This window comes from Candoia aspera, chromosome 2, assembly GCF_035149785.1.
Source record: "Candoia aspera isolate rCanAsp1 chromosome 2, rCanAsp1.hap2, whole genome shotgun sequence".
Lineage (NCBI taxonomy): Eukaryota > Metazoa > Chordata > Lepidosauria > Squamata > Boidae > Candoia > Candoia aspera.
Genome location: NC_086154.1, coordinates 71775426 through 71836373, shown reverse-complemented (window position 1 = coordinate 71836373; position 60948 = coordinate 71775426). Strand labels below are relative to the sequence as shown.

At 43.0% G+C, this 60948-nt stretch overlaps 2 protein-coding genes across 2 annotated transcripts in view; one reads left to right on the top strand and one right to left on the bottom strand.

The window, feature by feature from the left end:
- Positions 1–215: 215 nt before the first annotated feature.
- CCDC69 (coiled-coil domain containing 69) lies at positions 216–43950 on the bottom strand. The gene is made up of 9 exons (XM_063292190.1): positions 43767–43950; positions 15482–15548; positions 11094–11263; positions 9654–9735; positions 8200–8273; positions 4530–4631; positions 2875–2994; positions 1401–1498; positions 216–437 (listed from the first exon to the last, which is right to left on the bottom strand). The coding sequence occupies exons 1-9, from the start codon at positions 43812–43814 to the stop codon at positions 272–274; spliced, it is 927 nt and encodes a 308-aa protein (XP_063148260.1). The 5' UTR covers positions 43815–43950; the 3' UTR covers positions 216–271.
- A 15620-nt stretch (positions 43951–59570) lies between these two features.
- The window catches only part of GM2A (ganglioside GM2 activator), a 19933-nt gene continuing 18555 nt past the window's right edge, over positions 59571–60948 (top strand). The window contains exon 1 of the mRNA XM_063292176.1: positions 59571–59943. Coding sequence (XP_063148246.1) covers positions 59827–59943 — 117 coding nt within the window. The 5' untranslated portion in view covers positions 59571–59826. The remainder of the gene's footprint in view (positions 59944–60948) is intronic.

The following is a 60948-nucleotide window of genomic DNA, read 5'->3' as shown; positions in this document are numbered from 1 at the left end:
CCCCTAGATTCGGACACGACTGGATTTAATGTCAAGGGAAACCTTTACCTTTACCTTACATCTCTACTCCCACTTCCTTAAGTTGGCCCTCATTTTTTGGGGAGGAGTGTGACCTGCGGCATGTCCCTTGAAGGCCACCTTAGTCCATGGGATTAAAAAAAAAAGTTGAATACCCCTGGACTACAGTAAAATGACGGAAGAGTCACATCATAGTCTCCTTTCCTCCCTTTCTGTTTCTGTACCACACCAGGGTCTTTGGCCTCTCAAGGTGCTACGTGGCAATGAGCGATGTCTCAGCAGGGATAGCACAGGGGTGCCCTGAATCGCCGTGAAGCACCCTGTACAAGAGCTCCTCTTTCTCTCGGCGAGCTCGCTCCCTCAGCTGGGTCTCCTTCTCCAGAGCCTCACGAATGGTCAGAAGCTCATCAGACAGTTGCCTATTAAAGCATGGTAAGACATAACCGTTTTTAGACCTCCTTACATAAATGGGAAGAGAGGAGAAGCATGCATCAGTTTTCATTACAAGCACTTTGTCGCATCTTTTATATAAACCAGGTGTACAAACTGCACAGCCTAGTGGCCACATTTAGCCCACCCATATTTTTTTTGTGGCCTCCAGAGCCTCACTGCTGAATGGGGCCAATAATTTTAACTGTTTTTTGCATTAGGGAGGGGTTATGGATTATGGAGCAAAACGGGTGCTTGATTCCTTGCAGATATTTAAGGCACCAATTTTACCCCTTAAAATGGCTGATACTCTGCACCCTCCCCAAAACACAGGCCTCCAACACTTTTGGAGACAACAGAAATGGCAATCCCAGTTAATTCTACATTCAAGAAGTACTGTAGGCTCTATTGTAGAGTCTACAGTACTTGTGGCTTTTCAAATGTTATTGAACTCCAATGGTCATTAGCTCTAGCTTGGATCTGCACAAGATACTAAGCCATGATTTCCTTTATCACAGTTTCTTGAATAAATCATTATAAGTCATAAAGCATAATTTATAAACCATAGTGGCTGGGTTCATAAAACACTTTAAGACAAAACCAGGGTAATACCATTATGGCTTAGGGTGCTGCTTGAGCCCAGCTGTTGCAGTTCAGAAACACATGGAAGCCACATCGCACTCATCCTGTTCTACTCAGAAGAGGGGGAGAAATTACTGACTGGGGGAAAGAAAGGACACATAAAATATACTTGAAAATAAACATCTATTTTTTTTAAACCACCCAAGAATTTAGTAGTTCCTCACATGTTTGGAATGGTACTTAGTACAATAGCTACTGTGGGACTTTGGGGAAATAAAAACATTTCCCATAGTCATCAGATTACACGGACACAGAAAACTGATCAAACAGGAGTCATCTGTAAAGATTTGTTTCTATAGTGAAGATACCACCTTGTCACTGTCATGTGGTTCTGCATCCGGACTTGGAGATCTTCATTCTCCTGTTGTAGAATTTTAATTTTCTCTTCAAGCAACAAGTTTGACTCCATCTGAAAGGGGATTAGAAGGGTGAGCCAACCTCAGCTACAACAAAGGTACAGCATGCACAAGTTCACAGTCACATAAGGAAAATGTAGCAAGCCACAGACTTTATGGGAATGTGATTATCCTAAACACAATTACATCCCGGAAAGTGTACATTTATAAGTGCACTAGTAAAATTCTGGCCTGTATCCTCATATCTGTAGAGAACTTGGAATCATTTGCCTTTTGCAGGAAACTGAACATTACTGGTTGTAGAGTATTTTCCAAACCCTGCACCTTCCAAATGTCTTAAATTACAGTTCCCAACACTAGCATGTGACTCAGTGATAAAGCACATGACTTACAGAGGAGGTCAAGGGTTCCAGATTCAATTCCCAGCAGCTCCAGTTAGGGCTGGAAAATGCCTATTCCTAACCCTGAAGAAGAACTCCCACCAGTAAAAATAAAACATATTGAGTAGTATCAGTTATCTGACCCTAGAGTGTTACTAAACATGGCTCAGATCTGCTCACAAAGATAACTAAGACTCCTAGTGATTGGTCAACAAAATCACTAGTTCAGTGTTTCTCAACCTTAGCAACTTTAATGTGTGTGGACTTCAACTCCAGAATTCCCCAGCCAGCACTGCACTAGATGCTTACGCTGTCACTTGGTCCCTCCTTCCTGCTGTTGCAGCTGGGAAGTTTTGTGCAAAATGGGAACAAGTGCCACTGCCAAAGTGGAAGTGAATCATAGCCCTGCCTTGCAAAGAGCAGCCTATGAAGCAATTGGAGGAGACACCTAGCTGGTTCCACCTCTCTGCTCCTGTTGTCCCACTAAGGCAAGGAGGGGTATGGCAAGTTGACATAAAGGGATCCTAATATGGCCAGTTGATAAAGGCTTGCAGTTTACTTTCTTGCCCATTCTGGGGAACAGAAGGAAGGGCTTTGCTGTATTTTACCACAAATTGGAGGGGTGAGGCATCCCTAATTAGTGGTAGATGACTATTGATTGGTTGAGATAAGATTCCATGCTTATCTAATGGTCAGGAAGGGGAAACTGTGATGGACTGTCAGTTCTCTGTGAATACTGCATAAACAGATGAAAACACTCATAAACAGATGAAAATGCCCATTCCTGTTGCATCCAAATATCCTAAAACAGCCTTCTCAAGCCATTCTTCATTTTAATAATGAGATTAGATTATTTGGGCCATGGAACAATTGGCCGTTTGGTAAAACCCTTAGGGATAAGGCAATTACCTATATTCATATCTTTTCGTTCCACTGTATCCAGTGGCCCAAAACTGAAAAAGGCTGTTCTACTCTCTCTTTTTTAAAGTACAGTAAAGCTCTTTTATTAGTCTTTTCAGTTATACATAGGATTAATATGAGTAACCCACCACTATTTCCAGGTTGAGCAGCTTCTTGTCCAAGTTGTGGATGCGTTCATTCTTCATCTCAATGACAAAATGTAGACTCTCTAGTTCTTGTTCCCAGAACTGGCTGGGGGTCCCATAATCCTTTAAAGATTTTTATTTAAAAAAAGGGAGAAATGTACTTATTTATAGGGGCTCTGTTCCTTTTTTCTCATATAAGTTGTCAAAATAGCTAGCAAAAAGGCATTAAGCTTCAACTGGTCCAGAGTGGGGTGGTGCGAGCAGCAGTGGGCATGCCTTGGTAGGCCCATGTAACACCTCTGCTCAGTCAGCTGCACTGGTTGCCAGTTTACTTCCAGGTGTGATTCAAGGTGCTGGTTGTTACCTATAAAGCCCTACATGGCATGAGGCCTGGTTACTTGAGGGACAGCCTGTCTCCCATAGTATCTGCCTGGCCAATTTAATCCTGCAGGGTTGGTGCACTCCGGTTTCCTTTGATTAAGCAATGTCATCTATTGGGACCCCAGAAGTGCACCTTTTCTGTAGCACCACTGCTTTCTGGAATGAGGTACCCCCTGAAATCCAGATGTCCCCCACTCTGCTGTTGTTTAGAAGAGCCGTGAAGGCTTGGCTCTTCACTCAGGCCTTTGGCAAGAGAGAGTGAGACCCTCAGTTGATAGCGCGTGCCATCTTTATTTATTTATTTATTTATTGTGTTCTATTGTAATTTCTTTGATTGTTGTGAGCCACCCAGAGTCAATAAGAGTCAGGCGGCATAATAATACAGGTAGTCCTCATTTAACAACCACTTGTTCAGTGACTGTTTGAAGTTACGACAGCGCTGAACGAGTGGTGATTACAAAATTCTGGCCATCCCAGCACCCTTGTGGACACATGATTGCGATCTGAGTGCTTGGCAACTGGCTCGCACTTACGACAGTTGCAGCATCCCACGGTCATGTGATCAAGATTTGCAACCGTCCCTGCTGACTTCCCACAAGCAAAGTCAATGGGGAAGTTGGCAGGGAAGGTTGCAAGTAGCTCAGGTAAGTCTCCCTCACCTGCACACCCTCCCCCAGACCCTGTGTGCTCTCACTGTGCCTCCCCTGCCACTCGCACACCCTTCCTGACCACTCGTGCACCCCCACACTCCCTCTCCCACCTGGCAGCAGCCACTTACCTGTCTGCTAGCCTGCTTGCGAGCCGCCTAGGACTTGCAACTTCCTGCCAGCTTCCCCACTGACTTTGGTTGTTGAAAGCTGGCAGGGGGTTACAAGGAGGTGCTTGCTTAATGACCTGCAATTTTTGCTTAATGATGGCAATGGGGATTGCCATCGCTAAGCAATATGGTCATATGATGTTGCGCTTTATAACTGCATTGCTTAGCAACGGAAATTCCAGTCCCAATTGCTGTCGTAACTCGAGGACTACCTGTAAACAGTTTCAAGCCCGTTAAACCAAGCAGCAATAGGAACTGGGAAAAGTAATTGTTCCTATGATCTGATAATGCAGAATGGCTGCTGAAAGCAAAAGCATATGAGTGTCCTCCCCTTGTCTTCTTTCTCTCTCTTTTCTTTTTTCTTTTTTGGTATGTTCAGAAGACCCTGCTCTTTGGACCCGCTTTCTCTTCACTCTCTGTGAATAAATCAGTCAGGACATCCCACACTGTGTAAAGTCACCTGAATGTGCTTTTTATAATCTCTGCTCAGGATTGACTCTTCTACCCACTTCATTTTCTCCTGAAAGGCCTTCAGCTGGGAACTCAGTTTGTCAATGGTCTCCTGGAGCAGAAAGATGAGACAGATTAAATTAGTCTTACCTTATCACTCTCATCAGATGCCATATATTTTCCCTGCTGTCCGCACTCAGTGCCATAGTGCTGGAATGAGTAGATTTCAGCATTGGCTACCTCTTTTTTATTTTATCAGAATGATGATTTTGGACAAATCTCCCTTTTGCCATTCCTGATACAAAAGCTATAGCAGTCAGAATGCTAGACAAACGTTTTACTGTCTCTAGACATTTCTCCACCAGTGATTTAAAGCATATTCTAGCATCATCCTGCCATTGCTGTGATGTCACGAGACCTTCCTTGTTATCCTTATATTAGCACAGTCACGAGCGGAGGACTCTGGAGGATGCCGTAGGTCATTAATTAGGATGCTGGTGTTCCCAAACAAGAGTAGCAGTAAATTCCTACCTCCGCACACCTAGAGCTAGCTCCATGGCCCCCAACTCATCAAACTGTAATATATAATGGTATGATCCAGTTTATATCTCCCAACTTGGTGCCCTCTAGAAGTATGGAACAACAATGCCATAATTACCAACCAGAGTGGCCAGGCACATTGGGAAGGTATCAGGTGGGGGAATGCAGAAGAAAACACGAATCAAAGTCTACGACACTTTGATCATTATTAGAGAAGTATAATGCTGCTATGATTTACTGAACTGTGTCTTGTATTCTCAACAGGTAACCTTAATGGCATTATGGCTCTTTTCTTTGTAATGGCAGATAGGCAATTGCTTCAAAAGTAATATATTAAATAATACATTAGCAGTTTACCTAGTTATTTAAGCAAATTCTGATTTGTCAAGTCCATCAATTCTTTTGTTGACTAGAAGCTTCCTGGGGCCATATTTCAATTTTTAGTGACACATTTTTCAGTTGTCATGCTTTCAAGAGTACAAACCATGTACTTTGTTATACAAAGAGCTCAAAATAGATGCATTTCTTTATAGCTGGATCCACATTTATTTCTCGAATGTATGTATGTATGTATGTATGCGTGTGGGTATGTATGTATGTATATGTATATGTACTGTATATCACTTATACCCCACCACAATTGTACACAGACTCTCTTATTTAAACACACACACACACACACACAGAAATGTTGGCCCATGAGAGGAAAAAACCCACAAATCCATAGCTGGGCAATACTTTTATTAATGCCAAACAATAATTACAAAAGCATACAATATGTGTAAAAAAGCTGGGAATGGGAGAAGAAACAACCAAACAAAAAATGATGTGACCAAGAGGCCTGCAGCTCACACTTAGTCTAAAGCTAGAGTCTGCAGGTTGAATGAATTCCAGTTAGAAGTTGGAATCTTAGATGGTTTTTTAAATAAGATATATATGTATTAGGACAAATATTTATTGACTGATAATAGTTATAATAAATATTTATAAGGTTTAGGTAGATATTTAGGTAGATATTTATTATTATGGGATAAAACTTTGCAATTTTGTTGACAAAAGAACTAAGTATCCCTCCTTCCTTGGGGGCACATTTGATAGAATTAATAAGAAGAAGTGGGCACAGATAGAGATAACTTAATCATTACTAGGCGAGAATTAAATGGTGGGGCAGGACTAAAAAGCCAAGATCATGGCCACAACCGCACAATCAAAGGCTTCTCCTTTTTATGTATGTTGCACACATGACATATGTTAAAAAATGGCAGGGGTTCAATCCTATGGCTTCCATCTCAACTTTTTTGATCCCTGGTACAAAGGATTATTGGTAAGCTACCATATTTAACTTTCTAAAAAGCAAGGATTCTGCAGAGGCTGTTTGTAGGGTGCATTTGATTGCTTTTGCATTCATATTCTACTTTTCTCAGAGAGCTCAAAGTGGCTGAAAAAGAGGTTTTCCCTTATTTTATTCTCACAACAATATCCCAGTGAAGTTGATTGGGCTGAGCCACTGAACAGCTCAAAGTTACTCAATGCCCTGTGTGGCCCAGGGGGCTTGTGACTCAAGAATGTAATAGTGGTACTTGTATAATGACATTCTTATGAACATGTCATCATTTTAAAGTCATCACAGTGTATTATGGATGCCACTCAGTCTTAAACATTTGCACATTTACCAGGGGCAGTTTTAGGCTACAGGTAGTCCTTGCTTAGCATCCACAATTCAGTCACTAAGTGAGTCACCACGGTTGTTAAGTGAAACAACACATAACCGTGACTTATGATTTTACTTCTCTGTTCTCCATTAACTCTGCTTGTCATAAGAAGGCTGGGAAGCACACAAATGACGATCACGTGGCTGTGGGACACTATAACAGTTGTAAATGCACACCAGTTGCGAAGCACTCGAATGGTGATCACATGACCACAGGATGCTGCAATGGTTGTAAATGCAAGGATTGGTTGCAAAGCTTTTTTTTACATCATCGTAATTTCCAATGGTTACTAAATGAGGCAGTTGGTAAGTGAGGACTACCTGTATGGCCAAGTAGGCACTGGCCTAGGGCACCAAAGCTTAGGAGGCACCAATGCCACACCTGCTTCCAAATCATTCCAAAAATGCAAAACTTTACATCGGTGGGAGATGGTGCTATCAGTCAATGAGGCCTAGGAGCACCATATACCCTTGAGCCAGCACTGACATTCACACCTATGCGTACAAAGCACCCAAACATATACAGGTAGTCCTTGGTTAATGACAGTAATTGGGACTGGGAACTTGGTCGCTAAGCGATGCAGTCATAAAGTATGTCATGTGACTGTACTGACTTATGACAGCAGTTCCAGCAGTTCCAGTTGCGGTCATTAGGTGAATCCCATGTAGTCCTTAGGTGTGACATCATGTGATCACCATTTGCAACCTCCTCCCGGCTTCTTCACTGACTTTGCTTGTCACAAGCCAGCATTGAAGGTTACAAATGGTGATCACATGACTGTGAGATGCTGCGACCATCATAATTATGAGCCAGTTGGTAAGTGCCTGAATCACAATCATGTGACTGCAGGGATGCTGCGATGGCTGGAACATTGAGAATAGACTGTAAGTCTCTTCGTTCAGCGTCGTCATTGTTGGCAGAGTGCTAGGAAAGCATTTGGCCCAGGAGAGATCAGAAAAGTCACACACTGGCATTTCTATAAAAATAATTTATTTACAGAAAGGAAAACATATTTAAAGGCTGTTTGCTGAGAGGAGAGATTTCTCTCAGCTGCATATTCTCTGCAAGCCTACACAGAAGGGAAACTGAAACTAAAACAAGTTCAGGCAAGTTCCTCCCTTAGGCAATGCAACCATTAACACATGAAAAGGGGACAATTAAATTCAACCTCTTCATCCAGCCAAAATGATTAGTTACCATAGTAACCTTAATCTGTAGTAGAAAACATATTAACAGTCATAACTTTGGTCGCTGAATGAATGGTCGGTAACCGAGGACTACCAGTAGTAATTTACACATACACATTCATACTTGCCACTGGGTAAGGGTTAGGATTAGGCTAGCGGGTCTATGCCATCTTTTCTGGCTTCTTGACATACTGCACTGAATCTGGAGTTTTCTGTTTCCCTGAAGCAAATAAACTGGTACCTGCAAAGATGCCTGAGATTTTTGGTAGGATTCGCTTAGGAACAGCTTCTCTTGATCATGTGCTTTCTGGAGTTCTGCAAGAGAAAAACAAAATGATAGTCCAAAAAAGAGAAAGCACAAGCTCCATTTTGATATATCCATGATTTCTCTCTATGCAGTGATTGCCAAATCATTCTGTTTGAATCAAGTCCAGGAGGCTGATGGACTAAGCCAACAGAGCACAGGAGGCTGTATGGACAAAGAACCAGGAGGTACTGAAAAATAGGATGAGCCACGTATTGAAATATTGTGCATCTAAAATGAATATGAACTATCCACAGGAATAGGAATTGAATAATGGCAAATTGGTTTGGGAATATGTCATACCAGTGATGAGCAAAGGATTTCCTGCAAGCATCACTAATTTCTAGAGAAATCAGTAGGCATCCCTTTCTTTGTAGCACAATTATGACTAAAGCCTTTTTAAGGGTGATAAATGCTCGGTAGTTAAAAACTGTGCTCATAACTGTGATGCTGTTCCTGCTATTCCTTGCTTTGTCTCTGTGGTAATTGATTATGCTTTAGCCACTTAGCCATCTTTCCTCCTTCAGTATCCTTCCCATAAAACTGGGGAAACATGCTTGTTGATTCTGCTGTTTTTAAATAAAGGACAACTATTTGTGATGGATAGGACCCAAAAGGACAGCACTGAGAGGTAGAAGATCCAACGGACAACTTGGCAACTTCACTGTAGGAGCGTTACAGCACCAGCACAAAGCCCACTAAGAAAAACAACAGAATATGTATTATTATCAGTGGTATATATAAACAGAAACTTTGTTCTTCTGAATGTCTGCACTTCAAACAAAGTATTAATACAGCAAGGCAGTGATCCCCAATATGGCACTGTCTGGATGTGAGGAGCTACAATTCCCAGCCATCGTCTTTAATGGCAGAGACTTGCCACAGACCCATCTTACACCAACCTGGATTATTATTATTATTATTATTATTATTATGGTTGCTTGCACAGTCAGCCAGATGTTTAGACTGGATTTGGCATTTTTGTCCACCTATCGAGTCCTTCCCAAGGACCTGGAATAGGCAGATGTCATTGTTTAATAATATTAAAGGCATCATCATAGGATGTAAGCTGTTCTGGGTAAAGCTGCCTTTTGCAATTGACTGCTGGTAATTTTGTCAATGTCGATGGTGTTCAAGGGGTGCTGCAGATGTTTTGGGACTGCACCCGAGGCACCTATTACTATCAGAACTATATTTGCCTTTTTTTGCTACAGTCATCCTACTCCTATTTTCAAGTCTTTATATTCTGTGATTTTTAAAAACATTATTATTTATCCCACCTTTATATATATATATATATATAACTCAGGATGGCTTACGCTGGTGCTCTGTAGAAATGTCAGAAACAGAAGAAATCTCATGTATAGCATAAGCATGTTTTAGACTCTTACTTTGCAGTGTTTCCTCCTGTTCTCTCTTCAACATATTGTATTTTTCAGAGAATTGTTTATACTGTAAATCCTCCTTCTCTACCTAAAGGGGGGAAAAACTATAGAAAGTTAAGTTGTAGGTAAATAATAATGCATTATAATCATATAGCATGCTGTATTATAACCATCCTCCTTTGAAGTGTTTTGAGCAGTTGCCCTCAAATTGCTTTCTTCCAGAAGCATTGGGACTACAGCTCCCCAATACTCAGCCAACTGAAATGGGAGTGGCTGGGTTAGCATTTTAATTTTATGCAGGTTCACCTATGAATAACCCCAGTGAACTTGCATCTGAGTACACTTGCATAGGATCTTGATAGGGACCTAACAATCTTTATGGATTTTAGTTGTTTTGAAATGAAATCATTCCTTGGTAGAAGTATAGCTACCTAGAGTGTCTAGGAAAGCTGAACTGTTGCACTTTGCTTTGGGGATATTGCCATTTTTAATGCCCAATACATGTTCACTTCCAGTGTGAGATATTACATCATTTCTTGCAGTGCTCCACTTTGTTCAATATAGGACAAACTGGCAGCTCTCCATGTGTAAAAGAATAAATGAACACAGATTTGTCATCAAATCTGTTGATGTCATTGCTGAGATTACTTGTTCCTGTCACAGTGCTGGAGAATTTGGTTCCTAGCCCTGTGTGAGTGTTGTGAGGCCCGCTGTTGTGAACATATGTCTGCTTTAGGTAGGAACGGTATACAGGTATAGCTCATTTTCAGTAATGATGCCCTTATCTCACAGGTCTTGGGGGGCAACCATTGTAAATCAGCCAGTTACCAATAGCAGAGGCTGTCTTGCAGTCTACTGACACAGGAACCAAATAATACAGCTGTCAACTTTGTCTCCATATTTACCCAAGCAACACTATCTCAGTGCTCTTTGAAGAAAATTAACTCTCCTCCTTTTGAACAGCTTCAGTTATAGTAGAAAGAAGGAAGTAGGTAAACTTTCCCCAGCTGTGGGAAAACCAGCAGGGATTTCTCATACAGTATCGCTTTCAACAGAGAGAGAGAAAATGGGAAGGGGTGGGAAAGGAAATCTGCACTCGTGAAATTGGTGAGGTTTCCAATGTACAGGGAGAGGCTAACATGTTTATTGATGCTTTTTTAAAGGTCCCAAATAAGTTCATATATATGGTTTTTAAAAATGGTGAGTGGAAACCAACTAAAGTAATACAAAATGTTGCTCATCTTAGAATACAATGGTACTGTACTCAGGTGACACAAAAGGGTGAGTCAAATAAATCTTGAGGTTGTATGGTGTCCCCAAGGAAGGTATTAGGTGCTTATCTGAATCTGATTACTGCAGAAAACAGAAGAAAAAATTCCAGACTGAAAGGGAAATATACATGAATACCTACAGTAGTTAGATGCATATTGAATAGGTAGCTCTAACCTGGAGTTTAATGCCCTGGCTAAGTTTGTGAGTCTCAGCATGGTGAACTTCCTTCAGACAATCTTCCTCTTTCTGCTGTTGTTGCTGGAGCCTTGTGGTCTCATCCATCTGCTTCTCCAGCAATGCAGCCTTCCTTTTTTCTGCTTCATTGTGCAAATAGCCTGTGTTGGCTTGTTCAAGAAGGAGGAGGAAAAGAAGAATTAGATATAGGTGGCTTTCATTTCCCTTTCCATCTCTTGGTTGTTACACTACTATTTTTCTCCAACACTGATTTGAAAGCTCAGTTTGTTATCTGAAAGGGTTCACATTCTGGAAATGCGTAGTACATGCTCTATAAATTCATGGCATGTTCAGTCATGCACAATGTTTAGGCTCCCTCTAGAAGAGCCTGTTAAAAGCACCAGATGTAAACTGGAAGTAACAAATGTTAATTCCCGTACACGCATGTTTTGCTGGAGGACTTAAAACAAGCTACTCTTTCATACCATTCTCAATCAGTGACAGATTGACAGTAGTATTGGTCTGTCATGTGGTTATTGGAGGGCTTATTAATGTTATATACAGTACAGAATATAGGAAGAGTATTACATAAACCTGTATTCCCCTGCATCCTGCCAGGGATTAAAACTTCCTAAATAGTCCAGAGGGAATCCTCAAGGAATGGGCTGCAGGTGTTAGCGTTGATGGGTCTTTGATCAAATAACTCATGCCCTTGAATATGGGAGTTCTATCCTGAGTATCACTTCTGACCTAAAACCATGGTGGCTGGAAAGGAGATTCTTTAAATCCCAGATGAATCCAGTTAAGATTTATAAATGAAAAAAAGATCTGTTCACTATAATCTTTTTATTCTTCACCACTGTATAAGGAACTGAGCTGTAATAAGTGCTAAGTTCCATTCATTTAAACGATTGGAATTTGTTTAAGTTATCTGGTATTGTTTCTTTGCTGGGCAAGCTACATGTGTTTAAAAGAGCTTTATTTATTGTTTTAGAGCAAATGATTGGTGCAGTATAACATGTGTAAATCATGCACTTCACACACTCTGAACTAGTGAAACATGCATGTTTATATTGCAATTATAAAAATTCATATTCCATGACAGCAATAACAATTACAGTGTGGATGTATATGCTACAGCTCAAGAGCTAGATAGAAATATTGAATATAATTCTATTGCATGCTTCTGCTGATGGAAATACATTTGTCAGCAGAATGCAGAAGAGTCTGTTTTCTCCTGTCCAAGCACTCCTTTATGTACCCACAAAAATCTACTCTGGTGGAGTGGGGGAAGACCCTCCCAAGCAGATTTGTGATTCTAAATGCCTAAACCCATGGCTTGTTTTAACACATGACAATGTATTACTTGTAGGGATTGCACCAGCCAGTGGCATGCAGGCTGATGTACCCTTTGTGTAGAAGTGCAATCTTGAGTAGTGGGTTCAGCTTTCTCTCCACCTCCTGCCATTTCTTTTCTCTCCACACTAGCTGTAAGAACTCTGCTAAGTCTTTGCAGTAATAACTTTGGAGGAGAAAGCCCTGGGTCCCATTCAACAAAGTGATTACAATGGCCTCTCAATGCAGCACATTGGAAAGAACACGCAAGCGTTGGTACACATAGCCAACAAGACAGGGAAGACATAAAACCATCACTCCAGAATCTAGAAGTATTTAACTGTACCAACATGTACTGTAATAGTTCTCTGAGCAGTTCTTTGGATCCCTCCAAACTCTTAAATCCTGTTGGAAGCCCAACTCTCCTAAACATTGCTTATTTCCCCTAATGATTGATTGGGTTGGAATTATCTTGGGAATTTCCACCCAGCCGTCTGCCAAAGCTTTTGAATACTGAGAAGTTTTATCCTTATTTTAAGTAATGTAATTAAAGTCAATAATTAAACCTGCCTATGACAAGAAATATCAGAATAGATTACTATCATGGTAGCACACAAACCTGGACCAATATCCTACCCATCTGAGCTCATATGAAATCATTTTCTCAACAGATTTTTACACCAGAATCGTATTTAGGATACAGATGAGACTATTTTAAGGATATGCTGCTGCCATTACTAACTCTTTCTTGCCTACAGACAGGTACACCAGTCATTGCTGGTACATACATTGTGTATAGCATGCTACAGAAGAGACTGTATTAGGCTACGCCCCACTCTATGCAAGACGATTGGCATATATTAACAATCTCCCGTGCATGCATCATTTCCTGGATCACAACAAATCAGATGCACACCCAGCTTACTATAGATGGAATCTATCTGCAAGCACAACTTTCCACAAGATCCTCATTTCTGTGTCCATATTAGGGCAAAGCCTTTCTTAGGTCACCATCAAGCTCATGAAAACGTGCAAGCTATCTCTCAGCTTCTGCGAATGCCTAATGGTAACCTGGGATATCTAGTTTGCAGAGCTATTTATATGCTATTTATATGCAAAAATGTTAACAGAGCACTTGGTATAAGACAGGCAGTTCCATGCCAGGCATTTCCCCAGAATTTAAGGCAGAATTTGGTTTCTTTGAACCTGTGAATTCAAAAACAACACTGGAACAAAATGGGAAAGGGAGAATACAGTGAAAGGAAACAGTCAAAGCCAGATCATACACAGCTTGCTGAACTGAAGAATAATTAGTTGTCTAAGGTTTTCTCAGCAACTTGAGGAAGAAGGAGGGTTTAAGCTAGAAACATTGGGTTAACAAGTTACCCACATTCTTGCAAATAACTACTTGTTTGCAGAGATGAGAGTGCACAGCTATTCAGAAACAAGGAGAGGATGATTGCCAAGTCTTCACATATTCCTTAACGCCATTTCATGCTTCTACACAAATACATAACTATGATGCTGGACACCACATTGTTCACATGTAGCAAACAACCAAAGGCTCCCAAATTACCTTTATTTACTATTACAGGCTGAAGACACAGAGGGAGATGCTTTCTAGGATTGCAATTCCCAGATGCTATGTCGAGAGCCACCAATGACTTTGTGAATAAGAGGCATCTTTAGATAATGGGTGAGGGTACAGAGCAATGGGCTATCTACATTATGTGGAGCAAATGTGGTTAGAACAAAACATATTTGGTAAAATCTCTTGATCAAAATTAGAAATAAATGTTTTATGTCCGTGGCGTACTATTCAGTCATGATTCTGGTTGTTAATACTCCCTAAATCCCATCTGAAGTAAGACGGTATCCCTATACTGCTTGATATTAAGGAGAGCTGACATTCTAGTGATGTTAAGGATATGAGAATCCTTGGTATCTCAGTAAATATTTATGCATAATAGCTGCAGTTCTACATTTTCTAATATAACTCACAGTCCATTGTTTGTGAAGAGGGATCATTCAAGAGAAACATGTTTGGGCAGGAGGGGTTGGTAGACCCTTTTCACCACAATGTTCCTTTATTCTGCAAGTCCTCCATACTGAGTTGAGGGTCCAATAAGGCTTTCATGGGAGGGACTATGGGGAAAAGCAGGGATGTGGGTGAAGAAGTAGGCTCAATGCCATCTCCCATCTTCTACTTTTTACTATGGAAGGAGGATATTTGAGGGCATAATATATTTGGAGGCCTGGGTATTCGGAGATCACAATAAGCTTCACCCTGGTATATAAAAGCCCAGTTTATTCCATACTTTTTTTCCATATACCCAAGATTTGCAGAAACATCTGTGCTTATCATATACTGTATAACATACAGTATATATAAGGAACTTAAAGATGTGACCAGCAACAATATTTAGGACCACAGCAGCATTTTTCTAACCTCAGCAGCTGCACAGTGGCTAGCAGACCTATTAGGCACAAATGGCTTTTTAAAATTCTTCATTCAATTTCTGGCGGAGAAATTTGGTGGACAATTCTACTAGGGAAGAAGTCTTCCAATAATTACTAAAAGGTAGAACTCCTGTTAGCAATAAAATAGCATCACTATTGAAAATCCCCATGGAGGATTTCCCTCATGATATTTTCCCTTGGGATTTAATTGAAATGTGGGAAGCCATGGAGACTGCAGATCACTGAAGAGAAGATTGGATAATGAACAGTACACACATCTTTTGCTACCTCATAACTGAATAAATGCAAGAATATCACACTCTATTCATGACAATTTTACCAAAATCCTCTTCTCTTCTTTGAGAACAATTTTTCTTTCATCAAATTGAATGAGTTGGGAGGGGGAAAAAAGGTAAGTTCTCTGTTCAACACTTATACCCATCAGCAGTTGGTTCTGATATTTCTCCATATGAATTCATCTCCAGAAATAATAGGAACTATCTATGTATAGCCCCTATTTTTATTAAAACAAAAGCATCCTTCAGTGATTTTTGAAATGGAAGAGCATCAAAATGATTAATAACTATCTGTACCTTCGGTCTTCAGTGCTATCAGTTCACAGGAAAGTTGTCCGCTGTTATACTGAGTTTTTATTTCTTTCTGTACAAAAGATACAAACAGAAGAATAACTTACTGTAGGGAGGAGGAGGAGGGCCACAAAGACAAAGACTTGACATTGACAGAATCAGGTCATTTTGGTGAAATTTTGGTGCTGGCCAGTATGGAATATTTCTGTGAGTCCTCCTAACATCAAATTATTCAGCTGTGGCACAGTTCACAGTTCCTCAGATTGGCCATCAGCTCTTGTCCTATTTAAGTACTGTCCTTATTTACCATGTTGTGAGATCAATCATATCCTCTGTGCTTGCTATCACTGCTGCCACAGGAAAAGAGTATGTGTGTGGGGGGAGGGGGGTGGGAACAGTCTACCAGGCTGTTGCTAAAAATTAAGGCTTGTCTACCACATATAAAACATTTCTTGGTACACGCCTAGCCCATCGCTTTGAAAAATAACTGCTTGGTTTTGCCATTTTTAAACAAGGCCTTGGCATCTAGGCAGAATTTATACTGTTGGTATAAAAAGTATCGAAAAGACCTATTTATAAAACATTCTATTGTTCATGGTAGACTACCTGTTTCCTGGCAGGAAATGCTAGACTTCCCTCATAAGGAAACAGCATATCCTTGGAGTTCCCCTACCTCTAGATAGATCATGAACAAAGTTCACCTACAGATTTATCACAGGTAAAATAAATTTGGCTTAGCCAGCTAAGTCTTGGAATTTCCTAAAGATGAAGACATCACCTAATTCTTAATACCAAGGAGAAAGACTTTCAGCTCACTGGTAAACAGCATGTCAAAGATTCCACATTAAATATCTGGCATCTCCTGGTAAGGTTGGGAAAGACTCCCTGCCAGTCAGCTTCAGCTGTTCACTTAGGCTGAAATTAGCTGAGATGCACCATGGTCTGAATCAGGACTGTAGGAAATTGTGTATTAATTGTGTAAGAAATTACCATGAGTTAAAATTATGTTCACTTTGTAACAGATTGAAGCATCACACAGCATCTCACAGCTGTGACATGGCATTGGATATCCTTGGTTTCCCTCACCAGTTATCATGTCATCCATAGCTTTTATGTTATATTGACTATCAGGATAAATATTTTGTTTCTCCAAAATGGAAATACTTTTTTTTTAATGAATGTATAATTTTTAAAAAGGATGGACTATTCACACATGAAACAAAATACTGTCTGGATCCGGTAGAAGCAGATTACAACAGCAGGCCTCATTCTGCCCTGACCTGCATGTGTTCATTTTGTACATAGGGCTAAGTTGCTTTTATGCATTTTGTCCATGCTTAATCATGTCTCAGGTACTATTAAGAACCCATAACTTAACTTTATTAACATATTGTCAGAGGCCAAAAGAACACACAGAAGGAGATTTGTGATAACATTGGACTACTGTGATGCACATGTAACACCATTACTTTGTGAGCTGCGTTGGCAACTGTCAGGCTCTGCCTGCTACCCAGTAAAGACACAGACGCTAGTGTAGGCTTAGGTTCTGGTTTTATTTGTGTAACAGTATGCGTGCCCTTTAAGAAAGCTGAGAGTGAGTGGAGCGTGCCGGAACGGGATGTAAATAGCCCGTGCCGGCCAGCGCTCCACCCCTTCTTACTCTGGGTGCACCCCCGAGCCCCGTCGGTTCCGTCGTCGGTAGATGAGGGGTCGTGGAGCCCCTCCTGTGCTTCGGGCGTTTCCTTGATTGCTTCCCTGGCCGGTGATGGTTCATTGCCGGGCGATCAGATTCGTAATCTCTTTGACAGCTCGGACGTGCCTCGTGGTCTGGTCTTGTCAATTACCTTCTTTGCAACATTGTATCTCTCTCTTCGTGCCTCCGGCTAGAGTTGATACTTTGTTGCCAGCACCTGTTGCTCCCTTTGTTACCTAGTTGCCTTTTCCCTTAATCCGCCCGGGACCCATTTCCCTGCATTGTCATGCGAGCCGTTGCGATGTCACAAGCATCGCAACGGTGATCATGACAGCAACTCACAAAGTGCTTCTGGGTGCAATTCAAGGTGCTGGTTGTCCCCTTTAAAGCCCTCCATGGCTTGTGACCAGTTTACTTGAGGGACTGTCTCTCCCCGGTTGTTTCTATTTGTCCAATCCAGTCAGGCAGGATAGGCATGCTCTGGGTCCCATTGGCCAAGGAATGCCGGTTGACAGGGCCTAGGAGGCATGCCTTTCTGCTGTAGTGCCCATCTTGTGGAACATTCTTCCTCCGGGGATGAGGATGGCCCCGACCCTGATGGGCTTTCATGAGGCCCTAAAGACCTGGTTCTGAACCCAGGCCAGGGATCCCAAGTAGGTGAAGGCTCCCATGCCCTGGCTGTCCTAGTGACTGTTGATTGTGATATCTTCCTCAGCTGCTGTGTATTTGACTTTTTGCATTTGTGGTTGGAATTGTTTTTAATTTATTTTAAGATTGTTTGCTGCCTAGAGTCATTTGTTGAGATGGGCGGCCATGCAAAATTGAATGAATGAATGAATAAATAAATTGTCATGAGTACTGATGGTGAGCAGGAGGGGGCCTCTATCCAGGGGGGAAAACGCATGAGTAGTACTGAGGAGTTAAGCAGCCATTCAAAGAGACACAGATCAGACCCGCCTTGACTTTCGGGGTTTATCTGTCTGGGTTTTCTCACGCTTCTTCAGTTTGTTAGGATTTTCTGTCTAATGTAGCAGTAATAAAACGCTAGAGGCCTATTCCTCGTCTCAGCGTTGTTTCTGACTGTTAGGACATAAATATTCCAATAGTTCTGTATCAAAATAGAAAAGAAGGAAGGAAGGAAGGAAGGAAGGAAGGAAGGAAGGAAGGAAGGAAGGAAGGAAGGAAGGACCCGTAAGCCATGTAAGAATCAAACCCATACCCTTTTAATGGCAATAGTAATAAAGCAAAACTTTGCTACATTCTTGGGAAATTTCAGTGGAAAAATCAGCAAGGAAAAAGCAAATAACTTCAGTTTCAGACCAGTCTGTACAGTGAGTAAGAAGTGGGGTTATGAGCTCAGCACACCAGGCAACACAGAGTAACACACAGCCTGCTGATTTCATTGCAGAGTCAGAACAGATGCAGAAACATCCTGAATAACAGATATGATTAAATGGGCTATAATGACCTTGGATCATTGTCTTTCCTACTCTAGGGTCACATTGTGAAACCTAGAGAGCTAAAAAGATCCTTGCACATCTGAAAGCACACAGACATGGATCGTAATACCCACCCTCGTATTCCCTTAATTTATTTATTATTTATTATTTAATTCATTTACTATTCCACCTTTATTATTTTTATAAATAACTCAAGGCAGCAAACATACCAAATACTCCTTCCTCCTCCTATTTTCCCCACAACAACAACCCTGTGAGGTGGGTGGGGCTGAGAGAGACTGGCTGGCCCAAGGTCACCCAGTTGGCTTTCATGCCGAAGGCAGGACTAGAACTCTCAGTCTCCTGGTTTCTAGCCCACTGCCTTAACCACTAGACCAAACTGGCTCTCTAATTGGGCTATGAAATATATTCAGCTTCCCTCTTCTCTGTATTTTGCATTCTGCTTTGTGTCCTCGCAGCTGGCTCCATCCTTTACCTTAGTTGAGCTGAGAAAATTGGGCCCCCATCTCCCTTAAGCAGTATCAGGAAAGGACAGCTGGAAAACATGAAGGAGGCTTAAGAATCTGACAAACAAGGCTTGAGTTTGGCATCACACTTCACTGGACTGGGGTGCAGAATACACTTTCCAGCAGCTGTGCCAGACACCTCCCCTTAGCCCAAACTTCACACCACATATGCCCATAATTCTGGAGCAGCTGGATGGCCAGTCACAACACACAGACAGGCAACTGGGTGAAGCTGAGCTGGTAACTCAACAACAATTTGCTGCTCCCGTGCTGCTTTTTATAGCCAGCTCCAAAGGTTAAAATAGCCTGTTTCAGGGTGTAGAGTGAATGCATTGTCTTTAAGACGACAATAAATCATCATCAGTTATTAGGCTGAATCTCAGTCCTAATAATTCCTCCAAATATCTGGCACTCATCCACATCCAGTTGAGGCTGCAGTTCAAACAGTTACATCATCACTCCAGGAATGCTTTGTTACAGCATCTCCTTAAGCTTTGCTACTGTCAGAGTTTCCATCTCAGCCTGGTTTTAAATAAGGATTTATATAAAAACTAGATTTAAGATCTTGATCTCAGTGTTAAAACTTGACATGGCTTCCAGCCTCTCTCCACATCCAAATATATTTGAATTAATATCAATGAAAGGAGGAGGCAGCTATATTAATTATTGCTGAATTACCAACTAGGATGGACTTCTTTCCCTTCCTCCAACTCCCTATGCTTCCATCATTTGGCCCATTCACACACTGCATAGGGGTCTATTTTATTAACGTGTCTCTTTGTGATTCTCCAAAATTGCTTCTTACTATAAATGGATTTTTATGCAAATCTCATATTAGGGAAGGCTCCAGAAAGTATATGTTTGGAACAACAGGATGGGAAAGGGTGATCTAACACATCTTATCAGCTACAGTAGCTACAGGGTTGGCTGTTCATACAATATACTAGACCATTACTCATTGTAGCTTGCTTGCTTGCTTATTTATTTATATTTCAAATTTAGTCACTGCCCATCTCACTCAGAAAGCTATGATTTGTTGAACAAGGCATGATGCCTTGCTTCATACTTTGTACTAATCTGTTCCAAATACTTGGAAACTTTATTTTGGAATGAATGAAATTCAAGTAAGTTAAATTCACTAGATTTAAAAGACTATCAGACCATTCTGTCAATCTTAGCTACCAAAAGAATTGTAAATCTATATATCCCCAAATGCATTTTGTATACTGTATGGCTCAGTAATCAAGTCATCAACAAGTAATGCCCCTGGCTGAGTGTGCCCTGCTGGATCAGACCCCTGGCCCATCTAGCTTTAAAAGTTAGGCAGGCCCTGGCCCAGGCCCAGGTACAGAACCAGGTCTTTAGGTTAAGCTGAGTTAGACATGGTTAGTATGGGTGACCACCAGAGACTATCAGGGTTATAAACTTGTTTGGGAAGAAGATGAGCATGGTTATAAAATAGGAGGAAGATACATCAATAACCCATGCTATGCTAATGACACTACTCTGATAGCTGAAAATGCAAAGGCTCTGCAAGATCTAGTAATAAAAGTCAGGAAGTACAGTGAAAAAAATGGGATTAAAATTAAATATAAAGAAGACCAAACTAATGACAACAGGTAGAACAACCAGCCTTAGAACTGACAGTGAAGATATCAAGGTTATAGATAGCTTCTGCCTTTTAGGATCAACCATCAACAGTAAAGGAATAAGCAGTCAAGAAATACACCGCAGACTAGCTCTTGGTAGAGCAGCCAGGAAGGCCTTGGAAAAGATATTCAGATGCCATGATGTCTCTATACCTACAAAGATCGGAATAGTGCAAGTCATGGTATTCCCTGTGACATTCTATGGAAGTGAAAGTTGGACTTTGAAGAAGCAGGATAGGAAGAGTATTGATGCTTTTAATCGTTGTTGGAGAAGACTCCTGAGAATACTGTGGACAGCCAAGTAAACTGTCCTGTTCAGACTATGAGATGGCCAGACAGAATTATCAAAACTCTTTATTTAAAACAACTATTTACAACTGGTGAATAATAAGTTAAGGCAGTTCTAATCAAGACCACCCAGGCAATGGTGGAAGAACAGCCATGGCCGCAGGGTCAGACTGTGGCAGAACAGCAAGGCAGAATTCAGCTAACTCTCTGATTGAAGCTGTCAGACTTGGTGAAGTTAGAGTGAGTGGCAAAGCAGAAGCTGGAGGGAAGGATCTGCAAGCTGGCATGCAGATAGGACTGGACTGACAGGTGGAGTCTAGGAGAGACTGGACTGGAACCACTGGACAACGCTTGGCTCCGGAGGCTAGGCTGGGCTTGACTGGATATTCTAGGCAAGGCTGAGAACTGGAAGCAAGGCTGGACTGGACTGGAGACTTGAGGCAAGACTGCAGGCTTGAAACAAGGCTGGACGGGACTGGAGACTCGAGGCAAGGCTGTGGGCTTGAAACAAGATTGGACTGGACTGGAATTCCTAGATAAGGCTGAGAGCTTGAAGCACGATTGGATGGGACTGGAAATCCTAGGCAAGGCTGGGAGCTTGGAGCAAGACTGGACTGGACTGGAGATCCTGGACAAGGCTGAGGACTTGAAGCATGACTGGGCTGGACTGGAGATTCTAGGCGAGGCTGTGGGCTTGGAGAAAGACTGGACTGGACCAGAGGTCCTAGGCAAGGCTGGGGCTTGGAAGTAAGACTGGACTGGACTGGTGATCCTAGGCACAGCTGAGGGCTAGGAGCACAGCTGGATGCACACCTGATTCACACTGAAACACGGCGACGGGGTCCTGAGCTAGACATGAGACTGTGCTCAGCCGGGATGGCAGGAGGAGGATCCTCTGAAGCAGCTTGTGCAGAAGACAAATCTTCGGAGGTAGAAGACACTGGCACTGATTCCAATCTGGCTACAGGCGAGGCTTCCGATGTACATAAGGACTTTTCTGCAAGGGCTGTGAGCAAAAAGGATTGATTGTCTCCAGCAACTTGCTCTTCACGCATCTGCCTTTTATGCCGATCCCTTCTGCACCTTTTCTCTCCAGCAGCCAATCAGGCTGCTTTCTGATTTGCGCACTTCTCAGCTCTCCTGTCACGCATGCTGATTGGAGAGTTCAAATCCCCCACAGGAACTTGTCCAATCCCCATTTGCCATTTCTCCTGCTCTGCTGAGTCACTTCCTGGTTCTGCTTTTTCAAGCCTCTCCTGAGCAGTTTCAGTTCCCCCTCTGACTCTGGATAAGTTTCATTTTCAGAGTCAGACACGGGCTGAAACCTCACAAAAACAAACAAATGGATCATAGAACAAATCAACTCAGAGTTCTCACTCAATGCACAAATATCCAGGCTCAAATTATTATATTCTGGACATATTATGTGAAGACCTACTGCAGTTCTCTGGAGAAGGCTCTAATGCTGGGAAAGGTGGAAGGAAAAAGAAGAAGACGACCAGCAGCAACATGGATGAATTCAGTTAGTGTGGCGATAGGTGCACAGTTGGAAGACATGAAGGACCAGGTTAGGAATAGATTGTCATGGAGAAAATTTTTCACTAAGAGTCAACGCCAACTCAATAGCACATAATCAATCAATCAATAAATCAATCAGACTAGCTTGGGAAATTGGAGAATGTCCTGGAAAAAAAGAATAGCCAACCACTTCTAATTGTTGCCAAGAAAACTACTTGGACCTGTCCATGAGGTCACCAGGAGTTCAGCTCCATATGAAGGAGACTTCATATGTTATAAGATTCCCTGGACATGGTATATTATTTTTTGGATATATATATATATATATATATATATATATATATATATATATATATATATATAATATTTCAGATGCACACACGAAGTCTAAATCAAAATAAAATAAATTACCACAAATAACAGTAATGCAGTTAAAAAAGGATAAATTAGATTTAAAAACTAGATTTTTTTTTTAAAAAGCCTTTGTATCTGGAGCTAAAAAGATTATGATGTAGGCACCAGGTGAGCCTCTCAAGACACTGTACTCCCACTGGGATGCCACCAGTGAACAGGCCATATCTCTACCTAGGAGATATCTGAGATGACTCTTGGCCAAGGCAGCCAGAGAAGACCTCAGAAGTTTATTTTAAGATTTGGGTTGATGTTATCTGGACTAAGCAGAGTGGGCATTAGTAACTACTTGTATGGGAGATTACCAAGAAACTTCAGGACTATAGGTTACACTGGGAAAGCAATGGCAAACCACTTCCATTTTGTTGCCAAGAAAACCTCATGGATGCATCCATGTAGTTACTGGAGCCAAGCTTGACCTTTCTTTAGCTTATATATGGGAGGAACCAGGCAAGTTGGCCTTAACTATTTAAAATTTCAGCAATGATGAAATACAAAAGTTGAAATGCAAATGTTTATGTCCAAACCCACCAGGAGAATTGGTAGTCACATCCTCATGGTTTGTGTGCATGCACAGACGCTCACTTTTATTTACTTACAGTCCAAAGAGCCAATATTCTGTTTAAAAACTTCCTTAGAAAATATAGCCATGAAAAAGAAACAAACTACTAATAAAATGCTCAAATAGAGTCCCCCTTTTTGGGGGAGATGGGCGGTAATAGAAATTTGAAAAATAAATAAATAAATACATAAATAGAGTCACAAAATGTTATTGCAATCCTATGTACTTAAGGACAAAGTGTGAATTCCAGGGAGCTCTGGGGTTCTGTTTGCTTGTGGCTTCATTGTTCAATCTGCAAAACACACTGAAGATCCTGGACCTGCACTGTAGAGAATGTGTGCTGGGTCAGTGCTTGTGAAGTCTGAATGCTCTAATTTTTTTTTCTATTTTTTTCCAAAGATCATTGGCCCAGTGATCCCTAGATGGCAGCAAAGAGCTCATTTTTCTTGACTGCAATGGCCCTGTTGCCATGATTTGTGCTGCCCAGATACAGCAGCTGTATTCTTGGCATTCTGGTGTATGTAGGAGATTCATTAAACCCAAGACTGCTCACAGATACATGCAGATAATTTTCCAAAAGGATTATCAGCTGCTTGACTGTTTGACCTACCCACCACAAGGTGGCAATGAAGAGAATGTTGTAACTCTAGGTTGCCATCTTGTGATTGTCTGGATTTGTGCAGCTGAAATGCAGCCACTTGGAAAGCGTTGGTGTAGAGCTGGAATCTGAGAAAAGGGTTGTGCTGTCTATGTATATGTGGATAGGTCAAACTACTCTTCAAAATACAACAAATAAAGTGGATGCGGAAGCTGGAGTTCTGGGCTCTCCAGCAGCCAGGGCAATGGTAAATGCTGAGAGAGCCCCTTGCCTCCCCTCCAGTCCTCAATGCACACGGAAAACCCCTCTAGATCACCTGTTGCAGAGCACAGCGTGAGTAGAGCTAATATTCAAGAGCAGGAGTGGTGGGTGTGCAGATCCCATCCGTTGGGTGCTTTTGGTTAAACCATCTCTTGGGCAAGGCAATAATCACCTTGTGGCTAATCTGTAGCCCGACCATTAGAACTCCCCCCACACCTGCCGCCAAATTAAAAAATGGCAGTGATAGCCTGGGTATAACACAGAAGGCATAGAAGGCTTCCATACTAGAGTACCTAAAGCCCCTTCAGGCTGCCTGGGCTGATGACAGAAGTGACATCATGAGTCCATGTCTTTGGCAAACAGTAAGTGGGACATCTTCACATGGGAGCACTGAGGCTGTGTGGATGAACTCCAAGTATCTATTGTGTTATTATTCTGAAGTAAGGCAAGAGGAAAATAATCTATCCCAAAGAACAGCACAGTTTGGAACCTTCATTGCCCTTCCTGGAGCAGGGAAGGTTCATCAATTCACCTGAGTGCTGCATGTTGATGTCATCCGTTCTGTTTTAACCAAACAACCAAACAAACAAAAAATCTCCAAGTCCCACCACATTCCAACTCCACTAAACCAAAGTGGGGTACAAGATAAGAAGAATCCAAGAACGACAAGCGAAACAAACGCTTCCAAGTGTTTTGCTTCCTTGCCAGGAAATGCTCTCATAAGATTTTGCATCCTGCTCAAAGCACGACCTTTGCTGCCCGGTTCTATGAAAGGGGGAACATTTGTACAAAACATTTTCGAAAAGTTGCCAGTTAGGAAGGGCCTTAATTTAAAACGTAACTGGGAGCACAGACAAAGCTGGGGACTGCTTATTCTGTGCATGACCAAATTGTCCCATGTTTAGAGCGATAACTCCTGAAACCTCTTCCTCTAGCAGGCTTTCTCTCTGTGGGCTACTGTGCAGGGTGGAGGATATGAGATAAACTGAGACACAGACTGATTATATGTTTGCTGTATTGCTTATAATCAAAAGATAGCATCCAACCTCAGGGAGCAATAAAATGACATGAGCCTTTATTTCAGTATACAGGATGGATGTCAAGCAGTTTTGCTAGGCCAGCTATGTGTCCTTTACGCTTTACACAATACAGTCTTCCATCTGAAAGACTGTCAGAAGACCGTCTGATACTTGCAAGCATCATATATTTGAATGAGTGCTGAGTGTGTTTTAAAAAGCAAGAAATAGGGACATAAGAGGCCTTGCAATCTACCAGGTAATATTAGATGAACAAACTTTGATCAAAATCTTCCATATTAAGTTGAATTGTGCTTCTGCTAATTATTCTAAATGTGCATCCCTGTATCAACCAGCAAATGCAGAATTAATCTACATCTATACCTTTATTTGCTCTCTCTCTCTCTCTTTTTTTGAAAGACATAGCTTGCCATCCTAAGGGCTCATTCTCTTGTCCCACTGAATGAAAATACATCAGTAATGATTTTTAAGGGACATGACCTCATGACTTCATCTCCAGCTCTTCCCCAGCCCATTGCAAAGGCAACTGGAAATAGTCTTTATTGATGTTTTCCCTCCTCCCCTGACACATCTTCCCATAAGAACCATCTATGACGCCGTAGTAACAAGGCTGGTGATGTTATGGTCAAGAACAAGGATCTGCCCACCTCCCATTAATTACTTAAATCTGCTGTGGGCAAAGCTTCTTTTTCTTTAAGGCCATCTTCACATGAACTGTTAGAGAAATTGGACACCTGGCTTGTGCAAATTAGACTTTTCAACTGTTTTTTGTTTGCTTGTTTGCCTGTCTTTATTGTAGAACTATCAATCTCCCACAAAATCAGTAGTCCTACAGTTCTGTGACAAAAGAAAAAATCTGTCTGAGTTGTCAGTGGGACGTAAGTGGGCAGTGAGTTGAAGCTGGAGGGAGCTCTGTGCAACACCATTCAAACTGACAGGTCTCTTTATTTTTTGTGTTTTGTATTTGTTTTGCCATAGGACTATGGACAGTCTTTGTTTTTTGTTTTTTAACTAACAGCTGAGGGGGTGGAGTGAAATGTAAGGGACTGTCAATCTACATGCCAGATCCATCCATCCTGACAGGTCAATTTTTTTGTTTTGTTTTTGATCCAGAACCTTTGATCTCCAGAAGATCAATAGTCTTATAACAAAAAGAAAAAAAAATCCAGGTGACTGGCTAGTATGAGAAAGATAGTTGGATAAAACTTGAGGGGATGCCTGGGGTTCCCCAACCCTGCCCCACCACACATTACAGCAAGTGGCTGGTAGTTGATTTTCCCACCAGAAGCTGATGCTTGGTGGGAAGTAAAAGGAAGCTCAAGAGTCTACCAGTCATTACCCTAAAACTATCCCACATTAATTCTGTAATGATGGCACTACTCCCTGGACTTATGGCTGGCTAAAGCACAGTCAAGCTCAACCAAGGGGCCAGGGCAAATTTTGATGATGTACTTTTCTGCCAACTTAAAGATGGATGGAATGCATGTGAGGAATGTGTTGCAACAGCATTTAACAGACTAGGAAAAGATGGACCTCTAGGGCCAATCTAAACATCTGAGTTTGCCCATGAGATTACACTCAGCAGAGAATTACAATGTAACCAGCTCTTTGATGTCTTTATATATTGTGTATTGAATGTTTCCAAACATGAATTTGACTCATCCTTCCTCCAGATGTATCTGAACCCTAACTCACATCATTTCCAGCCCTCCAATGCTGGCTGAGACTTGCAGGAGTCATGTCTGGAGACAGCTAAAGTTGAGAAAAGCAGAATTATTTCCTTCACAAGTTATATTTACAACTGTAAATATGCAGTTTTTAAGAGGTACTTGATTAAGATCTAAAATTTCTAATCTGAAGAATGGTCCTTGGTGATTAAGACCATAAAACAGGTATCAGGTCACTTGGTCTTTTATATATTCATATCAGCTAATTCTCAGCCACAGCAGAATAGGCTTCATTCCATTATGTCCAAAGCTGTCATTCTATGAACATTTGAAGGAGCTGCTTATGGTCCTGTTTGACAAAAGACAAACTAGAAGGAGATATGGTAGCACTCTTCAAATCCTGAAACAATGTCACACAAAGGAAAAACAAGATCTGTTTTCTCTCATTCCAGGCTGTGGGAGATGGAGTACTAGGGGCAATCAGGGGTAGAAGGTGATTGGTAGTATTGTTACTTCTTTTCTATTTAGCCACTGCAAATAAAATTAAAAAGGCAGTTGCTCCCACTGGCCTTCAAGTGGAGACCACTTAAGTGGGCAAATTCCAGTGTAGAAATCTCTTGGCACAGCACAGCCTTTATTGGTTTTGTGCATTAGAGATGTGCTGGCCTGCAAGTCCCATCACTCCAAACAAGCATAGCTAGTGGCTGTCATGGATGAGGGGAGTCGTAATGCATTATATTTGAAGGTCACCATAATGGGGACAAGATGGACTGTTCCAATGGTGGAGAATAAACGATCACTTAATTGTCTTCCACAGGAATAAAAAATGCATTGATTAAGATTCTCCTAGCATGCTTGATTTAGAGTAGAATTGGAATATGTATATTCTAAAAATTCTGTATGTAATGAACTTTAGTAATTAATTTTGGAAGCTAAATTTACACTACAGTCCTAACCAGAGCAATACATTGTGAACACAAAGAGATGTTCTTCTCTGGATAAACAGAAAAGGTGAATGCTGTTCTGCCAAGCACTTTGAAACTCCGTTCATCTAATTGGAAAACTTAATTATGTGTTCAGAACTTTCTGACTGAACTCAGTGTCATTTAGAGTGCTTTGCCCTGTGTTTGCAACTGCCAAGCTAGTCTGTGATTTCTCTGAACTTATGCAATGAGTTGAGTATATAGAGTTTGATCTGTATACATTCCAGGCTATAGAACTACAAAACTTGTAATTTCCAATCAGCATGATTGGAGAGTTATTGGAAGTGTAGTCAAACACATCTTGAGAAGTCCAGTTTGGGGCAAGGCTAGTACAGGAAGCCATTATCTCATCTTATTTGGCCATTTTGAAACTTATTTAAATGTATAATTAAAATCACAACAATATGTGTTCAGTTAAGATGTGCAGATGCTTAGGGTAAAGGTAAAGGTTTCCCTTGACGTAAAGTCCAGTCGTGTCCGACTCTAGGGGGCGGTGCTCATCTCCGTTTCTAAGCCTTAGAGCCGGCGTTGTCCGTAGACACTTCCGGGTCATGTGGCCAGCATGATGACACAGAACGCCGTTACCTTCCCACCAAAGCGGTACCTATTGATCTACTCACATTTGCATGTTTTCGAACTGCTAGGTGAGCAGGAGCTGGGACTAGCAATGGGAGCTCACCCCGCCGCGCGGTTTCGAACCGCCGACCTTCCGATCGGCAGCTCAGCGGTTTAACCCGCAGCGCCACTGCGTCCCTATGCAGATGCTTAACAACCTAGTAAAATCTCAGACCAATGCCAAATTTCATGCTGTCAGCTTTCCTGGCCAACACAGTTCAAATGTATAAACTTATATTACTATCATAGCTAAGTGTTTAACATACTAGATAATGGACAGACTAATTTTGATTACTTATTTTATTGTTAAAACAGCAGGCCGCTGTGCGGATTAAATGCAGGTCTGCCCTATTAATTATAAAGTGAGGTGGGGAACAACTTTACAACTATATTGGGAGGCACAAAACCTCTTTTTCTTCTTTAGGTTACTTATTTATTTACAGGACTTATATAGCCACTATCTCATACAATGACTCTAGGTGGCTCACAACAATCTATAAAACAGCCTACCCTTCCCCCCACGTGCCAGACCAAACATCCTCACAGCTCAACCCTGCCTCCTAGTCCAATGCTTGGGGGAAGAGCCAGGTCTTCACAGCCCTCCAGAAGGTTAAAGGGTAGGGATTCCTCTGATCTCTGGTGGGAGGCTGTTCCAAAGGACTGGGGTGGCCACTGAGAAGGCATGCCTCCAAAATCCCATCAGATGGCAACATTCAAGGGAGGGGACCTGGAACACACCCACCCAATCTAACCTAGTAGGATAGGCAGACACCCTCAGGGAAAGGTGGTCCCACAAATAACCTGGCCCTGTGCCATGTAGGGCTTTAAAGGTGATAACCAGCACCTTGAATTGCACCCAGAAAGCAACTGGAAGCTAGTGCAGCTCACACAGCAGTGGTGTTACTTGGGTGAACTGCGGGACACCCAAAACTGTGGGTGCCATTGCATTCTGGGCCTGTTGCGCTTTCCTGATGGTCTTCAAGGGCACTCCCATGTAGAGCTCATTGCAGTAATCCAAACAGGAGGTGATTAAGGCATGGGTGACTGTGAGCAAGTCCTCCTGGTCCAGGAATTGGTGCAAAATATTTTTGCAAAACCTGCCTAAGAGTGATAATTGTTATTGGAGACAAGCACCTGACATGAACTGTAGGACAGATTGTTGATATTACAAGAATTTAGAAGAATAATGCTTTAAGAGAGAGGAAGAAGGAATGGAAGAAGGAACAAGAAGTCAATAGCCATTGTAGAAAATAGTAAAAAGTATTACGTGTGCCAGTGCTGGTCTGTGCAGCACTGCTGAGAAACATAAGATTAATTCATATTAATTGAATTGTCTTCAAATATTTCATTTGATTTATTTATTTGTATAGATTTATATGGCTGCCCATATTGGTTGATGGTATCAAAAGCTGCTGAGATATCAAGGAGAGCAAGGATGGACACACTACCACCATGCCAGTCCCTCTAGAGGTCATCCACAAGTGCAAGTCCCATACTCCAGCCTGAAACCCAACTGGGAGGGGTCCTGATAATCAGCTTCATCCAGGGCCCTCTGAAGCTGCAAGACAACCATCTTCTCAACAACTTTCCTAAAAAAAGAAAGGAGACAGGGCAAAAGTTGTCTAAAATGGTTGGGTCTAGGGATGGCTTCTTGTCCTCCACCTCCTTAAGGGTTGGCAGAACCACCCCCTCACTTAAGGATGCATTCACCACTGCCCAGACTCAACCACAAGTTGCTTCTCGGGCAGCCTTAGCCAGCTAGGAAGGACATGGACCCAACATGAAGGTGGCAGAACTTACAGCCCCAAGAACCTGGTCCACTTCCTCAAGACTAACAGGAACAAACTCTGGAAAGATAACCAAGTTAGAATGTCTGTCAACTCTATGGGACCTGCACCAAGGCCAGAGTTCAGCAAATATGGGTGACTTTATTTGTAAAATGCTTAGTACAGTAGACTCTCAGTTAACCAGAACCCAAGCAACTGGCACTTTCAAGCAACCGGCAAAAAAATCTGTATCTCTCTGCTGCCATCTAGTGGGCATTAGGGTTTAATGGTAACACTCAAGCAACCAGAAACTACATTTATCTGGCATCTACCAATCCCCATGGGTGCCAGTTAATTGAGAGTCTACTGTATATTCCTCCTCATGGCCCTGTGAATGGATCTCTGGCCCCTACTTCCCCAGAAGGGACTGGATTACAGTATCACTGGTGGCTATCTGCAGATCCAATAAGGGCAGAAAAGTAATGACATTTTGCTGCCCTTATTGCTATGACATAGACCTTAATAGCAGCTCTATATCATGTTTGCTCTGTGTTGCCCTCCAGTGGTGCACTAGGCATCTCCTCTTCTGCTTCATCTCCCTAAGCTCCTCTATGAACCAAGGGGAGACTTGGGCTTTATCAGAGGCGAAAAGGCAGCATAGGTGCCATCTGATTCAAAGCCCCAGTCACCCTCTCATTCCAAGCGGTGATTAAGGCTTCAGCCAGACTATGCATCAAACCTTCAGGAAAAACCCCAAGTTCCTTCTGGAACTCCTTTGGGTCAATCAGGCACTTGGGGTGGACCAGTCAAATAGGCCCCACCTTCCTGTGGTACTTTAAGAATACTTTAAGAACTTTAAGGACAGTCTAAGGCAATCAGAAAGTGATCTGACCATGACAAGGGAGTGATGGAAATCTCCCCCAACTTCAAATTGTGTTGCCAATGTCCCAACAGGAAGACCCGATCCAGCATGTGACCACAGCTATGTGTCGGGCCCTCAATTATCTGGGTCAGACCTATGGATGCTATGGTGGCTCATGAACTCCTGTGTCATGTTCCCCGTTTCAATGTGCTTGGTACATTGTAACGTCTCGCATGTCATTAGCCTGATACGTGTTTGATCTCAGAAGGGAGGAAGATTCCTCTTCGGAGAGTTCTTATCTGTTGGCTGCTGGGTTGGAATGTATTTGGGTTATCTCATGTATTCAAGGTTGCTTTCCCAGGATGTGTGGAAAATGGTTACCAGCACCTGGGAGGGGGGTGGTTGCTATGGCTGGTAGGGGGGAGGGATTACGTTTGGAGCCGAGGGTTTTTAGTTTGTATTTGGTGCGCTTGTAGTCATTCTCAGCTTTCTCTGTAACTGTCATAATTCCCCTAATAAATCAGCTTTCATTTAAGTAACCTCTTGTGAGTCTGAGTGTTTGGGATAGGCAACCATTACATAAAGCTCAGAATCCAAAACTTCAAATCCCGCTGGCCCCTATCCAGGAAAAGACAGGTTGTCTGATCCTGTGAGGGAGAGTGCTGGCGATGACCGATCCAGATGTGCTACTCGTGGAGAGTGAGGGGTCGAGTGAGGGAGAGCCTGATTCTACCATGATGCGCCCCGACAGAGCCCCCCTGGGAGAACACTCAGCGATTCGAGAGGAGGCGAGTTCGGGGTCTGAAGGTGAAGCTACGGGCATGAAGACCACGCCAGAGACCACGGTCACGACCCCGGGCAAACTGGTCACCTGGGACGACAGTCGGGGGGACTTCTCGGAGGCGAGGGGCTCGTCCTGGAGGCAGAGATACCCGCTGTCGCCAACGGTGGTACAGGTGCCGCCGAGGGGGGACTCCCCCACTCCAGACCGAATCTGGGTGCTAGAGTCGAAGATGGACTCCCTGGAGCTCATTCTGCAGAAAATGAGCATGGACCTGAGTTCGCTGAAAGAGGTGCAGGAGGGGTCAAGCCAGTGGCATTCCACCCCTTCCTCCCAGGCACAGTCCCCAGAACGGAGAAGGGGAGCTCGCCCAAAAGAGGGGGATCGGGCTCCCAGGGTGGAACTAGCGTCGCCGCCCGTCCCTGAGCGGAGGCGGGCGGGACCTGTCAGAGCAGCGGAACCGCCAGTGGGGGGACGCAGCCTGTCGGGCGGAGGATTGAGGGACTTCTCTGTCAAGTTCGACAGAGACCCGACAAAACTCTCGTTCTTCCTGACGAATGCCAAGGCGTACATGGAAGAGTGGGGGTCACTTTTTCGATCGGAAAAAGCGAAAATCATCACCATTGCCACCAAGCTTAAGGGGAGGGCAGTGGACTGGTATGTACAGATGTGCCAGTCGGAAGCCTCTGAACTGGAGAAATTCGACAAATTCCTCTGGGCTCTACAGCATCATTTCGAGGATCCACTAGCGAAGGAGCGGGCGAAGCGTGCCTTGAAAGAACTCAAGCAAGGATCGAGAACTGTGGCTGACTACGTGCTGGAATTTAAAGCGCTAGCGGGGAAGGTGGAAGATTGGTCGCAGGCAACGGTCATAGAGCTGTTCAAAGATGGTTTAAACACCGAAGTGCTGCGCTGGTCGCTGGGGCGAGATGACCCTGACAGTTTGTACGGGTGGATCCAGCTCGCTGGAAAGGCTGAGCATGCCCATGAGGTGTTTGCGCAGAGACGAGCAACGAAGTCGGGGCGAGATGGCAAGCCCACCCGCCCCTCGGGCTCCTTTGGACGATCTGGACAACGTTTCTGGGAAGAGGAGAAGGAGCGGCATTACACGAAGGGGCAGTGCCTGCGCTGTGGCAAGGAGGAGCACCGTGCGGCGGCATGCCCGAGGGCGAAGGGTGAGGACCGGCAGGGGAAATCGACTGCGAAGTCTCCTTCTCTACCGAGGAAAATGAAAGCAGCTGTGGCCGACAGCGAGCTGGAAAGCGTGCCGTTCTACGGGGACAAGGGTGAACCAGAATTGCTACAGCCGGCGGGAGACGCCAGCCACCTGCTCTAAAGGGCGCCGCAGGGCAGGTGGTAGAAGAGGGGCGCGAGCCAGTGTCAGTGAGTGGCAACTATCGCATTCTCACGGTGAAAGTAAAATTGGGATCCCGTTTGAAGACGATAGAAGTGTGGGCGATGATCGATTCTGGGTGCTCACGGTGCTTAATGCATCCCAACGTGGTAGCTGCATTGGAGTTACCCACCTTTCCATTGCAACGACCCATTGCTTTCACCCAATTGGACGGGTCCATGGCCGGGGGCAAACCGGTCACGCATTTCACCGGTTTGGTAGCCTTGCAGATGGGTAGCCACCGGGAAGGGTTGTCATTTGTAGTGGCTCCGGTAGGGGGTCCTTTGGTGGTTTTGGGTGTCCCATGGTTGGTCCAGCAGAATCCTCAGACAAATTGGGTCTATCGAACTGTAACCTTTAGGGACGGATTTTACCAAGCACCAGAGGGAACTGAAGCCCCAGAGGAGGTGGTGGGGGTAGTGGCAGCTGCAACTCCGCAGTACCCAACCCCTCCTCTTGAGGGTCTACCGGAGGAGTACCAGGTCTTTGCGGATGTGTTTGGGGAGAAAGAAGCGGATCAACTGCCTCCTCATCGGAAAACTGACTGTGCCATTGAGCTGATGCCTAACACCCAATTGCCTAAGCCAAAGATTTACTCAATGACTCAGAAGGAACTAACTTTGTTAAGGGAGTTTGTGGACAAAAACTTGGCAAGAGGGTTCATTGAACCAGCTAGCTCGCCAGTGGGGGCACCGGTCCTCTTCCGCCCGAAGAAAGATGGGACATTAAGACTCTGTACCGATTTCCGCAGGCTCAGTGCAGTCTCAATATCAAATAAATATCCCCTGCCTTTGATAAAAGATATGTTATCACATCTGGCAAAGGGGAAAATCTTCTCAAAACTGGATTTAAGGGAAGCCTATTACCGTGTGAGGATCCGGGAGGGGGATGAATGGAAAACGGCATTCAATTGCCCATTGGGAGCTTTTCAATATAAGGTTTTACCCTTTGGTTTGGCTGGGGCCCCTGGGGTGTTTATGCAATTGATCAATGAAGTACTACATGAACATCTGTTTAAAGGGGTATTGGTCTACTTAGATGATGTATTGATTTATACTGAAACTCTGGAAGAACATGTACAGTTGGTTAAGCAGGTGCTTCGCAAACTAAGGAAAGCTGAGTTGTATGCCAAACTGTCAAAATGTGCCTTCCATCAAACACAGATTGATTATCTGGGGTATTGGATCTCAGATAATGGCATAGAAATGGATCCTGCTAAAATCCAGGCTATCTTAGAATGGAAAAGACCCCGCACCCGTAGGCAACTTCAAAGTTTCCTGGGGTTCAGCAATTACTGCAGGTTGTTCATAAAGGGGTTCGCGGAAATAGCATTACCCCTGACTGATTTGCTTCGGACAAAGGGGGTGGGAGAAACCCGCCGGGTAAAAAACCCAGGCGCGCTGCTTAGATGGACTCCGGCTTGTCAGGTGGCGTTCGACAAGCTGAAGGAGTCTTTTACACAGGAGCCTATTTTACAACATCCTGACCCCCCCAAACCTTTTGTTGTTCAGGTGGATGCCTCTGATTATTCTATTGGAGCCCTGTTGTTGCAAGCCGATGGGGCAGGGTGCTTAAAACCATGTGCCTACCTGTCCCGCAAATTCTCTGAGACAGAGAGACGTTGGCATGTGTGGGAGAAGGAGGCTTTTGCAGTTAAAGCGGCTTTGGACTCTTGACGCCATTTGCTGGAAGGGGCTAATCACCCATTTGAGGTGTGGACTGACCATAAGAACTTGGAAGCCCTTAGTACCCCTCGCAAGCTGAGCCCTAAACAAGTTCGCTGGGCTCAGTTCTTTAACCGGTTCAACTTCAAACTGAAGTTTATCCCAGGGAAAAAGAACTTTTTAGCAGACGCGCTGTCCCGGCAATCCCAGGACTCCAGCGCAGCGCCAGAGGTGGTCAGCACACTGTGGACACAGCCACAACTAGGAATGCCTGCTGTGACTCGCAGCCAAGCCCGTGCGCAGCAGCCAGCCGGCAGTGATTCCACGCCGCAAGGCACCTTGTCTATTTCGTCTCAATTGCAACAAAAGTTTCTAAAGGAGCAGAAAACTGACACTTGGTTGCTAGCCAATAAAGACAATGTTACTTTTGATCGGGGATTCGCTTGGAAATCCAACCGTCTTTATGTCCCTGACAGCTTGCGAAAGGAGGTTTTACTCCGTTCGCACGATGATAAGCTTGCTGGGCATTTTGGTTTTGTGAAAACATTGCACCTGGTCCGCAGACAGTTTTGGTGGCCCACATTGCGCAAAGATGTGAAGGATTATGTGGCGTCTTGTTCTGTGTGTGCTGTGTCTAAACATAAAGTGGGAAAGCCTCAAGGCTTGTTGCAACCAGTGGCCAGTCCCGCTTGCCCCTGGGAGGAGGTGTCCATGGATTTTATAGTGGAGTTGCCTCCTAGCCAACGAAAAACTGTGATTTGGGTCGTAAAAGACTATTTCTCCAAGCAAGCGCATTTTATCCCATGTGTCTCCATTCCTTCAGCACGACAATTGGCCCGCCTATTCCTTGTACACGTGTACAGGTTACACGGATGTCCCTCCTGCTTGATTTTGGACAGGGGCACACAATTCACCTCTCAATTTTGGCGGGCATTCTTAAAGCTTTTGGGCACAAAACAGGCATTGTCCACGGCGTGGCATCCTGAGACTGACGGGGCCACAGAGGCGCTAAATTCAACACTCAAGCAATATCTGCGTGCTTTCGTGAATTATCAACAGGACGACTGGGTTGACCTCCTTCCCTTTGCTGAGGTTGCCTACAACAATGCTGTTCATCAAAGCACCGGTCAAACCCCTTTTCGCACCGTACATGGCAGAGATTTTGTCCCTATCCCTGACTTGCCACAGCCGTCCATCCCACCTGCCTCACCATCCGAATGGGCAACGCAGCTGGCGGACTCTTGGCCAGTCATCCAGCAGGCACTAGCGGACGCCCAGTCTGCTTACAAACAGCATGCTGATAAAAAGCGTGCCCCTCACCCTGCGTTTCAAGTGGGTGACATGGTATATCTGTCTACCAAGTTCATCAAGTCCTCTCAACCTTCGAAAAAATTAGCTCCTAAATTTGTGGGTCCATTTCCTATTGTCACACAAATCAACCCTGTGACTTTTAAACTTGATTTGCTGCATAACTTGAAACGCTTACACCCTGTCTTTCATTGCAGTTTGCTCAAACCCCTTGCTCGCTCTGACCGCTGGCACGATCAACCTCCGCCGCCTCCTCCCATCATGATTGATGGGCAACAACATTTTGAAGTAAAAGAAATTCTTGACTCTCGCCGGCTTCGCAACACGCTGCAGTACCTAGTTCGCTGGAAACACTTCCCCCACCCGGAGTGGGTGGCCGCTCGCGATGTGGCTTCCCCTGTGCTTGTTACTCGATTCCATCATGCTTACCCCCCCAAACCGGGTCCTTAATTTTTTTTAGGGAGGGCAGTATGTCATGTTCACCGTTTCAATGTGCTTGGTACATCGTAATGTTTCACATGTCATTAGCCTAATACGTGTTTGATCTCAAAAGGGAGGAAGATTCCTCTTCAGGGAGTTCTTATCTGTTGGCTGCTGGGTTGGAATGTATTTGGGTTATCTCATGTATTCAAGGTTGCTTTCCCAGGATGTGTGGAAAACGGTTACTGGCACCTGGGAGGGGGGTGGTTGCTATGGCTGGTAGGGGGGAGGGATTACGTTTGGAGCCGAGGGTTTTTAGTTTGTATTTGGTGTGCTTTTAGTCATTCTCAGCTTTCTCTGTAACTGTCATAATTCCCCTAATAAATCAGATTTCATTTAAGTAACCTCTTGTGAGTCTGAGTGTTTGGGATAGGCAACCATTACATCCTGAGCTGCCTATGACTTCACACCCAGAGAAGACAGATTAAAGTTCACAAAGACTTCCTGCCAACCCACCTACATTGTCCAGGAGCTCAGGCCGGGAAGTTCCTTTGCAGCAGGAAGACTGGTTCAGAATCAACAATCCCATCTCATCCCTAGAGACCAACTTACACTGTCTCACATCCAATCACCTGTGGCCAGTGCCTCTGAATGCCACCAAAGAGTCCCAGATGACCAGGGCCACTCCACCATCCCTGCTCCCAGGTCTTGGCTGATGCCACACCCCAAACTCAGATAAGGACATCTCTGAGAAGGAAACCCCTCTCTCAGTAGTTGATGGGAGGCCATAGATTAACATTTCCCATTTTGGTGCCCTCCAGCTGTGTTAGACTACAACTTCAACAACCCTTGGCCAGCAGTTTATTGTTTATCCTTGCCACATATTATAGGACTTGTAGTCCAAGACATTTGGAAGGGGCAATCTCTGTATGGAGCAAGTTGAGGGCCAAGGCTATTCTCAGTGTAAAACCGCAGCAAAGAAAGATGGTTAACTGGAGCCAAAGAATGCAAGAAAAACTCCTTCAGAACATTTTTGTTCCCACACATTTTGTCCAGTGTCTTTTCTTTTCTGTGTCTTTTCTTTTCATTTCAACCTGTTGCTCAGTTTTTGCCTGCTTATGTTTCATATAACTCTAGCTTGTTACTGGATTGTTCTCCAGTAGTGCAGGATATCTAATCCGGCTCTGGAATGAGGCCAGCCATCTCTCAGCCTTTCTCCCCATCAGAGATCAGACTATAAACACACGTTGTCTCCCCCTGTGCCAGGCAGCTGAATTCCAACCCGATATAATGTAACACTACAATCCACTGGGCAGCTCAACCGGCATTCTTCTTGCTACAGATCCCCGTGGGCTTCTGGCTGTGGCACCGACACAATCATTTCCTTATCTTCTTGTGCTCTAAGAAACAAAAATAGATGACAGAAGGTCTGAGGCCAGCCAGAACCCACACCCTTGAAATGGCAAAGAAACTGCTGCATGGAATATTATGACAACCCTGTCCAAACAGATGGTTCCTAGCTAGTTAGCTCATGCAATCAAACCTTCTCTGCCTCAGTAGCCTGGTTCAGACATAATGCTAATCCATAAACTATGGTTTACAAACTACAGTGGTTGGAATAACACGACACAGTCAAACCAAACCAAACCAAACCAAACACATTCTGTACTGGATACTACGGACTGGCCATAATCTCAATAGGTTTCTAGCTCATATTTATGAGTTTGTTTAACTTTGATTTTAAACTACAATTGTGTAGGCTTACATAATACACTAAGAAATCTTGCCCAGCTTGAACACTCTTCCAATTCCTAGCTAATCTGCCATTGCTAAAATCTTTGGAAGTTGAACACACCCCTGAAATGTGCCAAGTAGAGACAGGTGGCTTTAAGCCAGAGATAATGGTTTGCCAACCCAGTGAATGGATTCATGCAATGCACTAAGCCTAAATAAACAAATGATGGCTCAAAATATTGCATAAATCAGTACAATGCTAGGTTCACTCATCATGCTTGACAAATATATGGTTTGTTTAGTTGCATCATTGTGTGAGGTGGAAAACCCTGTCATGTCTGCCTCTGGAACTATCCTTCCTTACAGGAGAATTGTGAGGATGGCCATCTGTGGGGAGAGGCAACGTGTATCATGATATCAAGACTCAATGCACTTACATCAGACGTCAGGATGTTATCACATAATTGTGCTATTTGTGCACTGATATCATGGGTGCATACTGTCATTTTGACATTGTGGGTTGTTACGGATACAATTTCGTTTTGAGGGGACAAAAGGGTAATTCCATATATGTAGTCCTGAATTTCTTATAAAAGAAGAGACATACAATGCTTTTTTTAAATAAATGCCTTACTGATAGTAAAGATCGCATATATAGGGAAAAAGCAGAAAATGCATGATAGAAAACAATGAAGCTGTCACTGAATAAATGTACTTAACATGGAAAATATATGCTTGTGTGAATCTGTTCATATAAACTTTTGGAAAATTGATTTCCTCTCTGTTCTTCATCCAAAATACATTAAAATTAAAAACAGTTTAATAATAAAAGTAGTAACAGGCAGTGCCCATTAATCTTAAATGCTACACAATGGTAGCTATTTGGATTGCATCCACTAATTTTCTAATTCACCCCTTCCCAGTGAGGTGCCAGGAAGGATATGTTGCTCTACGTGCCTGTCTATACCAGTTTACTCCGCTTCAGATCAGGATGCAAACAGCATCTCTTAATGCTGTCACTGATTCTGGACTCACATATATCAGTTGCATCCAATCTGCTGGAACCTTCCTTCTCTTCCAGATGTAATCCTCTGCACCTCCTTTGCCCTAGAAAAGTTGGGAAAACAGTAAAAAAAAAAAAGTGATCTGGGAAATAGGCCTGCATCTGGGCAGACTGGAAAGTTATTGATTTAACTAGGCTTACTTATTTATTCCAATAGAAGAGAATATCTGTAGCTCAGGGTTGAACAGTGGAGTCCCTGGTGCTCTCTGAGCTTGGTTGTTGGCTTTCAGACGTTTCACTACCCAACCAGGTAACATCATCAGTGTGAGTGAGTGTGGGTTTGCTCCCTGTTTATATGTAGCAGCTTGCCCTGCCAGCAAACCCCACACTCACTTGCATGGATGATGTTACCTAGTTGGGTAATGAAATGTCTGCAAGCAAACAACCAAGCTGAGAGAACACCAAGGACTCCACAGTTACTTATTTATTCCTGATTATCCTACTACTTCAATAGGATTTATGTGCCACTTTTCCATAAGTTTCACAAATAATACATCTAATACACAAATACCTAAGATTCCAGCATTACTTCTTGCTCTTTTTGTAATGCTATAAAGTAATCTTAAGTTGTCTTAGGATGTAATAAGGGTAGGATGTATATTAATTAATTTCTAAAAGTCAGCCACATGGATGTTGGGCAGCAGGATATACTTTGAAATGGTACTGATGATTAAATGACAAATTCAGACTCAGGAGCAGGTCCTGAAAAAACTATTCACCACTAACCATTTTTCCCTTCAGCCAGCGCAAAAAATAAAATAAATGTTATCTCCAATCTTATTAATTTTGGGGCAAATGGTACACTTGATAAGGAATAACACTTTTTGTAAGGGATTTGTGAGAACTTCTCATTCTATTTGTTATATGTAACTTAAAGGTAAGTTTAGTCCAGCAGTACCAATAACCTGAATTCATGGTATTTTCCAGTTCTTGTTCTCTCCCTGTCTTGCAAAGGGATCTTCAGATTCTGGACCTCTGCCTTTCACATGATGTTTTTAAAATTCAGAATGACCTGGATATAAGTTTCTGTCAGAGCTCTTTTGGGCTGGTACAGAACAGTTTTCACTGCATGCAGGAGATTAATGTATTGTGCAACAGAGTTAAGCATATTTATTGAGGAGAAGCATTTTACAGGTGCACATTGCCAAAGAAAAGAAGGAAAAAAGCATTCAGAGATGTTCCTTAGTAACTCAAAGCATAGATTCCAAACACAGAGAATAACAGGTTTGTCTTTTTAGGTTTCTTTTCTCTGAGAAATGAGAAAAATATGTAAGGGAAGACATGAGTATTTCTGGGCAGAATATGATTATTATGAATATTTACTGCTGTAATGAATTTTTGCAAAGGTTTGCATCATCCTTTTCACAAGGCCTAAGTTCAGTCATGGCCTCAGGTATGGAATATACAGTATGTTCACCATATCAATCAATCAGTCAGTCAGTCAGTCACTCGATTGTGCTTCTGCTCATGGGCAAAGTATTAGTTTTTCCTGTCAATAATTATGGCAGATGTGTATGTGTGTAGTTTGGTGATCAGGGATTTAAGATTTTAGAAATAAGGAGCTGCATTTTGTAAAACTCTTTCGTTTTCACTGTGCACATAAGGTACAGAGCAGAAAGACTCACACCAGACTTTTTGTTTTGTTTTGTCTTTTGGTGCCTTTGCGTCAGTGTTGACTCCTGGCGACTTCCTGGCCTAGTCCCTGCAGTTTTCTTGGCAAGATTTCAGAAGGGGTTGGCCACTGCCTGCTTCCCAGGGCTGGGAGAGAGTGACTGGCCCAAGGTCACCCAGCTGGCTTTGTGCCGAAGGTGGGACTAGAACTCCCGGTCTCCTGGGTTCTAGGATCACACAAATGATTCACACTTGAGTTTAGCATCTATATATCATTCAGCAATATATTCAATATTCAAAATGCATGATTCTCAGCATAATTCATCTTAACTAGCCATGTAGGATGTCCCAGAAATGCTGCATTTCGCTAGAGAATCTGATTAATGAAAGAAAAAGCTGCACGAACTTTTTTTTATCTATCTAACTTTATTCAAAGCTCTTTATAGAGATTTTATATAACATGGCCCTACTACCTAGTCATAATTAATGCAGATGAAAGTGGATATAGAATTACATCTTTAATTGCTCATCCTAATCAATGTATCTTACATGTGCGAAAGGAAATTTTGAAATTCAAAGAACTGGAACTTATAGCCAAGTTTTGAGAATATTTATTTGTTTGTTTGTTTGTTTTAAATTGAAGTTATTATTTGCTTTATGTCATAGAATTTTTTTTCCCACAATATGATCGCAGAAAGATTTTAAATCTGCCCTGGTATAGTTTGCAACCAAATATTATTTTCACTGTTATTATCATGACAATTGGAAGTCAGAACATTACAGGAAAGGAAAGAGGTTTATGGTCTTGAATTACAAAAAAAAAAGTTGTTACTTTTTGAACACTGTTCACTACCTAGAGCCATTGCTGAGATGGGCGGCCATAAAAATTGATTAAAAATAAAAATAAAAATAATAAAATAAAATAAAAATGTATGGCAAACTTTCAGGGCTGCTGTCCAATCTGCCAGTAGAATTCAACTATAAACTCGGCTGGAAATTCACCCTCTCCCCCGAAATAAGTACTTCTATAGAGAGTTAGTACCTTGCCACTCCATAAAGTGCTCTTGCTAGCAACTTAAAACTAAACAAACGCATCCTGTCCCCAAAATAAGCATGATGGGATCGTGGGCGTTGCTATTTGCCTTGAAATGTGGTTGGAAGCATCTTTTTAAATGCAAGATAATAGCCTGGTAGAAACTTCCTTGTTTAAAACAAAGAAGAAGGTTAGCGGAATTTGCACTGCCTTTCATGCCGTTTTTGAGAGGTTTTATTTTTATTTTCCAGTTGAAAATTACACACCGACACCGCCTCTTTTCCTAACAGTGCAGCTAATGTAAGTAAGAGAACATCCCTTAGTACTGAATTCGGAACAAGTGCCACCTCCTGGCACTCTGTTAACAATCCTGCTTCTATTTGGAAAACCCTGAAAAAGTTTCTCAGTGTGACATAAACTACCACAGTATTCACCCCACTTGCTAAATCCTGGTTTACTAATCACAACGGCAAATGCGAAACCCAAGAAACATACGTTTTAGCGCCTTGTGAAGCTTGCTGGCTTTAGCTTAGCGCGCTGTGCAAGTCAGCCACGGTGATTTTTAAATCCTGGTTTACCGAACAGCCTCTTATGTGAATGCAGCCTGTAACATCAGCGAAGGTGTTTCTAAACCGTTTCCCCCCATCCTCTACTGAACCAAAGGCGAATTAGCCGAAGTTAATCTCTGAGGGGATGTGGGTCAGGGGCAACATATCCGGACAGAGGTCGGAGAGAGAGACGCAGCTCTGCTTGAAAAAAGCCACAGGGAGCTCACTCCCACCGCGACAGGGATCTGCGAGCGCCGCAAGTGAGGGACAAACTACTGTACTGTAATGTAAGAATCTCCGACCAATCGCACTCTTCTAAAGTCGACTTTGCCGTCGGCTGCGGCTGCCGCTCCCTCCCTCCCCCTCTTATGATAGCTAGAAAAGAGGACTCCCTTTGTTTGCAAGCGGGGTAGGGGGTCCGCTCGACCTCCCAGCTTTCCCGCTGGGACATAGATCCGCAATCGTTCGGGTACCTACGTGGTTTGGGGGGGGGGCGCGGAGAGATGAATAGCAGCTGAACTTGTTCACACGCACACACTTGTCACTGCGGTCACAAAGTCCTGGGCTTTGTTGCTAAACAGCCCCTTCCTTTCTCCTTCGCGGACGCCTCTCGCCTCTGATTCAAGAACGGATTAGGTCGTGGCAGTAGAAAGGGTTGTGTGTGTGTGAGAGAGAATGAGTGTTTGCCAGAAATCTTGGGGACGGGACGTCCACAGTTTCCGCAGTACATGCCCCAGTTCTTCTCCGGGGCTAGAAACAACAAGGGCTGTCAAGCGGAAGCAGTGGGCGAGCCCACCCCGAAATGCCACCCCCAGCAGCCCAAAGTTACTTTTTTCCCGCCGCCTACCCCGCGCGCTTACCTTTCTTCTGGCTTCACAACAGCCCAGTTTACTCTCCTTGCAGCCCATTCCTCTTCGCTTGCGGAGCTCGGAGGGGGGTCAAGGGGTTAAGACCAAGGGCACCGGCGGCAGCGGCAATACCCGCCGCCGCCGCCGCCGCCGGCCAGCGAGGTCTTCATCCCGCGCACTGCCTCTTCTAAGACCCTGAAACGGAACCTGAAAAGAGCCCGTTTCAACTTCATGCTTAGGCACTCGCGTGCCGTAAGTATCAGAAGAAAAGCTCCTCTCAAAAGTCTCCCGTGCTTTCGTTTCGCAAAAACGTATGCCCATTCAGGTCCAGCTGCCCAGATGGTAGCCTCTCCCTGTCTGAGACTGGCACCGAGACCGTCTCGGCTGATCCCCCCAAAACCTTAGTTAGTACTTGGATGGGAGATCATCTGGAAATCCCAGGGGTGTAGATTAAACTGGGAAGTCAAAAAAAAGCCCAGAAAAACAAAAATCAGCAAACTACTTCCATATTGGTGCCAGGAAAACCTCGTGGATTTGTCTCTGTAGTCCCTTGCAATTAAGTTCAACTTGAAGGAGGCTTTATCTTTGTCTTAATGATATAATGATTTAAAGAAATATATGCATGCTAACAATTGGTTTTATTTTTATTATTTTATTCATTTATTTTGCACTTTCTTAATGCCATCCTCCTTGAGTGTCCTTTTTGGGAAGAAACACAGGACAAAAATTCAACCATGTTAACGAATAAATTACACCTGCGTGGGATTTAGGTTCTTAGCAGCCACATCCAGAGCAAACCTCAGTGACAGTAAATGATGCCATATGCAATGACATCATCATGCAAATGTAGCCATTACATACTTGTCTCCTGACATTTGACCCAACTACCTAAGAGTGGTGTCATTTGTGTGATGACTTCATCATGCACGTGTTGTCATTTGCCTCCCCATCCTGTGGACTCCCATGGCTGTTAGTATATAAATCGTATTAACTATTTCTGCAAAAACTCTTACTTATATATTAGGTACATAGATGGAACCTTCCATCAAGGTTAACTTCTCCGCCTTTAGTGCAGCTTCCCACCTAAAATCCAGCAGGAAACAGCACAGAAACAGCACAGTGCAGATAGGAAAAGGTTTTCTAAGCCATAATGTGTGCCTGTTGTTGTTGCTGCTGCTCCGTTATGATTTGGGCTGAGCATGTTGTGTGAGCCAACCATTGTGGCTAGTATGCTATGATTTATGATGTAGTGTGTTGCAGGAACCAGCTAATAAAAAGAGTCATATTAAAGTGAACTCACTAAAGAAGCAGCATCTTTTTTCTTTTTCTTTTTACAGGTTCACATGGAAACCTGAGAAATGCCTGGCTGCTTTAATCAGCAGCAGAGAGGAGCTACATTTACATTCTCACAAGTTCTGAAGTGTGTTTTCTTCATCATTCCAAATCCCGTACAGCCCTAGTGTTTGCCAGTCACTGCAGTTTATAAATCGCAGTTTTATGCTTAGTGTGTGATATGATGAATTTCCAGTGTTAGGCGCATTTCGAGCAGGTTGCAATCAGGTCTATCATTCAACATTAAACTGGGCCATCTTCTGCTAAGCCTGTATTATTTTGCCCTGATCTTGCCTGTTCAGGGTATCAGGAACTGGTTGTCTGAGCAGAATTGGCACTGGCTCAAACCTCCCTCTTCCGTCTTGGCTGGATGGCGTTTAAATCCAGAGCACTGGAAATGGGCTTGTGGGCTTGGTGGGCTTGACTACCCTGCCCGGGCCTACCCTTGTGGCTAGTTCCTTAGTGCTGTGGTCTTCTTATCTCAGCCCAGCCTAGTATTCCCTGTAATACGATCATCACGTCAGAGGTTGATAGGGCGGGCGTTCTGGGCAGTAGGACGGCAGGCAGTGTTGTGGTTACTGACTTCAGTTACAGGAGGTTTGTTTGTAAGATGTTGCCATTGAAAGGGGGGCAGGCAAGATAAGATTTCACCCTTTAAGGACTTTCCCTCAGCAAGAAGGGTGGGGAAGCCATGTTTGGGAGGAAGCCAGCTAAACGTACACGGTAGTTTGCTTCGTGGGAGGAAAAAGCAAATCTGTTAAATTATCTGTATTTAAGGAATCTTTAAATTGTGTGGAGCTATTATCTTATATTTAGGGTGAGGATATATTGCATCTCCAGAAAGAGAGAGAGATTTCAATCTGCCTGTTGATAACGCTTCTGAATATAAATAGGGTCTATGTACCTACACACGTTTATCTTTTGTTCTCTTTTAGGTTGTTCTGCCATAGCTTCTGTAAGAGGACTACTGCTATAATGGAATATGGAGCAACTAAATGGTTCAGAACTGGAGTGTCCCCCTATTTAACTTAAATGCTGAAGATATCATGAGAAATGCTGGAATGGAAGAAATTAAAATTGCTGGGAGAAATATCTCAGATGCTGTTTGAATGGCAGGAAGTGAGGAAGACATGAATCTCTTGCTGAACGTGAAAGAGAGTGCAAAAGTCCATCTGCAGCTCAGTATTAAAAAAAGACCTATGTCCACAGGTAGTACAAATAGGCATAGAAGAAGCTGAGTTGTAAGAGATTTAATTTTCCTAGGCTCAAAAATGCAGAGATGGTGATTGAAGTTATGAAATTAATAAAAGTCTGTACTATGACAGATCAAAACAGAATATTAAAATGCAGAGACATCACATAGACAGCCAATGTATGCATACTCAGTTCTCTGTTTTTCCCAGTTTCTACATATGGCTGAGAAAGCTGAACCATCAGAAAGCTTGAACAAAGAAAAATGGATGTGGTGTTGGAAAAAATTGTGGAGAGTATCTCACTGCAAGAAGAACAAATCATTGAATTTATTAGATGAAGTAAAATCAGAATGAATGAACCCATAGTTTAAATATTTTGAACAGATAATGTGAAGCAAGAGTCATTGGAGAAGGCCCTGATATTTGGAAAAAATGAAGGCAGTAAAAAAAGAAGCTAATAGGAGGAGAAAAGCAAATAGGAGAGTATTGAACAAGGAAAATGGGAATAGATTAGGGTGGCCTGCCCTGGAGGAGTTTCCTGAGGAGACTATCCTTCTCAACAGGAGACCTGGTGCAAGCTGAAGAACAAATGGCAACAGTTGGCTCTTCTAACTTTGGCTTTTTTCATTTTTTTGGAAATGAATGCAGTCTAAGAAAGCTTTGTAAACTGGGGAGCAATGATGCCCTCTTAATAAAGGTATTTTTGCTCTTGTGCCTTAGTGGAGCAGGCAAAGTTGGTACAAAGGTGCATAGGGTGTCTGAGCACTCCCTTGCTAAACTATGTGGAACGAGATGCCACAGGGATGAGCTAAAGCAGTTAAACAGCTGCTCAAGTGCTGTGGAATAGGATACCCCACCTGGTGGACAGAAAGAAGAAGAACATTTTAATCTGATTGTGAACAAATTATTCCCCTCTAACTTTAATAGTATACCTCCATCCAGTTGAGTCTACTTGCCCTATGCAGTCAACCCACTGAGCCGGTGTGGTCTAGCGATTAAAGCAGTGCTTCTCAACCCTGGCCACTTTAAGATTGGTGGACTTCAACTCCCAGAATTCTAGGAGTTGAAGTCCACTCATCTTAAAGTGGCCAAGGTTGAGAAACACTGGGTTAAAATGTTGTACTATGAATGGGAATACCCAAGTTCTAGTCTACCCTCGGCCATGGAAGTTCTCTGGGTGACTTTGGGCCAATCCTTCTCTCTTAGCTCAATCTATCTTAGAGGGTTGCTGTGGGGAAATACAGAAGATGGAAGTGTTATATCTTGAAGTCCTAAATGAGAGGACGGATATAAGTCTAATAAATTCAAATATGTCACAAAGGAAAGGGTGCTTAGGATTCCACTACCAGAAGAGGTTGGTGGTGGAAGGGCTTAGAGGCAGTCCTTCTCAATGGTGTGCCTGATCCTGTGAAATAGGAGGAGATTTGATTTGGCCATTCTGCTTCCTTTTAGGAAGGCAGTAAATTTATTTTATTTTTTATTCCAAAGGTGAACATGCAATTGCTCTTTTTCTGCAAAGAAGAATGAGCAAAGGACTTATGGTAGCAGGAAACAGGAACTGAGCACAACAAAAGACAATTTCAGTAAATCAGTGGATGGGGAAAAGTAGGAACCAGTTTAAATAATTGAGTGGAGAAAAGTGCCTTCAGCAGTTGTGCAGAAGAGCAAGTTCAGCAGGTGTAGCATTCCCAACTCGTAACACCTGCAGAATTTCCCTCTCCTACACAGTAATTGAAGGTGCAGGAGCCCAGTTCTCTTTGGTAGCTACCCAGCCAATTGAAACAACATCTGAACAGTCTGAAAGCTAAGTATGATGATAGGTGATAAGCACCAGAGCTGGCCCATTTTCTTTCAGTCAGCAATAGCAGAGAAAATGGTTAAGTGGATTGCAAGGTCTAGACTCAAGACTGAGATTGCAGGAAGAGAAACAGCATGTAACTGTCATCTTTTGATCTGTACTTCACAAACTGCCTCAGTCAAAATGATTAAAACAGGAAACAGGAAGTGGGCGCTTGAAATGTTCTTTTCAAGAGGCAGACACCTGCCTTGTCAACATAAGAGTTTAAGTGATGGAGGGTTTTTTTTACCTTGTGTAGGATAAATAATTAAATAATGGTTAGCTGCCATGATTAGATGTCTGTGTCATCAGGATTAGAAGAAACACCATAAATTGCATCCATAAGTTGCCCTTGTTGCATTTCAATGTCATTTCTATTGTTGGGACTGCGATTTTATTTAGCCGTACACCAGACAATTTGACTGCCATGTCTCAGGGGGATGTGATAACTTCTCACCAGTATGTGCAAAACATTTCAGTGGATGTATTATGAGAATAGTTATATGAGCATATTGTTTCCAGATCCCACATTTCTAGTGTTCATTTGTACCATAGCATTTCTTGGAAGGTGTAGATAAGTTCTTCCATGCACCAATATTATGATCTCTTTGAAGAATGATTTCCCCAACTCTCTGTGTATAAGCAGCAATGTCTGCAGCCAATTGAGGACCAGAGAATTCTCATAAGAAGGACAGCAGTTGGCTGCAGGAAGACAACTTTGGCTGACCTTGAAAAAGCTAGGCAGGGCTAGACCTGTTGTATATTTAGAAGAGACCACCAGAAAATTCAGAGCTGCAGACAAGATGTGGAAGTATATCCCAGAAGAAGGCAATGGAAAGTCACTTCCACAAAAATATACCCAAAAAAACCCAAAACCCTGCATGGATGTGTCTATGCCAGTGTTTCACAACCCTGGCCACTTTAAGATGGGTGGACTTAAACTTCAGAATTCCCCATCCAGCATGCTGGCTGGGCAATTCTGGGAGTTTGTTTGTTTGTGTTTGTGTGTTTGTTTGTTTGTTTGTTTATTTATCCATCCATCCATCCATCATATTTGTCACCGCCCATCTCCTCCCACCAGAGGGACTCTGAGTTGGAAGTCCACCCATCTTAAAGTGGCCATCTTAAAGTGGCCAAGGTTGAGAAACACTGGTCTATGCAGTCATCAGAGTCAGGTTTTATCTAGCCCCATATTGGAAAGCAGGTTGTAAAATAGATCTCTTGGCTAAAACTCCAGATTATTATGCTGACTAAAACTTTTCATCTGAGACAGTGCTGTATTGTTCCTAACCTGAACTGTTTCTCCACCATGAACTTTCTAGCTGTCCTCATGAAAGTAATCTACTCCCAGCATCCATCCATTCATCTATCCATCCGTCCAGTCACTCACACCTAAACTAGGAATTCATTCTCATAGAAGGTACATTTCTCTCCCCATCTCTGTATCGTCAAAAGAGGAGTTAAGATCCACTCCTTCAGTCAGATCATGTTTTTAACAAGTTGTTTGTTTTTGTATTTGTGTATTTTAACTGTATTTCAACTGTTTGCTTTAGTTTGTTCTTATTGATGTTAGCCACTTTGTGTTTTGAAGGAAAGGTGGGACATAATACTACTGGTTTACTTGCACCCTTGCTAAAATAATACTTCTTGATGTAAGGATTTCAGATAGACAATGTACCTTATGCTCATTGAGAATATGAAAATATTATGTGAATTGTTTTCAGACATGGGCTTCTGTCTTCATGCATTATTATACAGTACATTGCAAAAATATCCAGTGCTGGATGGATATCCTCCTCCTTATTAAATATATACAGCCTGCTTTCCTGTTTATACAAGCACCGAAGGAAGGTTAGTACAATAAAGAAAAATGCAAATTATAAAACATGAGAATAAATTCAGTATAACTAAAGTTTACAGAACAGATGGGCTTTTGCCATTTTGTTAAGCACTGGGAAAGTGAGGGCCAAAAGTACCTTCTTGGAAGAACGTTCCATAGTTTGTGAGTTACACAAGACAAGTTCCTCTTCAGGGTACCAGATAGACATCTTCCTGGCAGTGGGGACATCTTCAGAAGGACCTCTCCTGCTGATTTAAGTAACATGGACAGGTTCATAGCAGGAGAGGTTGCCTCTCAGATCCTCAAGCCTTAAGCCATTTAGGGCTTTAAAAGTCAACACTAACACTTGAAATTGTATCTGGTGGTCAATTGGCAGCCAGTATAGAGGCATCACGTGATTTCTCTACCTTGCACAAGTTATTAGCCTGGTTGCTGCATTTTGAACCAAATGCAGTTTCCAGACACATTTCAAGGATAGCCACACGTAGTAGTTGCAGTAATCAAGATGGGAGATTTGTGATATTTTACTTACTTACTTACTTACTTACTTATTTAAAAGTTGCCTCAGTCACAGGAGAAACTCTAGGTAATTGTAAGCAAGGCATGGATAACTGTTGCTCAATCCAATCTCCTCAGGAAGAGTTACATTTGGCATACTAGACTAGACATAGCACTACAAAGGGCTAGCATTGGGGTGAGATTATGCTCCTATCCACAGCTTCCACCTGCAAATCCACTGAGCCATGAAAATCAAGGAACGCTCTCAAACTGAATGTATTTTTTCAGGAGAAGTGCAGTGTCATCCAAAACACGCTTCCCCTCAATCCCCAAATGCAGCTGTTACCTTACCTGTCTATCTCCTGCAGTGCTCACATGGCTCCTTGTCTCACCTGCCTTTAAGGTTAAAAAACAAATATTTTATATTAAACATGGGAAGCTGGTATGCTGCAAAGCAGAATGCCAACCTCCAACAAACCTTATAGGCTTTCTTTGAAAAACAGAAATGTGTGGCTGCAGCCCAGTGCTTATTTATTACATTTATATAGTGGCCCATCTCACATTGTGACTCTTTGCCCTCCTTTGTCTGGAAGGTTGCCCATCTGCCCAGAAAAAAAGAGCAACAATAAAGAGGGGGAAATCTTACAGGAGAGAGAGAGAAGAGATGGCAGGTAATTTATTACAGTACTTAATTTTATTTATATTATTTATTTATAAAATTTCAATCACTGCCCATCTCCCCCCCAAGGAGGGACTCTGAGCAGTTTACAATAAAAATAAAATTTAAAATTCAGTAGAAACTATAAATCATACATTAAATATAAATATAAATGGAAGGTAAAAATATAAAATGCAATAAAATCCAGATGGCAGTAAGGTTCTACTTCAGTCCATCAATATATAAGGGGCCATTCTAAGGCACTAGCCATCTCCAAGAATGACTATTCCACACCCCACCACAAGTGCGCTGACAGAACCAGGTCTTCAGTTTTTTACGAAAGTCCAGGAGTGAAGGGGCTTGCCTCACCTCTGGCGGAAGAATGTTCCAGAGGGCGGGAGCTACTGCAGAGAAGGCCCGTTTCCTGGACCCTGCTAGATGGAATTCTCTTATGGATGGGGTCTGTAATGTGCCCTCTCTGCGTGACTGGGTGGGAGGGGTCGATGTAATGGGGATGAGCACAGAGGGCTGGAACACGCCACAAGTAGTAAACACCGGAGGCATCTTCCCTGAAAATGGCCTGCCCTCCAGCTCCTGTCATAACATCCCTGGCCCATCACCACCTCAATGATATGTCCCGCCCTACAACCCCCCGAGATTCCTAGTCCATTTGACCCCAATCCCGGACCTCCGGAATACCTGGTTAGGGTTAGGGGTCCCTCCATCCACACCTTCATATACTTAGTCAACCACCAGGCGATGGTGCCCCGCCCGGTGCACCACGTCACGCTCTCGGCACTGTCAGGGCCCAACCATCCCCCACACACTCACCACACATTCACTATGCCTCCCCTCGGCCTCTCTCACTGGTCCATGGGCGGGCACTACATCCACTACCCTTCACCCCGTCTCTCACTCAGGAGGTGAGTGCTTTAACATACAACCAACCAAACCAGGACTCTCTTCCACGTCTCTCACACCTGGGAAGGAGTACCCCATTTTATAATCAGCTATATCCCCTCAAGCCATTTGGGGAATGGGTAACCCCTGAGCAACCACATTCTAAGAGTGCCCAGAACTAAGTATTCCAAATGTACTTACCAACCACAAATGTTAGGGACTTATGGCCTTCAGCCATTAAGCCATTTTGACTTACGTGAACTTAGCCATTGTGGTTTTCATTGTGCAGTTTGCAAACCCAACCAGTAGTGACTTATTCAATAAACTAGGATGAAATAAGCCATAGCTTTGTGCAAGATGTAACCAAGAGCTGTATCAAGCCAGCCAACAGGGACTCAGTATAGCAATCAGATGTGAAATGGGTGAGCAAATGCAGTGGCTGAATTCTTGAACTGTTTAATATTCCGTTCTGTTCTGATGACTCTAACCACAAAATTTGGCTGGCCAGCCTTGCCTATGCAAGAGAAGGCAAGCCCCACCCCCCGGAATTTCTCAGAGCTAACAGGGAGCAGGAAATCAATCCATGCTAGATGACTTACACTTTCTCTCCTATTGCTAGCAACTCAGCAGGAGCAGATCATGGATAACTGGGGTGGGGGGAATGTCCTGTTGGAGTGTTACTATTTATTTCTATCCTTAAGCCTTTGCAAAGGATAATGAAAGCAGTTGTCATTGCCTGCCTGGTGTGAAGCAGTAATATGTTCCATAAACACATCTTTTGTCACAATCCCCTCCAAACTCTTGCATACACAGTGATATACACTCTCAGCCTCTTCTTATGGTGGATTGCTAAATAAGGATGTTGCAAATACAGGCCGGCTAAAAATAGGCAAGTGCTCTGGTGCTCTTTTTGACCTATTAGACATGTTCCTCTCGTGCAGCCAATGAATGCAGTTCTAAGCAGCAAAGTAGCTGCAGTCTGGGTAATGCTTTGACTCCCAAATAGAGGCATACTTTCCTCTTTCTGATCTTGTTGCTCTTGTTGTTTCATCATAATTGTAGGCTTTACTGTTCTATCTCGTCTAACAGGAATAACGAGCCATGAAAAACTAGCTGTTAATATTTTTATTAATACTGGATCCATTGTTATGTCACCTCAGACGTTTTTCCTCACTTATGAAGAAGACATTCCTTAAATGAGTTCGAAACAATCTCTTTTTGCATTAAGCTCCCTCCCTCGCTATGTTTATAGTCATGGTGGCTAGAGTATGTATGTATGTATGTGTGTATGTATATAATCTCCATCCAGTAATGACTTCAGTATGATAAAGGTGTTGTTGGAAAAATACTCTAAACTAAAGAAAATTTTGAATGGGTGAAGCCATCTTTACCTCAGATTCAGCCTGCTTGGTTCTAAGCCACTCAAATCATTACAGTATTGTTACCTAGGATCTCCAACATGACTAAAGAAATATGCAAGATGGAGCTGAGACAGTGAAATGGGCATAATACTATAACCATATTTCACATCTCAAATGTAGCTAGGAGAGCCTTTCCAGTGTGATTGTTTCCCCAGGAAACGGTTCCTAAATCGAAAGGATGATGTCTTAGGAGGAATTCCACTTCCATTTCCCAGAAATAAAACTGGCAAACAGCTTTCACTATAGTGGATACATGATGATTGCACACTTTTTTTCTGAAAAAAAGGAGGGTGAGGCCAAACCATAAAGTCCATGTGGTGTAGTAGTTAAGGTGTTGGACTAGGACTGAGGAGGCAGGTTAATGTCCATCATTAATTAGGCATACCATACTTTCCAGTTGGACAGCAATTGTTCTGGTTTTGCACTCCAGGCTGGACATTCTGGCCAGTTTACAAAACAATCCCAGAAAGTAGGGCTGTATAGCCCCACATAAGGAGAATATGGGTTCAATTATCTGTCACAAATGGTTAAACTTGTGCTCTTCCTTTGCCTAGGGAATGCAGCTTTAGGCCTCTGTCCAAACCTGATCCTCTTTTGCCTGAGCATGGTCTGAAGGAGCACTAAAGCTGCACTTTCAAGTTTATCTGCAGAAGCCTGCTGATCATGGCCTTTGTAATAGCTTAATTGCATATGAAACTCACTGGATGACTATGGGCCGATGATCGTCTCTCAGCTCCCACAGGTTGTTTTGGGAATAACATCAAGCAGATCCCTGTGTAAGGTGCCTTGAGTTCCTGCAGAAAGGGTGGGATGCAAATTTAATAATAATAAAATAATAGTACGGAACAGTTCTCGGTGTGGTCTTCATTCAGTGCTCAAGAAGGTCCTCTACTGGGTCAGCCATCAGACAGAGTAGAGCCAATCTGGAGGAACAACACAACCCTGCCAGCTGTTTTAGGCAAGAATGTTTTTGCTGAAGTGTTCAGCCTGGCAGATCCAAGAATTTACATGTTAGCCAGCCAGGCCAGGTGGAGGCCTAACCTCTTCCCCAGCTTCAAGTCCTGTATGGATGACAAGAGAATTACAGTGTCTGCAGAGGGGACAGGGGGCAAAGGAAAACACATTGCAATAGGGTCACCTGCAATTTAGATGCCATGGATATTTGTGACAGACACTGCTGAAGTAGGGGGACAGGAGTTGCAGTTTAGCAGGTCCCAAAGCCATCAGATATGGAATGCTGAACTTGGGAGTTTTACGCACCTGAAAGAAGTTCAGACTCGTATTTAAGAGATTTATACCCTCATAAAACATTATTAACACATGTTTTACTTAAGTTGCATCCAACTCTTTGGTGAAATGTGAGTGCCCTGGGGAAGAATGCTGAGTTAGTTCTGAAACTGAGTACAAGGCTTCCCGTGTGCTGTGCAGTTGCATAATTGCTTTATAAGTCCTGAGCAGCTGCATTTGGACTTGTTTGCATGTGTGTCATCAACAGTATTAATTCTCCTCTTACTTTTTGCATGATGCCTAGAGAAGTCCAAGAAACAATCCAGTTAACTGAGCTGATAAAGAAGGGACAGAATTAGGAGATGGCGGCAAGACTTTTGTATGTGCAAAGGTGGAAGGACACACACATTCCCAAAGTAGAAGAACGGATGGTGAAAGTAATGGAACTGACTGATAGGGCAAAACTGACACTGATAAGGAAAACAATTTGGCTGGATTTATTTCTATGTGGAAACTGCTTCTGGACTTCCTGCTTGTATCTGAAAAAAATGAAGTTTTGATTTTGGGTTTTGATGATTAAGTTCTTATAGCTTATAGAAATAATGTTTACTAAGGTTTGATTTAGAGTAAGAGATTAAGGTATTATGTATTGTAATTGTATCTGTGCTGGAGAAGGTCGGGAGTCACTCTTTCTGTACTGCTTTCGAATTATTTCTGCACTTTTTAGTTTTTTTTCAATCTTTTCTATATTTTGTATTTTATCTGTATTCTGAAACTTCAGTAAAGTGTGTGCGTGTGTGTGTGTATGTGTGTATATGAATTAGGACACTGAAGGGGACGAAGTAGAGCAACTATTCCAAGTGAGCTGAGAGACTAATGGCCTGGTCCATAGGGATCCAAAGGCATGGGGACCAGCCCTTGAACTTGCAGCTGTCTCAGCATCCCCATGGTCATGTGATTGCAACAAGCAAAGTCAATGGGGAAGCCGGCAGCAAGTCATGGTCACATGATGTCCTCGCTTAATGACCACAGTGGAACTGGCATCGTAAGTCTGGCACGGTTATGCGACATTTCACTTAACGACTCTGTCGCTTAGCGACAGGTTTGCTGGTCCCAGTTGTGGCTGGCAAGTGAGGGCTACCTGTAAACAGTTAGAAATTGGCTGGAATATTATTTTTTTAGTCCCTGTCACTTCCTTCTTTACACAAGCCAAGCCAGGTGGCATTGGGCCGATCCCTCACTCTCAGCCCTAGGAAGCAGGCAATGGCAAACAACTTCTGAAAATCTTGCCAAGAAAACTGCAGGGACTTCTCCATGCAGTCACCAGGAGTCAAGACTGACTCAAGGCACAAATAAATAAATAAATTCAACAAATCACATACTTTAATGGCTTAGTGTAGTTGTAAGTCCATGTCACATATAGTATGCCCAGAGGCCTTTGTTAATTGCAGGACATCTTATTCTGCCAAGTGTCCAAGCAGTGATCAAGTGCTCAGACAACTGTTTTTTTTTAGTTCCAGAGACAATAAGCACATCAGTGGATAAAGAGATTTTAAGCTTTATTATTAATTTAAGCAAAGAGATTTAAACAGAAACATAGTTTAGGCAGATTAAACAGGAGCATAAACAGCATCACATAAAGAAAAATTATAACATACTACGCTAGTTGATACCCAATCTCCCACAGGCTGTCAGGAGCCCCTTAATAAAGACAGTGGAGATACCCCAGGGTGGCTCAATTTCCACAGCACCCAGCACTTGGGTCTGTGCAGAAGCTCCCCAAACTCAAAGGGCAATCCTAAGGGTTTTTTTTATCAAAGTCTGGCCCCAAAACCTCATGACCCTGCTTCCATGGTACATAGGCTGTAGGATCTGACCTTGACTGGATAGTTCCCAGGGTGTGGAGCACCTGTTTCCAAGAGCTTGGGAAACTATACAGATAAGCTAGTGCTTAATGAAAACAATCTTGGGGTTTTCTCTTCTCCCCCGCATTTCAAACAGAAATAAACAAGCCAGCTAAACATTTGTGTAACTATAAACTCTAAGCTTCTTTGTGTGAAGGAGAAAAATCAAAATATGTCACTTCAGCTCGAAATACAATGGCCTTCCATGTTGCCACTACACATCTGGACTTGGCAAATATATAAACTGTACTTTGTTCCCTATCTGCCTACCCAAAAATACTCCTCCTATAGCATCCATAAGAAGCCATTATGATGTTAAAATGATAACATTTGGGCATCAGGATGCCATCACACAAATGATGTGGTCATGTAATTGTGTCATGATGTCTGATGCAAAACCCAGCCTACATCATTTACCTAACAATATTAAGAGACATGTGTCGTTTACATCCCTTCTCTGCCACGGACATGAGGGTCTCCTCCCTTCTTTACTTCTGCTTGCAATGACGAGCAAGACCAAGCCACCTTTGGCCAGTTCCCAGAGTTCCATCCTACTCTGGTGTTGCACTAAGAAGTGATGCCCAGTCCTGGGCCAGATGGGGAAAAAATTGTTGAGAAGGGGTTTTTCTTTGTGGGCTTCATTGTTTCTAAAGTGTAACAGCAGATGCCTTGCCTAGTCTGATTCATGAGTGTTTATGAAGGAATCAGATGGCATAGTTGTCTGCTTGTCTCCCATCTTCTCCCACTGTGACCTCCATCATTTTACTTCCCAATAGAAAATCTGTAAGGGTGGGAAATACAGAATTCTTCCCCAGGATCTGGGATTAATAGACCTCAGCATCCTTTCACTAGAAATGCTAGTTTGGAGAGGATTCTCATCTCAGAAAATGAAGTCACCTGAGGACAGAAAATCCTTGGCTGACCTTATTTGAACTTGAAAGCTAAGGGCAGAAAAGAGGTTGGGCTGATTGACATTTGTGAGAGACAGGAAATTGGATATATGGGCAAGGGATATAGAGGGACACGGGGGTATGAGTCATCTGACTCAGAATCTGTGTATCAATGTATGTGTAAAAAGCAAGGGGGCATGTGTGAAGCAGGACATATGTGAGTGACTGATGAATGACCTGAACCTTGCCAGAATAGATAAGGGCAGAATAGATGTTAATTGGGAAAGTAGGCTAGAATAGATAAGGATGTTTATTAGAGAAAAAAGATTAAGATAAAGGAAAATAGATTAGGGTGCCTGCCAGATGAGGGGGATGCCGTTTGCCAGCTGGGCAGGAAGCCCCCAGGAAAGCACAGGGGGTAGGAGTATACCTTAATCAAGTAAGTGCTATCCATAATCAAGGGTTAAGAGTTCAATCTAAACAGGTGGAGGATGTATACCTTGATCAGAGAAGCACTGTCTATGGTATAAAGTACTGTTTGTTGTCTGTTCAGCACTTCCTTTCCCCTTGGAGGAGGGAAGTCTGCTCATTCCAGGTACCTCTAATAACCATGCTCTGTGTGGTTATTGGTGAAGCCAAATTCAGCGGCCTGCTAGAACCACTGAAAATGGAGCAGAGCTTAACACAGCTTAGAAGCTGGGACAGAAAAAGAAAATTATCTTAGATAGCTTCAATGAGCATGCCAGAGAAACACAGGCTATTGCTCTTACACATTCAGCCCTCCCAAGCATAAAGAATCACACACTTAGACACATTAGATTAAGAAGTAAAAAGAAGCTTACTGACTTTGTTGTTGCTTCTGCTACATCCATCTTGGTGGAAAAAGATGAAGCTCCTTTGTTCTTCTTTTCTTACTAATTACATAGTTTGCCCTAAACTCTCAGCCCTACAGCTACCAAGAGGTGTGTGAAAGAAAAGGGCAGAATCCCTCATGAAGGGCCATGCACACAGCCCTGATGAGAAGAGCAGCATCCATGCTGCCTCCACCTGGGTGTCATGTTCCCCCTTTCAATGTTCTGTTAACATCGTAACGTTTCACATGTCAAGCCGTTTTCCGTGTATACCAGCCTTGCTCATTTCTGGGTTTTTCCATTCCTGCGCTCTGCTTTGTTTTGGAACTTTGGAATGTATGTTTGGGTTTGCAATCCTATTCAAGGTTACTTTCCCAGGCGCGTGTAACGGTTCCTAGCACCTGGGAGGGGGTGCGTGCTGACGGGTGCTTGGGGCGGGACTGGATTGAAGGCAAGGCTTTTAAGTTTGTATTTGGCACGCTTTTGCTCATTCTCAGCTTTCTCTGTATTTGCATACTATTGCTTTAATAAATCAGTTATCTTTAAGCCCGAGCTTGTGAGACTGAGTATTTGGGATTAGGCAACCATTACACTGGGTGGAGAAGTGGGAAAAAGAGAGAGGGGAAGTGGGAGTGGCAACAAACGGCTTCCTCAGGGTTGCATTTTGGGCAACTTAATTTACATGTTAATGTGGCATGCTGGATTTGCCAAAACCTCCAACAATTAGCTTATGGCGCCCTGCGATTGAACCTAACCGCAGCTTGCAGCCATCAGTTGGATGAAATTTCAAAACTGTTGGCTTGGCTCGGAAGTCACAACCTTATTCCTGAAGAAGGTAACCGCAAACTGCTCCCCTAATGCTGCAAGAAAACTACATGGGCCTTTTCATAGAGTCACCAGGAGTACCCCTAAAGTTACACTCTAAGTTGTAAATAAATGATTTTCAGTGGAGGCTTACCGCTGATCACCAACTCAGTATTGGCCCTTATGGGGACCAAATGGTGATATGTCAATGCATGTGGAAATAAAAGATCTGAGACTAGGCGAATATGAGATCCTGAGGTTTTTGTTTCCTTCTCCTTCAATGAACCATTTTTAATAAAGGAGAGAAACCAATCGTCTGCATCGCATCTCAATTGCCTGGGCGATACACCAGCCGCACCAGCAGAGGGCGGAGCCGCTTCCCTTTCATCGGAGCATCCGGAGAGACCACTTCCGGTCCTAGCGCTTGCGGAACAAATAATATTTTGTCTGTCGGGAGAACTGGTGGAGAAAGGAGGCGGGTTCGTAGGTATCTCTGATGCAGGGGGCGAGGACAAGAGGACAATAAATAACTCCCGAGACTTTGCTGAGCCTCCCTCTCTGGACTGTTGAGAGGTTTTCTTCCAGAAAAGCTCAGCTCGCATCTTTGTCTTCCTGAAACTGTACAGTGAACCTCAAACAGCTAGATCTCTCTGCACCTGTGGGCAGCTCTCTTTTTTCGATCCCGTCTTCCTGATTTTAGCCAAGTTGGCCTGAGAAATGCAGGCTTTGGCGCTCTGGCTGACCGTAGGCGCTCTTCAGCTGTGGGCAGCTGTCCACGGGGGACCCCAGCAACAGCGCTTTGTCGTGCCGGACATGAAGTGGTCCCTGAGCAAGGTAAACGGCAGCTGATCGGCCTCGCTTCTGCTACTGGCTCAGAGGAAGGCGAGGAATAATTGCGGCGGGTCCTTAAGAATAGGGGGCTCACCGGGGAAAGGCATACCCGACAGGGGTAACATAGTCTTGTGACTGATCTGCAACCTAGTCCCCTTGCTAGAGATGATAGCTGTAGGTCTCCCGCCCGCCCCATTCGAAAATATTAAGCTGCTTCTAATGCACAAAATATTTCCTTGTACGTTATGTTTTCATATTCCATACTTTATTGTAGCTCTCTTCTCGCTATTTGCATGAAAACTTAGGAATGCTTTAAATACTTTAGAGCTGGGGATAGGACAGAACGACTCCTTACAGCTCTGATTCTATATACTCATTCTGGTGTAGTTCAGAAGGCTGAAGGATTTAATACCATGAGAGTAGCTGGAAATATGTGGGCTTCTCAATATAGTTGGAGAACAAATAACAGTGGATTTCAAACAGTGAGGCTACTATATCAGGAGCCCACATCTGATTACTTTTTGTTGCTGTTAGCAAAAATTCAATGTTATGTCTTCACAGGCAGTCCTAATGACTGTACATGTGAGGTTGCAGTTAATTCTTGACACCAATGGAATGTGAATCTTCAGTGGATAAGAGACTTGCTCATTACTGCTACTAATGTAAATCTTCCTGTTAGAACTTAATAGACTATTGATATAAAAAGAAATGAGTGTAATGTACTCCAAGCATAATTAATGGAGCTCCCAAGGTCTCATCTTGATGGAAGGAGACATTATTTGGGTAATTGGTATGTAGACCCAGGCTAAGGAAACAACTTCTGATAGTATACTTGGTCATATAGATTTGAACAGAGCAACAGCAGTGGGTTAGCAATAATAATATTAGTCACCATCTATGATAGCATAGATAGTATCTTATATTTGAATGCAGATTTGAATCAGTTCCTCACACCACTGCAGCCATTGCAAAATACGTGGAATTGTGATTGCTGAGTCCCTATTCCTC

Excerpts from the sequence above, each read along its gene's own strand:
- CCDC69 (XM_063292190.1), bottom strand. The coding sequence starts at position 43,814 with ATGGGCTGCAAGGAGAGTAAACTGGGCTGTTGTGAAGCCAGAAGAAAG. Across the intron at positions 8,274-9,653 it reads ACAGGAGGAAACACTGCAAA|AACTCCAGAAAGCACATGAT; the intron begins GTAAGAGTCTAA and ends TTTCTCTTGCAG. Across the intron at positions 2,995-4,529 it reads ATTATAAAAAGCACATTCAG|GATTATGGGACCCCCAGCCA; the intron begins GTGACTTTACAC and ends AAATCTTTAAAG.